The 71,437-nt window shown below is 46.6% G+C and overlaps 4 protein-coding genes across 8 annotated transcripts; 1 reads left to right on the top strand and 3 right to left on the bottom strand.

Moving 5' to 3' along the window:
* The first annotated feature begins 32,488 nt into the window (after positions 1-32,488).
* LOC123497277 (uncharacterized) lies at positions 32,489-52,668 on the top strand. Its single transcript, XM_073507517.1, has 5 exons — positions 32,489-32,674; positions 33,079-33,133; positions 33,267-33,441; positions 48,237-49,558; positions 50,584-52,668. Exons 1-4 carry the CDS (start codon positions 32,489-32,491, stop codon positions 48,967-48,969), a joined length of 1,149 nt encoding a protein of 382 aa, XP_073363618.1. The 3' UTR covers positions 48,970-49,558; positions 50,584-52,668.
* Positions 52,669-53,625: 957 nt separating this feature from the next.
* Positions 53,626-55,531, bottom strand: LOC109746555 (transcription factor MYB16). Its single transcript, XM_040400122.3, has 3 exons — positions 55,349-55,531; positions 55,127-55,256; positions 53,626-54,654 (listed from the first exon to the last, which is right to left on the bottom strand). The coding sequence occupies exons 1-3, from the start codon at positions 55,479-55,481 to the stop codon at positions 53,859-53,861; spliced, it is 1,059 nt and encodes a 352-aa protein (XP_040256056.1). The 5' UTR covers positions 55,482-55,531; the 3' UTR covers positions 53,626-53,858.
* A 976-nt stretch (positions 55,532-56,507) lies between these two features.
* Positions 56,508-60,003, bottom strand: LOC109746554 (uncharacterized). Of its 5 annotated transcripts, none has more exons than XR_006670818.2 (3): positions 58,739-60,003; positions 57,877-58,083; positions 56,508-57,183 (listed from the first exon to the last, which is right to left on the bottom strand). XR_006670818.2 is itself a non-coding variant. In XM_020305673.4 (2 exons), exon 1 carries the CDS (start codon positions 59,841-59,843, stop codon positions 58,740-58,742), a length of 1,104 nt encoding a protein of 367 aa, XP_020161262.1. In that variant the 5' UTR covers positions 59,844-60,003; the 3' UTR covers positions 56,508-57,183; position 58,739. The 5 variants fall into 5 exon arrangements, 3 of the variants coding, with proteins under 3 accessions (XP_020161262.1, XP_045089378.1, XP_045089379.1); XR_006670819.2 differs by having other exon boundaries at positions 56,508-57,122; XM_020305673.4 differs by lacking the exon at positions 57,877-58,083.
* Positions 60,004-64,799: 4,796 nt separating this feature from the next.
* On the bottom strand, positions 64,800-69,531 carry LOC109746558 (pentatricopeptide repeat-containing protein At4g01990, mitochondrial). Its single transcript, XM_020305680.4, has 2 exons — positions 68,983-69,531; positions 64,800-66,323 (listed from the first exon to the last, which is right to left on the bottom strand). The coding sequence occupies exons 1-2, from the start codon at positions 69,442-69,444 to the stop codon at positions 65,148-65,150; spliced, it is 1,638 nt and encodes a 545-aa protein (XP_020161269.1). The 5' UTR covers positions 69,445-69,531; the 3' UTR covers positions 64,800-65,147.
* Positions 69,532-71,437: the final 1,906 nt, after the last annotated feature.

The following is a 71,437-nucleotide window of genomic DNA, read 5'->3' as shown; positions in this document are numbered from 1 at the left end:
TCTACTGTTCATCCAGCCCTCCACACCACGGGGTCCTGTTCAAACAGAGGCAACGCCACCGCTCACTGTTCATCCAACCCCCCCCCCCCCCCCGCAACGCTCATTGTTCATCCAATCGATCGGCTTCAGTTAGCAGCAGTAGCGAAGGAATCACTCGATCGGGTTCAGTTAACAGCCATCGATCGATCGCTCGGGTTCAGTAACGCGTAGCCTGCAGTGCAATCGCTTGGGTTCAGTTAGAGCCCAACTCCTCGCTCGGGTTCAGTTCGAGCCAACGCCTTGCACACACGCGCGTACGTGTACGAGAGAAACGCGCATCGCTCGGCCCCCGACCTCCCACCGTAACCGGGAACTCCCCGAAATTTTCATCCCCCCCGCTTCTACCACGGTTTTTTCCGTCATGGACGGCCCAAAGAATGTCATCCAGCTGCGTCTCCGGCCCGCCCAGGACGAAAAGCCCATTTTCTGTCATGATTTTTTGTCATAGAAGTAGGAGCCCACCACATCTATGATGATACCGGGTTTTTTCACAATTATCGTCATAGAAGTGTCATATGTATGACAGAAAAAAAATTCGTTCGGCCCAAAATGTCATGGATGTGTCTTTTTTTTGTAGTGACGGTCGCCGGAAATATTCGGGGGTATACCGGTATTGTACCGGGACCACCGGAGGGGTTCCGGGGGTCCACCGGGAGGGTCCACCTGCCCCGGAGGGCCTTATGGGTTGTAGGTGAAGGGGAACCAGCCCCTAGGTGGGCTGGGCATCATCCCCCCAAGGCCCAAGCGCCTAGGGTTGGGGGAAACACTGGAGGGGGCGCCCCCCTTTGGCTTGGGGGGCAAGCCTCCCCCCTTGGCCGCCGTCCCCCTCTAGATCCATCTGGAGGGGGCCGGCCCCCCTCTCCCTTGCCCCTATAAATAGAGGGGAGGTGGGAGGGCTGCAGCACCACATCCAAGGCGCAGCCCCTCCCCTCCCCAACACCTCTCCTCCTCCGCGTGAGCTTGGCGAAGCCCTGCCGGAGAACTGCCACTCCACCACCACCATGCCGTCGTGCTGCTGTTGGAGCCTTCTTCCTCAACCTCTCCCTCCTCCTTGCTGGATCAAGGCGCAGAAGACGTCACCGGGTTGCACATGTGTTGAACGCGGAGGTGCCGTTGTTCGGCGCTAGGATCGGAATCCACCGCGATCTGAATCGCTACGAGTATGACTCCCTCATCCGCGTTCTTGCAATGCTTCCGTCTCGCGATCTTCAACGGTACGAAGATGCACTCCCCTCTCTCTCGTTTCTAGTTACTCCATAGATTGATCTTGGTGATGCGTAGAAAATTTTTAATTTCTGCAACGATCCCCAACAGGCCCCCCCCCTTTCCTTCCTCCTTCCTCCCCCTTCCTTCTCTCCTAATCCAACTAGGGAAGGGGGGAATCCTACTCCCGGTGGGAGTAGGACTCCCCTTGGGGCGCGCCTAGGAGGCCGGCCTCCTCCCCCTCCTCCACTCCTTTATATACAGGGGAGGGGGCACCCCATAGACACACAAGTTGATCATTGATCTCTTAGCCGTGTGCGGTGCCCCCCTCCACCATAATCCACCTCGGTCATATCGTAGTGGTGCTTAGGCGAAGCCCTGCGTTGGTAACTTCATCATCACCGTCATCACGCCGTCATGCTGACGGAACTCTCCCTCGAAGCTCTACTGGATCGTGAGTTCGTGGGACGTCACCGAGCTGAACGTGTGCTGATCGCGGAGGTGTCGTACGTTCGGTACTAGGATCGGTCGATCATGAAGACGTATGACTACATCAACCGCGTTGTCATAACGCTTCCGCTTACGGTCTATGAGGGTACGTGGACGACACTCCCCCCTCTCGTTGTTATGCATCACCATGATCTTGCGTGTGCGTACGAATTTTTTTGAAATTACTACGTTCCCCAACAGTGGCATCCGAGCCAGGTTTATGCGTAGATGTCATATGCACGAGTAGAACACAAGTGAGTTGTGGGCGATACTAGTCATACTGCTTACCAGCATGTCATACTTTGATTCGGCAGTATTGTTGGATGAAGCGGCCCGGACCGACATTACGCGTACGCTTATGCGAGACTGATTCTACCGACGTGCTTTGCACACAGGTGGCTGGCGGGTGTCAGTTTCTCCAACTTTAGTTGAATCGAGTGTGGCTACGCCCGGTCCTTGTGAAGGTTAAAACAACACATACTTGACGATATATCGTTGTGGTTTTGATGCGTAGGTAAGAACGGTTCTTGCTCAGCCCGTAGCAGCCACGTAAAACTTGCAACAACAAAGTAGAGGACGTCTAACTTGTTTTTGCAGGGCATGTTGTGATGTGATATGGTCAAGACATGATGCTAAATTTTATTGTATGAGATGATCATGTTTTGTAACGGAGTTATCGGCAACTGGCAGGAGCCATATGGTTGTCGCTTTATTGTATGCAATGCAATCGCCCTGTAATTGTTTTTACTTTATCACTAAGCGGTAGCGATAGTCGTAGAAACAATAGTTGGCGAGACGACAATGATGCTACGATGGAGATCAAGGTGTCGCGCCGGTGATGATGGTGATCATGACGGTGCTTTGGAGATGGAGATCAAAGGCACAAGATGATGATGGCCATATCATATCACTTATATTGATTGCATGTGATGTTTATCTTTTATGCATCTTATTTTGCTTAGATCGACGGTAGCATTATAAGATGATCTCTCACTAAATTTCAAGGTATAAGTGTTCTCCCTGAGTATGCACCGTTGCGAAAGTTCGTCGTGCCGAGACACCACGTGATGATCGGGTGTGATAAGCTCTACGTTCACATACAACGGGTGCAAGCCAGTTTTGCACACGCAGAATACTCGGGTTAAACTTGATGAGCCTAGCATATGCAGATATGGCCTCGGAACACTGAGACCGAAAGTTCGAGCGTGAATCATATAGTAGATATGATCAACATAGTGATGTTCACCATTGAAAACTACTCCATCTCACGTGATGATCGGACATGGTTTAGTTGATATGGATCACGTGATCACTTAGATGATTAGAGGGATGTCTATCTAAGTGGGAGTTCTTAAGTAATTTGATTAATTGAACTTTAATTTATCATGAACTTAGTACATGATAGTATTTTGCATGTCTATGTTGTTGTAGATAGATGGCCCGTGCTGTTGTTCCATTGAATTTTATTGCGTTCCTTGAGAAAGCTAAGTTGAAATATGATGGTAGCAATTACACAGACTGGGTCCGTAACTTGAGGATTATACTCATTGCTGCACAGAAGAATTACGTCCTGGAAGCACCGCTGGGTGCCAGGCCTGCTGCAGATGCTACTGATGACATTAAGAACGTCTAGCAGAGCAAAGCTGATGACCACTCGATAGTTCAGTGTGCCATGCTATACGGCTTAGAACCGGGACTTCAACGACATTTTGAACGTCATGGAGCATATGAGATGTTCCAGGAGTTGAAGTTAATATTTCAAGCAAATGCCCGGATTGAGAGATATGAAGTCTCCCATAAGTTCTACAGCTGCAAGATGGAGGAGAATAGTTCTGTCAGTGAACATATACTCAAAATGTCTGGGTATAACAATCACTTGATTCAACTGGGAGTTAATCTTCCTGATGATAGTGTCATTGATAGAATTCTTCAATCACCGCCACCAAGCTACAAAAGCTTTGTGATGAACTATAACATGCAAGGGATGGATAAGACAATTCCCGAGCTCTTCGTGATGCTAAAGGCTGCGGAGGTAGAAATCAAGAAGGAGCATCAAGTGTTTATGGTAAACAAGACCACCAGTTTCAAGAAAAAGGGTAAAGGGAAGAAGGAGAACTTCAAGAAGAACGGCAAGCAAGTTTCTGCTCAAGTGAAGAAGCCCAAGTCTGGACCTAAGCCTGAGACTGAGTGCTTCTACTGCAAACAGACTGGTCACTGGAAGTGGAACTGCCCAAGTATTTGGCGGATAAAAAGGATGGCAAGGTGAACAAAGGTATATGTGATATACATGTTATTGATGTGTAGCTTACTAATGATTGCAGTAGCACGTGGGTATTTGATACTGATTATGTTGCTAATATTTGCAACTCGAAACAGGGGCTACGGATTAAGCGAAGATTGGCTAAGGACGAGGTGACGATGCGCGTGGGAAATGGTTCCAAAGTCGATGTGATCGCGGTCGGCACGCTACCTCTACATCTACCTTCGGGATTAGTTTTAGACCTAAATAATTGTTATTTGGTGCCAGCGTTGAGCATGAACATTATATCTGGATCTTGTTTTATGCGAGACGGTTATTCATTTAAATCCGAGAATAATGGTTGTTCTATTTATATGAATAATATCTTTTATGGTCATGCACCCTTGAAGAGTGGTCTATTTTTAATGAATCTCGATAGTAGTGATACACATATTCATAACATTGAAGCCAAAAGATGCAGAGTTGATAATGATAGTGCAACTTATTTGTGGCACTGCCGTTTGGGTCATATTGGTGTAAAGCGCATGAAGAAACTCCATTCTGATGGACTTTTGGAATCACTTGATTATGAATCACTTGGTACTTGCGAACCATGCCTCATGGGCAAGATGACTAAAATGTCGTTCTCCGGAACAATGGAGTGAGCAACAGATTTATTGGAAATCATACATACTGATGTATGTCGTCCGATGAATGTTGAGGCTCGCGGCGGGTATCATTATTTTCTCACCTTCATAGATGATTTGAGCAGATATGGGTATATCTACTTGATGAAACACAAGTCTGAAACATTTGAAAAGTTCAAAGAATTTCAGAGTGAAGTGGAAAATCATCGTAATAAGAAAATAAAGTTTCTACATTCTGATCGTGGAGGAGAATATTTGAGTTACGAGTTTGGTCTTCATTTGAAACAATGCGGAATAGTTTCACAACTCACGCCACCTGGAACACCACAGTGTAATGGTGTGTCCGAACGTCGTAATCGTACTTGATATGGTGCGATCTATGATGTCTCTTACTGATTTACCGCTATCATTTTGGGGTTATGCTTTAGAGATGGCTGCATTCACGTTAAATAGGGCACCATCTAAATCCGTTGAGACGACGCCTTATGAACTGTGGTTTGGCAAGAAACCAAAGTTGTCGTTTCTTAAAGTTTGGGGCTGTGATGCTTATGTGAAAAAACATCAACCTGATAAGCTCGAACCCAAATCGGAGAAATGTGTCTTCATAGGATACCCAAAGGAGACTGTTGGGTACACCTTCTATCACAGATCCGAAGGCAAAACATTCGTTGCTAAGAATGGATCCTTTCTAGAGAAGGAGTTTCTCTTGAAAGAAGTGAGTGGGAGGAAAGTAGAACTTGATGAGGTAATTGTACCTACTCCCTTATTGGAAAGTAGTTCATCACAGAAATCTGTTCCTGTGATTCCTACACCAATTAGTGAGGAAGCTAATGATGATGATCATGTATCTTCAGATCAAGTTACTATAGAACCTCATAGGTCAACCAGAGTAAGATCCACACCAGAGTGGTACGGTAATCCTGTTCTGGAGGTCATGTTACTTGACCATGACGAACCTACAAACTATGAGGAAGCGATGATGAGCCCAGATTCCGAAAAATGGCTTGAGGCAACGAAATCTGAGATGGGATCCATGTATGAGAACAAAGTGTGGACTTTGGTTGACTTGCCCGATGATCGGCAAGCCATCGAGAATAAATGGATTTTCAAGAAGAAGACTGACGCTGACGGTAATGTTACTGTCTACAAAGCTCGACTTGTCGCGAAAGGTTTTCGACAAGTTCAAGGAGTTGACTACGATGAGACCTTCTCACCCGTAGCGATGCTTAAGTCTGTCTGAATCATGTTAGCAATCGCCGCATTTTATGATTATGAAATTTGGCAAATGGATGTAAAGACTGCATTCCTGAATGGATTTCTGGAAGAAGAGTTGTATATGATGCAACCTGAAGGTTTTATCGATCCAAAGAGTGCTAACAAAGTGTGCAAGCTCCAGTGATCCATTTATGGACTGGTGCAAGCCTCTCGGAGTTGGAATAAACGTTTTGATAGTGTGATCAAAGCATATGGTTTTATACAGACTTTTGGAGAGCCTGTATTTACAACAAAGTGAGTGGGAACTCTGTAGCATTTCTAATATTATATGTGGATGACATATTGTTGATTGGAAATGATATAGAATTTCTGGATAGCATAAAAGGATACTTGAATAAGAGTTTTTCAATGAAAGACCTCGGTGAAGCTGCTTATATATTGGGCATCAAGATCTATAGAGATAGATCAAGACGCTTAATTGAACTTTCACAAAGCACATACCTTGATAAAGTTTTGAAAAAGTTCAAAATGGATCAAGCAAAGAAAGGGTTCTTGCCTGTGTTACGAGGTGTGAAGTTGAGTCAGACTCAATGCCCGACCACTGCAGAAGATAGAGAGAAAATGAAAGCTGTTCCCTATGCTTCAGCCATAGGCTCTATCATGTATGCAATGCTGTGTACAAAACCTGATGTGTGCCTTGCTATTAGTTTAGCAGGGAGGTACCAAAGTAATCCAAGAGTGGATCACTGGATAGCGGTCAGGAACATCCTGAAATACCTGAAAAGGACTAAGGATATGTTTCTTGTTTATGGAGGTGACAAAGACCTCGTCGTAAATGGTTACGTCGATGCAAGCTTTGACACTGACCCGGATGACTCTAAGTCACAAACCGGATATGTGTTTATATTGAACGGTGGAGCTGTCAGTTGGTGTAGTTCTAAACAAAGCGTCGTGGCGGGATCTACGTGTGAAGCGGAGTACATAGCTGCTTCAGAAGCAGCAAATGAAGGAGTCTGGATGAAGGAGTTCATATCCGATTTAGGTGTCATACCTAGTGCATCGGGTCCAATGAAAATCTTTTGTGACAATACTGGTGCAATTGCCTTGGCAAAGGAATCCAGATTTCACAAGATAACCAAGCACATCAAGAGAAGCTTCAATTCCATCCGCGATCAAGTCAAGGAGGGAGACATAGAGATTTGCAAGATACATATGGATCTGAATGTTGCAGACCCGTTGACTAAGCCTCTCTCACGAGCAAAACATGATCAGCACCAAGACTCCATGGGTGTTAGAATCATTACTATGTAATCTAGATTATTGACTCTAGTGCAAGTGGGAGACTGAAGGAAATATGCCCTAGATGCAATAATAAAGTTGTTATTTATATTTCCTTATATCATGGTAAATGTTTATTATTCATGCTAGAATTGTATTAACCGGAAACTTAGTACATGTGTGAATACATAGACAAACGTAGTGTCACTAGTATGCCTCTACTTGACTAGCTCGTTGAATCAAAGATGGTTATGTTTCCTAATCATAGACATGAGTTGTCATTTGATTAACGGGATCACATCATTAGAGAATGATGTGATTGACTTGACCCACTCCGTTAGCTTAGCACTTGATCGTTTAGTATATTGCTATTGCTTTCTTCATGACTTATACATGTTCCTATGACTATGAGATTATGCAACTCCCGAATACCGGAGGAACACTTTGTGTGCTACCAAACGTCACAATGTAACTGGCTGATTATAAAGGTGCTCTACAGGTGTCTCCGATGGTACTTGTTGAGTTGGCATAGATCGAGATTAGAATTTGTCACTCTGATTGTCGGAAAGGTATCTCTGGGCCCTCTCGGTAATGCACATCACTATAAGCCTTGCAAGCAATGTGACTAATGAGTTAGTCATGGGATGATGCATTATGGAACGAGTAAAGAGACTTTCCGGTAACGAGATTGAACTAGGTATTGAGATACTGACGATCGAATCTCGGGCAAGTAACATACCGATGACAAAAGGAACAACGTATGTTGTTATGCGGTTTGACCGATAAAGAACTTCGTAGAATACGTAGGAGCCAATATGAGCATCCAGGTTCCGCTATTGGTTATTGACCGGAGACGTGTCTCGGTCATGTCTACATAGTTCTCGAACCCGTAGGGTCCGCACGCTTAACGTTCGGTGACGATCGGTATTATGAGTTTATGTGTTTTGATGTACCGAAGGTAGTTCGGAGACCCGGATATGATCACGGACATGACGAGGAGTCTCGAAATGGTCGAGACATAAATATCAATATATTGGACGACTATATTTGGACATCGGAATGGTTCCGGGTGAGATCGGGAGTATACCGGAGCACCGGGAGGTTACCGGAACCCCCCGGGAGGTATATGGGCCTTATTGGGCCTTAGTGGGAGAGAGGGGAAAGGAGCAAAGGAGGGGGTGTGCCCCCCCCCCAATCCCAATCCGAATTGGGAGGGGGCCGGCCCCCCTTTCCTTCCTCCTTCCTCCCCCTTCCTTCTCTCCTAATCCAAGTAGGGAAGGGGGGGGAATCCTACTCCCGGTGGGAGTAGGACTCCCCTTGGGGCGCGCCTAGGAGGCCGACCCCCTCCCCCTCCTCCACTCCTTTATATACGGGGGAGGGGGCACCCCATAGACACACAAGTTGATCATTGATCTCTTAGCCGTGTGCGGTGCCCCCCTCCACCATAATCCACCTCGGTCATATCGTAGAGGTGCTTAGGCAAAGCCCTGCGTCGGTAACTTCATCATCACCGTCATCACGCCGTCGTGCTGACGGAACTCTCCCTCGAAGCTCTACTGGATCGTGAGTTCGTGGGACGTCACCGAGCTGAACGTGTGCTGATGGCGGAGGTGCCGTACGTTCGGTACTAGGATCGGTCGATCGTGAAGATGTACGACTACATCAACCGCGTTGTCATAACGCTTCCACTTACGGTCTACGAGGGTACGTGGATGACACTCTCCCCTCTCGTTGCTATGCATCACCATGATCTTGCATGTGCGTAGGATTTTTTTTTGAAATTACTACGTTCCCCAACAGGGAAACCGCTTAAAAAACACACTATCCATTGTGAAAGACAACAACACCATCTTTTTCGTTGAGGTATTAACAACTGCCGGAATGGTGTGCAGTTTGCGGTATGTTAGGTCATGTTTACAAAAGAGCGTGACAACCGGATCCACCCTCCAAATGCGCTAGTTTTCGAGGAACTCAAAACTTCAGGGAGTATGCGGCCACCTCGAGGAAGGGTTTGTGGATAGGCAGAGGAAGATCTGGCCGAGGTAGCGGTAATCATGATCACATGGACAATGATTATATTGGAGATGGCGAGGAGTTCTAGGGCTAGGATGATGAATCGTAGGAGGAATTAAATAGAAGGCTAGATCATATTAGGCAATGAAAGGTCGTGACTGAGCCAGATCATTATACAACCCAAAGGAGCCAAAAAAGGTAACAAAGTTATGCTTGATGTTGAAGGGAGTTGTTGGCTCTAACTCCCCTGGCTCTCATGCTCCTAAAGGTGGCTCCCAAATTTATCTAGTGGGATCTTTGGTAGTGGGATTGATGAGCAACAATTCTAGTACTACAGCAGAGAGAGACCCAAAATGTACTACTAATGGGTAAGTAAAGGACTTGGGAAACTTGAAAATGGTGAGCTCTGCTACTTCTTGAGCTTGCGTTGGTTTTTCCCTTAAAGAGGAAAGGGTGATGCAGCAAAGCAGAGATAAGTATTTCTCTCAGTTAAGAACCAAGGTATCAATCCAGTAGGAGAAACACGCAAGTCCCCAATATATGCACCTAGACAAACAATCAAACACTTGCACCCAACGCGATAAAGGGGTTGTCAATCCCTTCACGGTCACTTGCAAAGGTGAGATCTGATAGAGATAGATATAAAAGATTACTAAAATGTAAAAGTAAATAAAACTCAGTGAGATATTTATGGTATTTTTGGTATTTTTATCATCCACAAATTTAAACCATGAGTAGGGAAATTTCGTATCATCAATTTCATCCTCTCCCAAGATTGTGCAACATGTTCATGATCAAGTTGCTTAAAGTTCATAATATCGTTCCTAAGGGAGATGATCTTGGCGGGAGGAAAATACTTGGAAATAAAAGCATCTTTACACTTATTCCATGAATCAATACTATTTTTAGGCAAAGATGAGAACCAAGTTTTAGCACGATCTCGTAATGAAAACGGAAATAGTTTCAATTTAACAATATCATTATCCACATCTTTCTTCTTTTGCATATCACACAACTGAACGAAGTTATTCAGATGGGATGCCGCATCTTCACTAGGAAGGCCGGAAAATTGATCTTTCATAACAAGATTCAGCAAAGCGGCATTAATTTCATAAGATTCCGCACTAGTGGCGGGAGCAATCGGAGTACTAATAAAATCATTATTATTAGTATTGGAAAAGTCACACAATTTGATATTTTCTTGAGACATCATGACAAAGCAAGCAATGTAACACACGAGCAAACAAAAAGCAAACAAAAGGACGATTGAAAGAAGGGCGAATAAAAAGGCAAATCTATTTGTGTTTTCTGAAAACATTTTAGAAGTGGGGGAGAGGAAAACGAGAGGCAAATGGCAAATAATGTAATGCAAGAGATGAGAGTTTATGATGGGTACTTGGTAGGCTTGATGTAGATCTCCCCGGCAACGGCGCCAGAAATTCTTCCTGCTACTTCTTGAGCTTGCGTTAGTTTTTCCCTTAAAGAGGAAAGGGTGATACAGCAAAGTAGAGATAAGTATTTCCCTCAGTTAAGAACCAAGGTATCAATCCAGTAGGAGAAACACGCAAGTCCCCAATATATGCACCTACACAAACAATCAAACACTTGCACCCAACGCGATAAAGGGGTTGTCAATCCCTTCACGATCACTTGCAAAGGTGAGATCTGATAGATATGAAAAGTGACCCGGGGGCCATAGGTTTCACTAGAGGCTTCTCTCTTGAAAGAAAATAATACGGTGGGTGAACAAATTACTGTCGAGCAATTGATAGAAAAGCGCAAAGTTATGACGATATCCAAGGCAATGATTATGAATATAGGCATCACGTCCGTGTCAAGTAGACCGACTCCTGCCTGCATCTACTACTATTACTCCACACATCGACCGACTCCTGCCTGCATCCACGGTATTAAGTTCAAGAGAACAGAGTAACGCTTTAAGTAAGATGACATGATGTAGAGGGATAAACTCAAGCAATATGATGGAAACCCCATCTTTTTACCCTTGATGGAAACAATACAAATACGTGCCTCGCTACCCCTACTTTGTCACTGGTTGAGGACACCGCAAGATTGAACCCAAAACTAAGCACCTCTCCCATTGCAAGAACTACCAATCTAGTTGGCTAAACCAAACCAATAATTCGAAGAGAAATACAAAGACATCAAATCATTCATATAAGAATTCAGAGAAGATTGAAATAATATTCATAGATAAGCTGATCATAAATCCACAATTCATCGGATCTCGACAAACACACCGCAAAAGAAGATTACTCGGATAGATCTCCAAGAACATCGAGGAGAACATTGTATTGAGAATCGAAGAGAGAGAAGAAGCCATCTAGCTACTAGCTATGGACCCATGGGTGTGTAGTAAACTACTCACGCTTCATCGGAAGGGCGATAGGGTTGATGTAGAAGCCCTCCGTGATCGAATACCCCTCCGGCAGAGTACCGAAAAGGCCTCCAGATGGGATCTCACGAGGTCAAAGACCTGCGGCGGCGGAAAAGTATTTTGGTGGACGCTTCTGGTCGTTTGGGAATATTTGGGAATTTATAGGCCAAGAATTAGGGTTAGAGGACCTCCGAGGGGCCCACAAACCAGGCCCCCCCTAGGGCGCGCCCTGGAGGCTTGTGACCTCCTCGGGACTTCTCTGACTTCATCTCCAAGTCCTACGTGTGTCTTCTGGTCCAAGAAAAATCATTGCAAAAGTTTTATTTCGTTTGGACTCCGTTTGATATTCCTTTTCTGTAAAACTCAAAAACAAGAAAAAAACAGAAACTGGCGCTGGGCTCTAGGTTAATAAGTTAGTCCCAAAAATAATATAAAATAACATATTAATGCATATAAAACATTCAAAACAGATAATATAATAGCATGGAAAAATAAAAAATGATAGACACGTTGGAGACGTATCAAGCTCCAGCGTGTCGTACCGCCGAAAGCAGTGGATACCTTATGCTTAAATTATCGGGGTTGCGAGCGGCCCGAGATAGTTAATGAATAAACAACTTGGTTAACTTGTATCACTTCGGCTTAGTTTTTCTCTCAAACACGAAATTGTCTACCACGAGAGCTCAAGATTTTGCAGTCCAGGTTTGGTTTTTCCAAGGATTTTGCTGTTAAGAGTGTTGGACATGGTGGTGGTCTCGTTCTCTTCTAGAACAACAATAGGGTGGTTAGCCTAAACTTGTTTAGCAACTCTCACATTGGTATAGTGATCCAGAATGGAAAGGTAGAGGAGAAGGAGTGAAGGTTCACCAGTTTCTATGAAGAGTCGACAAGATATAAAAGGTTTCATGGCAAGCTTCTATATTGGGCATTGGGCTATTTTGAAGGATTCGGAGTGTGCAGCGATTCGGCTCTTCTTTGAGACGGGTAATATGCCAGAAGCAATTAACAGTGCCAATTTGGTTCTGATTCCAATATTAGAAGCTCCTCGAAATCTCACTCAATACATATGAAGGCTCGATATTTTGTCGCTTTTTATAGGTGTGTTTTGATGTGGTTTTCATTGGGCTTTTGATATTTTGTTGCATCTTTCTAACGCTAATCCTTCGAGAAAGAAGAAAACTTGTTTTTACTATTGATGCTCAGGAACAAATATATTTAGAAGGAACCAATCAATGCCCTAGCAAATAAAGCCACCTGGAGCATCTTTCATTTTGAAGAAAATTCATCAGAACATGCAAAGCGCAAGACGACGCATGATATAAGGGCACCCGCATGTACCAGCAGTCGTGCCATGCAGCGACATCACCACATCGTCTACACAATCAACCTTTGTGAAGGCGACATGAGAGAAAGACAAAGAGAGGCCGGCGCTCCCACTACATTTAGAATAGAGGGAGAAGCGATCCGGAGATCTATTCCTTCTCGTTCACTCCATCTCCATTTCATTCATCGCAAACACCACCGTAGGGAGAGGAATTCTAGGTTGTAAGATCAGGGTTTGATTTTCCTTTTGTCGAGAGCTCATCCTTTGTCAAATCACCATGAAACGTTGCATACACCTAGAAAACCTGTGCATCTTCAGTGCCAAAAATATTCAATTTATTTTGATCTTTTTGCCATTTTCTGAAATTTCAATCTTGTGCATCGAAACGCCGTCCTCTATATGCATATTCTTTTTTTTTAGAAAATAAACTTTTTTTGAGAAACTTTAGAAAATAAACTTATTCACTTAAGTTTCGGCCCGTGACAAACTAGGAGTATTCTGCAGCCCATGTGTACCGTGTGTGGGCTTACTTCCCCAGCAGCACACACACACCCTCCTGCGAACTCACTCCCACAGAGCAGCGCGCACACACACAGCCGCCGCCGCCGCCGCCGCTGCCGGACGGCGGCCGGAAGATGGCCTCGCTGGCGATCCCCGACGAGCTACTAGTGGACATTTTCCTCCGCCTCCCCACCCCAGAAGACCTCATCCGCGCCTCCGCCGCCTGCGTCTCCTTCCGCCGCCTCGTCGCCGACCGCTCCTTCCTCCGGCGCTTCCGCAAGATCCGCCCCCCGCCCCTCCTCGGCTTCCTCGACTCAGGTCGGCACCTCTTCCACCCCGCCGTACCGCCTCACCCCTCCGCGCCGGCGACCAGCGCCGTCGCCCTCGTCGCCGACTTCTCCTTCGCCTTCCTCCCCGCCCCCCACCAGGACTGGTCCGTGCGGGAAGTCCGCGACGGCCGCGTCCTCCTCGACAGACCCCGCCGCCACGACTCCGGTGATGGGTTCGGAGCCCTCTTCATGGAGATGGTGGTGTGCGACCCCTTGCACCGGCAGTATCTCCTGCTCCCCCAATCCCCGACGACCTAGCCGCTCCGGTCGTGGACCAACTCCTGATACAAGAGCAGCGCTTCGACGAGGCCTTCCTCGCCCCTCCCGGCGTTGACGACGAGGAGGAGGCAGCTGCTATGGAGGGGACGTCATTCAGGGTGATCTGGATGGTGCTGCTTCAAGCTAAGCCGATGGCCCTTGTCTTCTCTTCCGGCACAAGGCAATGGCGATCTGCTTCAAGCGAGCTGTTGCCTGGCTTCGTGTTATCACCAATTCACCATGGATGGTTCTCTCCGTGTCGCGCCATTACGCCCATGGCCGCTTCTACTGGATTTCAGGTTCAAGTGAAAAATTGCTTGTGCTTGACATTCAGAGGATGGAGTTCTCCATGGCTGACCACCCACCAGCTTTCAGTGGTGGTGTGGCCATCGTGGAGGCAGGCCAAGGCATGATTCGGATGTTTGTGCGTAAACCCAACGCACCTCTGTTTGTGCCTACAACCCACACAGAAGCCCTTCGTTATATGGTTTGGCGAAACAATGGTGGGATTTCCACCCGGTGGCAGAGGGAGAAGAAGACAGTCTCACTGGATTCTGGGTCCGTGCTCACGGGCGCAGTGGGGAGGCACTTGCTGCTGTATCAGTGTGGAAGATCGTCGGTCCAGACAGGTGGTTTCACGCTCGATGTCGACACATCCCAGGTTGAGAGGGTGTGTGCTTCATTTCCCGCACCGTCACACGTATATTGCAACTTCCCGCCATTGTTATTATCGTCACCGACAGTGTCAAGTGATACCCCCTTCCCTTCACAGTTATCTCCACACAAATTGCCCTGGTTGCTGCATGATTGAGCTTAACTGTACTATTATCCTTAACAAAAAAATTTGTTTACAGAACTTTGCTGCATTTGAGATAGGGTTCTCTATTCAAAAGTTACCTGCGATTTTCTTAAATCTTAATCTCATAAGTAAGCTTTTCAATCAACATCCAACCATTCTCATCTCAAAGGTCACTTCATAGATAGCCTAACTAGCAGTTGCACACCATAAAAGAGAGTATGTTGAGCCTTGGTAGTGCGCAGCTTTGAGTGAATATTCCCAGACAAGAGAAAATTAGCAATAGATTGTGCCCCTTGTGCGCACGCCATGCTGACGTCCAGGGAGCTGGGGACGCTGTGCCGGTGCCTGAAGTACAGGAAGCTGGCCCTGGAGGCGCGCACGGAACTGTCCTCCCGGTGGTCGTTCAAGCTCCAAGCCACTTGCTCGTCGTCGTCAACGAAGCCGAGGCGGGTTGTGGTGTGGCGAGGGAAAGGAGGACAGGTCTCACTTGATAAGTTGCCCTCAGTTTTCTTAAACCTCAATCACATTACTAAGCCTTTCAACCATTCTCATATGAAGGTTTTCATATATAACCCAGCGACGACAGACTAATTAATAGTTGCGCGTCATAAAAGAGAGAGCAAGCTCAGCCTTAGTAGAAGTGTGCAGCATCAAGTGAAACAACTGAGCTTGTGTCTATGTAAATGTAATGGTGTATCCTTGTGCTGTTGTGCATACGCAGGCACACACCATGCCGTTGATGTCCAGGGAGCGGGGCGCTGTGCTGGTGCCTCAAGTGGAAGAAGCTGACCCTGGAGGCGTGCAAGGACCTGCCCTTGCAGCGGCCGCTCGAGCTCCAAACCCCTTTGCTCGTCGTCAACAGTGATGCCGAGGTGGGTCGTGGCGGGCAGAGGAGGCGGCGGCGCTGGGGCTGGACCTGCGGGGGGTGCAGGGGCTGGTAGCCGAGCTAGAGAGGGCGCGCGACGAGACAAGGAGCCAGAGTAGTAGTAGTACCAATGCATCCACGATGGATGAGTGACTCGTTCCTTTTTTGTAAAGTTTCTTGTGTGTTGGTCGCTGGTTACGAGTGAGGTTGATGAGCAAGGTTGGATTGCAAAGGAAGCTTTCACCGTTTGCTGCCCTGTTGGTTGCCGTGTCGTCGTTGATTTTGTTGCGGTCTCGACTCATTAGCTGCATTGCGTGGCTGTGGGCCGTGAGGCGACGCAACGCGATGGTGTATAAGATTGGTATTCAGCCCCCACTGTTGTGAGTAGACATTCATCTGAGTTAACATCAAGTTTTTGTCTGATAGTAAAATCAAGGCCATTTGCCTGTGGCATCAGTTTTAGTAGACTTTGGAATGAGTTGAGTAGTTGTAGTGGACTTTGGAATGAGTTGAGTAGAAAAAATTCCCAGTGGAAAACAAGTCCAGCTTTGGAATTGATATGCAGTACTACTTGGCAAGTACGTACTGTATTATTTTGTTGTGATTTGGAGCTCACAGAAGTTTGTGTGGGTATTCATGTTATGCCGATGAAGTTGATGTTACTGCCCGTTACTCCCTCCGGTCCACAATATACGATGCTTTTGCAAGCTATACTTGTGAACATCTTATATCAAGTTGCTATCAGCACAGCTGTAGATTTTGAGGGGCAAATATGGTTTGTGTCAGCATGTGGAAAAGATAGGTGAGACCAAAAACAATGTGTAAAAAAACTGAGAAGCGTGGGACGACGAATTTTTACGACTCTATCTATCCTGCCTTTTCTAGTTTGACTTATACAACTAGCAGCATAGTACTCCCTCCGTCCCAAAATAAATATCACAACTTTATACAACTTTTACCATATAAAGTTGAGACACTTATTTTGGGACGGAGGGAGTATTTGATTATATCGTCTGTTACCTTAAAAGGACATTCATTCTACTCTGGTGTGCACTGGCTGCGACTGCAAGCAAACAGCATCAATAGCAGCACTGTTCGCCCGAGAAGGATGCAAATGATATTCGTTCATCTCTTTTTCTTTTTTGATTGATTGAAAAGCAATGATCTATCTGACACGTGTTCATCTATCAGGTTTTAACTGATGATTCGGTACTGAAACTACAAATTTATTACGTGCTATACTGTACTGCTACCTTTACTGAATAGATAGATGGTTTCTTGCATTTTCTCTGGATTAAAAAAGACGCCGCCAGCATTTTCGTCAAGTCAATTAACTGCTTCATCCTTTGCACCTTTGTACCAGAAATCACTCAGCTAACGACCTTCTGTGTCGACGACCACCATTGGCACGGACGCCGAGGCGAGTCATGACCGATAACAAGAGAAGCTAAGGAGGCATCAATTGAGTCTGGACCTACGAAGAATGCGTGGTTAGATGACAGAGCTAAAGAGGATGTGCGAGGAGATGAGGGGCTAGAGTACCAGAGGTGTCCAGACCACTGCAACCAAGGGCAACAAGTCCTTGGACAATGTGATCTTCCCTAGGATGTGCTACCACGTACAGTAATAGCTAGCTAAGGGAGTGACATTTTTGGGACTGAGACCGCTAAGTAGGGTGCCTCCTCTCTTTTTCTCCATCTTTCTTGATCCTTTTGTAAAGTTGATTATATTCGGTTGACTTCTCATTCGGTTTGTGCATGTGCTGTGTTGATTGTTTGCAGTGAGTGAGCTATATATATGAGCAAGATTGTCCGGATGTGAAGTTTTTCACCAGCGTCTTTGTTACCATTGTGTAGACATAGATTACGCTTGGTGTTCGATGGATTCTCGTAGTCTTGTTGTTCCAGTCGTTTTTCCTTATTTTATACTACTTTAGTGTCTTGTTGATCTGCTTTGCCTATTTTTACACCTATTTTCTTTTACATCAGATCATAGAAATAAGGACATCGCATCATAGTTAAGCAATCGAAAACTAAGTCTTAATCGATGATATGGTACTGTGCTTCTTTTAGGGAAGTGCAGTTTTTTTTTATCTATCCACATTGGTTAAATAAAATGATCAGTGAAGTACTATAATGCACCTACTTATTCACTTTTTTTAGAATAGCTTTCTTTTAAACAACTTATTCACTCTCTTTTTTGACAGAGAGAAACTAAACTTGTTCACTTTTTTTAGACAACTTTTTTTAGACAAACTCCGAAGCTTTAATCAAACCGTCACAATGTTTACACGGACGAATCATGAAAGTAAGACTATCCGGCTGCCCAAGCCACATATGTCGGACAGCCGGTATGGATAAAGCATGCTTCACGAGTTTGTGAGTCTCGACATTCAAACTCCTAGATTCATGAGTAAGAATGCATGAAATAAAGGTACTCTTATGATCTACTACTTCATGAATAATGATTGCACCATAAGAAGTCGGATTCTTGCTACAAATATCATTGATCACCACTTTGCAATCCGACGCCACCTTGATCCTCCGCTCATATAGATCATCTGATAGGGCCAGACCTTCTCTTATTGCCAAACACTCGAGGACAGCTGGGTCTCCATTGTTGGGAAAGACTATTGCTGAAGCCCCCAGGAACACGCCCTCGGCATCTCTAGCTATCGCGCGCCCCCACTGCACCATATCTTCCTCCTCTCCCTACGGCTGCATCAACGTTTAGTTTTGCCATGCTCGCAGGTGGTGCGATCCAAGGTAGTTGTTGAGTCCCTCGTGGGTTAACTTGTTGTACTGACTTCTTCTCGATGGATTTCAGTTCGGATAAATAGGACTGGACAAAGCCATGAATGGAGAAAGGACTCTGATAAATTTGCTCGTTAATTGCCTTTCGACAAGCTCCCCACAGCGCCCAAAGGGTAACGCAGAGCCGCTGTAGGTATAGAGTGTTGTGCCAATCTCCAAAGAAAGTTTTTGAGCTTTGATGGGACCTTGATCCCCCATAATTTTGTCCATCCCATGTTGTCCAAATCAGAGCGAGGCGAACCCTCCTCTCCATCTAACCACGCGCTCCCTGCTGAGTTTGACTCGCTGGATCATCTTATATGCTGACCTAACAGTAAAGATTCCCCTTCTATCTTCACTCCATGCCCAAAAGTCCTCCACTTGCCTAGTACAGAGAGGAATAGCCAAGATCGCTTCCGCATCTATACGGATGAAAACTGATCGCACTAGTTGCTCGTTCCAAGACAAGGTTGTACTATTAATCAACTCAGACACCTTAGTTGGAGGCGCAGGCATGAGTGATGTCAGCGGCTGCTTCATATTTTCCCTGGGAATCCAATTCTCAGACCAAATATTAGTTGTTTCTCCATTGGCTATTCTCTTAACAAGACCATGTAGCATTATATCTCTGCCGTCAAGAATAGATCTCCAAATCTAGGAAGGATGAGGGCCCAAAGTGGCTTTAAATAATGTTTGTTCCGGGAAGTAAACGGACTTTAAAATCCTGACGCTCAAGGATGATGGATTTTGAAGGATCCGCCACGACTGCCTTGCCAGCAATGCTAGGTTAAAGAGTTCCGGGTTGCGGAAGCCAAGCCCTCCCAAGTGTTTGGGCTTCATCATAACATCCCATGCTACCCAACACAATTTACGTTTGCCTTGCTTGCTGCCCCACCAGAACTGCCTGATCAGAGAAGTCACACTCTCACAAAGCCCTCGAGGGAGTCGGAAACATGACATGGAGAACACCGGTATTGCATGCGCTACAAATTTGATCAATACCTCCTTTCCTGCAGCAGATAAAAGCTTCTCCATCCATCCCCTAACCTTCTCCCATACACGATCTCGTAGGTACTTTAAAGTCCCATTCTTCGAGTGACCCACCTCAGTTGGCATGCCAAGATATCTATCACTGAAAGATTCGTTTTGAACGTTCAAAATATTCTTGACATTATCTCTAGTGGCATGTGAGCAACCACGACTAAATAATATAGAAGACTTGTCATGGTTTATGCGCTGACCTGATGCCAAGCAACAGCTCTCCAGTAGGTTTGAAACTGCATTAGCCCCTTCAATGTTCGCCTTAAAAAGCAGCAGTCTGTCATCGACGAAGAGTAGGTGGTTGACGGCCGGGGCCGTTGGAGCCACCTTGATAACCTCCAACTGAGATGCCGAAGAACTGGATTTCAGGAGGCACGAAAAGGCCCTCTGCTGCAATTAAGAAGAGATGAGGGGATATCGGATCTCCCTGCCGGATGCCTTTGCTAGGTGTGAATTGATCAAGCCTCTCACCATTAATGAGCACCGAGAACGAAACTGACTGCACCATGTTCATCACAATTTGTACCCACGATGGTGTGAAACCCAACTTCAACAACATGGCCTGAAGATAGTCCCACTCAAGGCGATCATATGCCTTCATCATATCGAGCTTAAGTGCACTGTAACTGTTCACCTTTGCTCTGCTGCGTTTCATAAAATGAAGCATTCATATACGCTAATTATGTTGTCAGTTATCAGTCTTCCGGGGACAAAAGTGGAATGCTCCTCTGAGATGATGTCAGATAGAATCTGCTTCAGCCTGTTTGCCACAACTTTGGATGCAATCTTGTATAGCACATTACATAAACTTATGGGTCTAAATTGGGACAATAAAGACGAGTTCATTACCTTTATTAGGCATCAGCACAAAAACTGTGTCGTTAGTGCACTCTGGACTGTCCTCTCCTCTGACAATCCTCAGTACCGCCTTAGTCACCTCGGGGCCACAAAGATCCCAATGGCGCTGGTAGAAGTGAGCCGGAAAGCCATCCGAACCGGGAGACTTGGTAGGAAACATTTGAAAAAGTGCACTCTTTACCTCCTCGGCTGTGTAAAGAGCCACCGGGATCTCGTTCATCTCGGCATAGACCTTGGTTGGTACTGATGTCTACTACACAACCTTCTTCTTGTAGACGTTGTTGGGCCTGCAAGTGCACAGGTTTGTAGGACAGTAGCATATTTCCCTCAAGTGGATGACCTAAGGTTTATCAATCCGTGGGAGGCGTAGGATGAAGATGGTCTCTCTCAAGCAACCCTGCAACCAAATAACAAAGAGTTTCTTGTGTCCCCAACACACCCAATACAATGGTAAATTGTTAGGTGCACTAGTTCGGTGAAGAGATGGTGATACAAGTACAATATGGATAGTAGATATAGGTTTTTGTAATCTGAAAATATAAAAACAGCAAGGTAACAAGTAATAAAAGTGAGCACAAACGGTATTGCAATGCTAGGAAACAAGGCCTAGGGTTCATACTTTCACGAGTGCAAGTTCTCTCAACAATAATAACATAGATAGATCATATAACAATCTCTCAACATGCAACGAAGAGTCACTCCAAAGCCACTAATAGCAAAGAACAAACGAAGAGATTATGGTAGGGTACGAAACCACCTCAAAGTTATTCTTTTGGATCAATCTATTCAAGAGTTCGTACTAGAATAACACCTTAAGACACAAATCAACCAAAACCCTAATGTCACCTAGATACTCCATTGTCACCTCAAGTATCCGTGGGCATGATTATACGATATGCATCCCACAATCTCAGATTCATCTATTCAACCAACACAAAGTACTTCAAAGAGTGCCCCAAAGTTTCTACCGGAGAGTCAAGACGAAAACGTGTGCCAACCCCTATGCATAGGTTCATGGGCGGAACCCGCAAGTTGATCACCAAAACATACATCAAGTGGATCACGCGAATATCCCATTGTCACCACAGATAAACACGGCAAGACATACATCAAGTGTTCTCACATCCTTAAAGACTCAATCCGATAAGATAACTTCAAGAGGAAAACTCAATTCATCACAAGAGGGTAGAGGGGGAGAAACATCATAAGATCCAACTATAATAGCAAAGCTCGCGATACATCAAGATCGTGCCAGAGAGAACAAGAGAGAGAGAGAGAGAGAGAGAGATCAAACACATAGCTACTGGTACATACCCTCAGCCCCGAGGGTGAACTACTCCCTCCTCGTCATGGAGAGCGCCGGGATGATGAAGATGGCCACCGGTGATGGGTTCCCCCTCCGGCAGGGTGCCGGAACGGGCTCCCGAGAGGTTTTTGGTGGCTACAGAGGCTTGCGGCGGCGGAACTCTAGATCTATCTTCGTATTCAATGGTTTTAGGGTATATGGGAATATATAGGCGAAAGAAGTCGGTCGGGGGACGCTCGAGGGGCCCAGGAGACAGGGGGCGCGCCCAGGGGGGTGGGCGCGCCCTCCTATCTCCTGGCTTCCTCGAACCTTCCCTGGCTTGAACTCCAAGTCTCCCGGATCATATCCTTTCCAAAAATCACGCTCCTGAAGGTTTCATTCCATTTGGACTCCGTTTGATATTCCTTTTCTTTGAAATACTGAAACAGGCAATAAAACAGCAATATGGGCTGGGCCTCCGGTTAGTAGGTTAGTCCCAAAAATAATATAAAAGTGTATAATAAAGCCCGTAATCATTCAAAACAGATAATAAAATAGCATGAATGCTTCATAAATTATAGATACGTTGGAGACGTATCAACATCCCCAAGCTTAATTCCTGCTCGTCCTCGAGTAGGTAAATGATAAAAGAAAGAATTTATGAAGTGTGAATGCTAGCAGGTGCACAAGTTTATATGTCATAACAGTAGTTCATCTCATAAAGCTTCTCAAGATCAAGTAACAAGCTATTCACATGTTAAAGCATAGACCATAAAACTTTCTTGAAAACTAGCAAACTTTATTCTCGGTCATCAAACAATTGCAATTCATCTTATTTTCAGGAAGGGTCTATGTCAAAGCTTTAATTTAGCAAACTCCACATACTCAACTATCATATAGTCTTCTACAATTGCTAACACTCACGCAATACTTATGGTTATGGAGTTTTAATCGGACACTGAGAAAGATAGGGGCTTATAATGTTGCCTCCCAACGTATTCACCTTTGGGTGATGTCAACAATAATAGTTCATGCTAACTTACATCCAATTGGATATATATATCAGGATCTTTCCAACACGAGGCGCTTGCCAAAGGATAAAATAAAAAAGGGAAAGGTGAAGATCACCTTGACTCTTGCATAAAGTAAAAGATATAAAGTAAAAGATAGGCCCTTCGCAGAGGGAAGCAGAGATTTGCAGAGGTGCCAGAGCTCGATTTTGAAATAGAGATGAAAATAATTTTGAGAGGTATGATCTCAATGTCAACATAACAACCAAGAGTTCCCAATATCTTCCATACTACATACATTATAGGCGGTTTCCAAACAGAATGGTACAAGTTTTTTACTCCCCCTCCACCAACAATCATCAATCCATGGCTTGCCCGAAACAACGGGTGCCTCCAACTAACATCAATCCTGGGGGAGTTTTGTTTGCAATTATTTTCGATTTGATTTTGATCTTTTGATCATGGGACTGGGCATCCCGGTTACCAGCCATTTTCTCATGAATGATGAGCGGAGTCCACTCATCGTGAGAATAACCCACCTAGCATGGAAGATACTGACAGCCCCTAGTTGCTACATGAGCGATTCGGGCATAAAAAACAGATTATTATTTGAAGGTTTAGAGTTTGGCACATGCAAATTTACTTGGAACGGCAGGTAAATACCGCATATAGGTAGGTATGGTGGACTCTCATGGCAAAACTGGGTTTAAGGATATTTGGAAGCACAAGTAGTATCTCTACTTGGTGCAAGGAATTTTGGCTATCATGAGGGGGAAAGGCAAGCTCAACATGTTTCAATGATCCATGACAATATACTTTAACTGAGATGTGAGAAAACATAACCCATTACGTTGTCTTCCTTGTCCAACATCAACTCTTTAGCATGTCATACTTAATGAGTGCTCACAATTATAAAAGATGTCTAGGATAGTATATTTATATGTGAAATTTCTCTTCCTTCAATATCCTTTCATGAATTGTTCAAATGACCAATACAATGCTTGCTAACCTTCAATAAATTTACAACCTCTACTTCTTAAATGTGAAGTCATTACTCCCAACGGGGTAAGCATATGAAACATATATAATTTCAGATTTATGACATTCAACTCATTCAACCATTTACTCATAGGATATAAATGAAGCACACGAGTAAATGACAAACTACTCCAACAAGATATAAGTGAAGATCAATGAGTACCTAAATAATTATGTAACTATGTGAAGACTCTCTCTCATTTAAGAATTTCAGATCTTGGTATTTTATTCAAACAGCAAGTAAAGCAAAATAAAATGACATTGCAAGGATAGCACAACTCATGTGAAGAAGCAAAAACTTAGGTTCAACCGATACTAACCGATAATTCTTGAAGAAGAAAGGTGGGATGCCTACCGGGGCATCCCCAAGCTTAGATGCTTGAGACCTCTTGAAATATTATCTTGGGGTGCCTTGGGCATCCCCAAGCTTGAACTTTTGTGTCTCCTTAATTCCTTATATATCTCGGTTTCTCTATTTCTCAAAAACTTCATCCACATAAAACTCAACAAGAACTCGTGAGATAAGTTAGTATAAACCAATGCAAAACCTTATCATTTTATACTGTAACAAATCACTAAAATTATTATTCAACATTGCATACTAAATGCCTCTGCATATTTGATACTCCTATCCTCAAATAGAATCATTAAACAAGCAAACATATGCAAACAATGCAAACATAACAGCAATCTGCCAAAACAGTACAGTCTGTAAAGAATGCAAGATTCATCATACTTACCTAACCCCAAAAATTATGAAAGAAAATTCCCACTGTAGTAATTTTATCAGATCTTATCATGCAAAAGGTTTCAACATTATAACATTCTCTGACTTTTCTAGGGAATTTTTGCAACAGCGGTAAACTTTCTGTTTTCAAACAGCAACATGTATACTAGCAAAATAAGCATGGTAAAGGCTATCCTTGACATTTTTATTGAAGTATAGATGCAAAACATTATTCTAAATAACAGCAAGCAAATACTAACAAAATAAATTGACGCTCCAAGCAAAACACATATCATGTGGTGAATAAAAATATAGCTCCAAGTAAAGTTAGCGATGAACGAAGACGAAAGAGGGGATGCCATCCGGGGCATCCCCAAGCTTAGGCTCTTGGTTGCCCTTGAATATTACCTTGGGGTGCCTTGGGCATCCCCAATATTAGGCTCTTGCCACTCCTTATTCCATAGTCCATCGAATCTTTACCCAAAACTTGAAAACTTCACAACACAAAACTCAACAGAAAACTCGTAAGCTCCGTTAGCGAAAGAAAACAAAACACCACTTCAAGGTACTGTAATGAAATTATTCTTTATTTATATTGGTGTTATACCTACTGTATTCCAACTTCTCTATGGTTTATAAACTATTTTACTAGCCATAGATGCGTCAAAATAAGCAAACAACACACGAAAAACAGAATCTGTCAAAAACAGAACAGTCTGTAGTAATCTGTAACTAACGTAAACTTCTGGAACTCCAAAAATTCTACCAAAATAAGAAGTCCTAGGAAATTTGTATATTGATCTACAGCAAAAAGAATCAACGCAAAAGCACTTTTCTGTGATTTACTAAATTGTTTCTCGTGCATGCAAAGTTTCTGTTTTTCAGAAGAATCAAATTAACTATCACCATAGGTTATCCTATAGGTTCTACTTGGCACAAACACTGATTAAAACATGATAACACATCTAAACAGAAAGTAGATGATTTATTTATTACTAAACAGAACCAAAAAGCAAGGAACAAAAAATAAAGTTGGGTTGCCTCCCAACAAGCGCTATCATTTAACGCCACTAGCTAGGCATGATGATTTCAATGATGCTCGCATAAAAGATAAGAGTTGAAACATAAAGGGAGCATCAAGAAGAATATGACTAGCACATTTAAGTCTAACCCACTTCCTATGCATAGGGATTTTGTGAGCAAACAACTTATGTGAACAATAATCAACTAGCATAGGAAGGTAAAACAAGCATAACTTCAAGACTTTAAGCACATAGAGAGGAAACTTGATATTATTGCAATTTCTACAAGCATATGTTCCTCCCTCATAATAATTTTCAGTAGCATCATTAATGAATTCAACAATATAACCAGCACCTAAAGCATTCTTTTCATGATCTACTTGCATAGAAAATTTACTACTCTCCACATAAGCGAAATTCTTCTCATTCGGAATAGTGGGAGTATCATAAAAGACTCGAATACTAAAAATTGTTTCCACATAAAAAGAGGAATGTTCAGAAAAAGGGTAATAATAATCATGACAAGTTTTATAAATATAATCATCACTACTTTTTATAGCATAAGTTTCATCACAATAATCATCATAAGTAGCAACTTCGTTCTCATCATAATCAATTGAAACCTCTTCCAAGATAGTGGAATCACTAAATAAAGTTGACACTCTTCCAAATCCACTTTCATATTCATCACAATAAGATTCAACATCCTCCAAAATAGTGGGATCACTACTTCCTAAAGTTGACACTCTTCCAAACCCACTTTCATCAATATAATCATAGGTAAGAGGCATGCTATCATTATAACAACTTTGCATATCAAAACTTGGGATGCTAAAAATATCATCTTCATTGAACGTAGCATCCCCAAGCTTGGGACAAACATTAATTTCAGAAAATATATTCTCAAATATGTCATCCTCATCAAACATAGCTTCCCCAAGCTTGGGGCTTTGCATATCATAAGCATCATGGGTATTCAAAGAATTCATACTAACAACATTGCAATCATGCTCATCATTCAAATATTTAGTGCCAAACATTCTAATGCATTCTTCTTATAACACTTGAGCACAATTTTCCTTTTCATCATACTTACGAAAGATATTAAAAAGATGAAGCGTATGAGACAAACTCAATTCCATTTTTTTGTAATTTTCTTTTATAGACTAAACTAATGATAAAACAAGAAACAAAAAGATTTGGTTGCAAGATCTAAAGATATACCTTCAAGCACTCACCTCCCCGGCAACGGCGCCAGAAAAGAACTTGATGTCTACTACACAACCTTCTTCTTGTAGACGTTGTTGGGCCTGCAAGTGCACAGGTTTGTAGGACAGTAGCAAATTTCCCTCAAGTGGATGACCTAAGGTTTATCAATCCGTGGGAGGCGTAGGATGAAGATGGTCTCTCTCAAGCAACCCTGCAACCAAATAACAAAGAGTTTCTTGTGTCCCCAACACACCCAATACAATGGTAAATTGTATAGGTGCTCTAGTTCGGCGAAGAGATGGTGATACAAGTGCAATAGGGATAGTAGATATAGGTTTTTGTAATCTGAAAATATAAAAACAGCAAGGTAACAAGTAATAAAAGTGAGCACAAACGGTATTGCAATGCTAGGAAACAAGGCCTAGGGTTCATACTTTCACGAGTGCAAGTTCTCTCAACAATAATAACATAGATAGATCATATAACCATCCCTCAACATGCAACGAAGAGTCACTCCAAATCCACTAATAGCAAAGAACAAATGAAGAGATTATGGTAGGGTACGAAACCACCTAAAAGTTATTCTTTCGGATCAATCTATTCAAGAGTTCGTACTAGAATAACACCTTAAGACACAAATCAACCAAAACCCTAATGTCACCTAGATACTCCATTGTCACCTCAAGTATCCGTGGGCATGATTATACGATATGCATCACACAATCTCAGATTCATCTATTCAACCAACACAAAGTACTTCAAAGAGTGCCCCAAAGTTTCTACCGGAGAGTCAAGACGAAAACGTGTGCCAACCCCTATGCATAGTTTCATGGGCGGAACCCGCAAGTTGATCACCAAAACATACATCAAGTGGATCACGCGAATATCCCATTGTCACCACAGATAAACACGGCAAGACATACATCAAGTGTTATCAAATCCTTAAAGACTCAATCCGATAAGATAACTTCAAGAGGAAAACTCAGTTCATCACAAGAGGGTAGAGGGGGAGAAACATCATAAGATCCAACTATAATAGCAAAGCTCGCGATACATCAAGATCGTGCCATAGAGAGAACACGGGAGAGAGAGAGAGAGAGAGAGAGATCAAACACATAGCTACTGGTACATACCCTCAGCCCCGAGGTTGAACTACTCCCTCCTCGTCATGGAGAGCGCCGGGATGATGAAGATGGCCACCGGTGATGGGTTCCCCCTCCGGCAGGGTGCCGGAACGGGCTCCCGAGAGGTTTTTGGTGGCTACAGAGGCTTGCGGCGGCGGAACTCCATATATTTCTTCGTATTCGATGGTTTTAGGGTATATGGGAATATATAGGCGAAAGAAGTCGGTCGGGGGACGCTCGAGGGGCCCAGGAGACAGGGGCGCGCCCTCCTATCTCCTGGCTTCCTCGAACCTTCCCTGTCTTGAACTCCAATTCTCCCAGATCATATCCTTTCCAAAAATCACACTCCCGAAGGTTTCAGTACATTTGGACTCCGTTTGATATTCCTTTTCTTCGAAATACTAAAACAGGCAATAAAACAGCAATATGGGTTGGGCCTCCGGTTAGTAGGTTAGTCCCAAAAATAATATAAAAGTGTATAATAAAGCCCGTAATCATTCAAAACAGATAATAAAATAGCATGAATGCTTCATAAATTATAGATACGTTGGAGACGTATCAGGTACTATTTCAAGGACTGCCTCCATATTGCTGACCCCCTCGCTAGTGTATAGAGTTTTATAAAAATCATCTACTAGTCCCTTCAACTCCTCGGGATCATTACCCCTAGCAAATTCTGTAATGCCTTGATCAAATTTTTCTTTCGGCGGATGCTAGCTCTCAGGTGGAAGAATTTAGTATTCTTGTCCCTTGAGGTTAGCCAATCAATCCTGGACCTCTGCCTCCATAGCAGCTCCTCTCGATGATACATCTCCACAAGCTTTTCATTCATCTTTAGTTCAACATGTGATGGTGCAATCCGGCTCGGATCAGACTTTAGCTTCTCCAATTCTTTCTTTAATCTTTTTTATTTATTTTCGGACATTTCCAAAGGTGTTTGTGTTCCACCTTCCAAGATCATGTGAGATCGCCTGCAGTTTTGTTCCGAGCTGGTCCGCCCTGCTGCATAGTTCTCCCCGTGTCCATGATGTAGTGATGTTGTCTCGCCATGTCTCATGGCCTTCCCACATCACTTCGTAACGAAAAGTTCCAAGGTTCTGGTGTCTCGGGTGTTCTCTGTTCAGACTCAATAGTATTGGACAATGATCTGATGTGGCCACTGTCAAATGGGTTAGGTCCACTAGGGGAAATCTTGCTCGCCAATCTGCATTTGGGAGAGCTCGATCAAGACGCACCCTGGTATATGTTCCCCCTGTTACTTTCTTCTCGAAGGTCCAAAACCTGCCAATATATCCTACGTCAAGTAACATACAAACATCGACGGCGTCACAGAAAGCCTGAGTCTGAGCGTTACTCCTCTCTCCTACGCCCTCGTGCTCTTCGGGGCGCAGAACCTCATTGAAATCCCCTAAACACGGGGAAATATCCGGTACTCCCACCCCTAGGGTCTCCCGGTGCTCCAAACTCGGCAACACATTTTTAAATGTTTGAAAAATTCTGAAACAAATCCAGTACATTGACACAACATCAAAGTATGTTGTCAAAAAAATTCAAATCAAAATTCGAAACATTGCTTGAGATACAAAAATGACAAAATGAACATCAATGTGATAATGGGCCTAATCTAAAGCCCAACTTATGTTGTGTACTATTTACTGTCGAATTTGTCATTTACTTTACAACAGTGCACCTCCACGGGTCCTGACCCTCTTCCAATACTGAGCAATCGATATGATACTCCAAGTAACCAAGAAAATCAACTTTTGTTTCATTATTCTAGGATACACCAATGCCACCACTTCTGCCTCTACTATCAATTGCAAAACCATTATCATAACCAAAAGTACTTGCTAATGCCTCGGCCCTCGAGCCTTTTATCTGATTTTCAACGATACACAAAAGGGTAGTGGCAAATTTAGTCGCGAACTCGCGAATTTCTCGGTGTCGCGGCTTTGCCCGCGCCGCGGCCGTTCCAATAGAGTGCACTCATTGGGCTTGGCGGCGCCCCTCTAGGGAGCCCGCCAGATGTATTTTTGCCACTATAACATTGCCTTCGTTTCTAACTGAACTGGTCCTTGATCTCTTGGGTTGTGGTACATCAGGTGATGGAAGCGCAAGCATGCCTTCGTCTGTGTCTCCGCTGAATACAAGCAGAATTGCAGCTAAAGAAACACTCCCAACAGCAGCTGTGTGCTTGCTGTTAATACCATCCGTCGCAGAGGTTCCAGCCCCATCTGAAATTTGCTTCCCTGGATCAACCTTGCAGGGCACCCCCTGTCGGTGTCAAAACCGGCGGATGTCGGGTAGGGGGTCCCGAACTGTGCGTCTAAGGTCGATGGTAACAGGAGACGGGGGACACGATGTTTACCCAGGTTCGGGCCCTCTCTGTGGAGGTAATGCCCTACTTCCTGCTTGATTGATTTTGATGAATATGAGTATTACAAGAGTTGATCTACCTCGAGATCGTAATGGCTAAAACCCTAGAAGTCTAGCCTGTATGACTATGAGTATGATTCTTCGTCCCCACGGACTAAGCCCTCTGGTTTATATAGACATCGGAGGGGGCTAGGGTTGTAGAAAGTCGGTTACAGAGAAAGGAATCTTCATATCAGGACGCCAAGCTTGCCTTCCACTCCAAGGAGAGTCCTATCCGGACACGGGAGAGAGTCTTCGGTCTTGTATCTTCATAGCCCATCAGTCCGGCCCACGTACCATAGTCCGAACGCTCGAGGACCCCCTAATCCAGGACTCCCTCAGTAGCCCCTGAACCAGGCTTCAATGACGAGGTGTCCGACGTGAAAATTGTCTTTGACATTGCAAGGCGGGTTCCTTCTCCTGAATACTTCAACACAGTCTTCGGACGCAACGAACATGTCCGGCTCTGCAAAACAAATTCCACACACCACCGTAGAGAGTATAATATTTCACGAGTCCAATCCGCTGACAACTTTTGGTAATACGACACCACGTCATCACCCGGTCATTATTTCGAACCGTTTTCGGCCTGCCGCTTCGAGACGCAGTCTCATTGGCACGTTTTATCAAAGCAAAGATCGTGTCCCCTTATTGCGGGATTCTCATCAATACGGGCGTGGGTAATCCAACCGTGCCGTTTACGCAGCCCTCGGGAACAGGCGAGTTTTAAGGCGAGTGGGGGCGCTTGATATTCACTGCCTTTATAAGGAGATAAGGATTTCCTTCTTTCACCCACGCCTTCTCTCTCTCTGCCCTCCCATTCTCGAGCTCCAGCGCCCAAGTCCCCATCTTTTCTGCCTCAAGAAAGCACTCGACCATGTCCGGATCTGGAGCGCAAGGCAAGTGGATGGCCTCCTCCGCCAAGGAGAAGGACATCACCAAGCTTCGGGAGGCCGGGTATCTGGTGAAATAAATCACCCACCGGCTTCCGGCCAAGGGGCAAATCGTCCCCACCCCGAAGCCCAATGAGAGGGTGGTGTTCATCCCCCATTTCGTCCGCGGGTTAGGGTTTCCTCTCCACCCTTTCGTCCGCGGACTCATGTTTTATTACGGGCTAGATTTCCATGATCTAGCCCCAAACTCCTTCCTCAACATCTCGGCATTCATTGTCGTGTGTGAGGCTTTTCTCCGCATTCCACCCCACTTTGGATTGTGGCTCAAGATCTTCAACGTGAAGCCGAAGGTGGTGGATGGCCAACACGCGAAGTGCGGAGGCGCCATGGTGAGCAAGCTGCCCAACGTCACATGGCCCAAGGGTACTTTTGTGGAGACTGTCAAAGAGTGGCGGAAACTGTGGTTCTATATCACAGAGCCCCGCGACACCACCTGGGCCGCGGCTCCGGGATTCAAGTCCGGAGTTCCAATGCGGCTCACCTCCTGGATAGAGAAGGGCCTGAATTGGTCCTCGTCGGACGAGCTGATCGCGCTGCAAACGCGCATCCAAAGCATGGTGGACAAAAACATCAAGCTCGTCAACGTGATCCGGGTGATGTTAGTTCGTCGGATCCTTCCATGCCAGAGCCGGACTTGCCCTTTATGGGAATTCGATCCAGAGAAGCACCAAACCTTGGAAAGGCTCTTGGGAACCACGCATGAAGATATCTGGAAATTACTCTTCAAGGGCAACGAGACACCGCCGGAGACGGACGAGGACCGTGGGCACGATCTGGCCCATCCTGCCAATGCGGTAAGTCTTTCGCGTCTCAAGATGTATCCTCTACTTGCTTATTCAAGGAAGATACCTAAACTCCACTAGTTATTTTTTCAGGTGTGGACGGAGAAAGCGGAGCGGATTAAGTGTCCAGCTCCGCTGCCCGAGGAACCAGCCATCCCTCTTTTGACAAAGATGCTGGTCACGGCGCCTTACCAGGCGCGAGAAGAAGGCCAAGAAGAAGGCCAAGGGGGGCCGGAGTGGCCCCCGTTGCAAAGGAGCTTTGGACAGGACGTCCGAAGACAACGAGACTCCCTCCTCCGCCGTCGAAGACGACAATGACGATGAGGAGGAAAGCGGCTCTCCCCCTGAGGGGGGAAGGAAGAAGAGGGCGGCCTCCACAAATCTGGAGGCAGAGGCGTCCAAGAGGGGGAAGAGCTCCCTCGCGGATAACTCAGCATGGGACGTCGACAGCAGCCCGGAGCCGCGCCGCCGAAGCAAGCCCCTGGCCGCATCGTGAGTACTCAAAAGACTCTGACATATTCATGTATTCGGCCTCTTTGATTCGTAGTTTTAACGCGTTAAATCATGCGCTTGTAGCCCGGCCCACGACAGCTCCCCTGTGATCCTCATCAGGAGGTTCGCTGGATTCAAAGGCGATGGCCAGCGAGTCACCGCCGGCCTCTCAATCTCCCACAGCCAAGGGCGACGAGGTGCTGTCCCAAAGGACCTTCCCGGGCCAGGGAGAGGTTCAAGAGGCTGTCAGGGTGGTGCCAGAGGATGACCCTTCGGCCGCCGGACACCCGGGAGAGAGGACCCCCATGGAGACTAGCGATGGGGGCCGTGTACAGTTCGGACCCCAGCCGAATACGGTTCCGGAGACCTATACGGCTCCGGAATCCGGCAAGCAGCCTCCTTCAAAAGAAGGAGGTGTGCCTATTCTGCTGGTGACCTCTGTCCAGCCAGAGGCACCGGATAATCTGCTGGAAGCGCTGTGAGGCGCTTCCATTGTGGAGGAACACCGTATCCTTATGGGTACGGTGGTTGAGAGGGTTCAGTCCGTCAAGAGCGGACTGACCGAAGCCTGCACCAGCCTGCTGACAGGCTTTGAGGTAAGCGATGCGAAAGAGAAGGTCATAGTATAGATAGTGTAGCCCCTAAGACACTATCCGATGTTCGGAAAGAAAAGCCGGACAGAGGATCAAGTAATTTTTGCAGGAAACTAACTAAATATGTCTTATGAAAACAGGCGTCACTGTTGGCCGCCACCTCTCATGCTGCTGAGGTCTCCGGACTAAAGCAGAGTCTGGAGCGGGCCAAAGAAGAGCTCGGCCTTGTTAAAAGGCAGCTGGAGGACAAGCAAGGTATGTGGAGACTTGTTGTATATTCGGAAAGAATGAATGGTGTGTATTGATCGTAGTGCTGTGATATTTGTAGGAACGGCGACTGAGGTTGAAACCCTCAAGAAAGTGCTGGCCGAGGCCGAGGAGAGGGCGGGGAAGGAACAAGCCGCCCGGAAAAAGCATGAGGCCAGGGTTGGGGAGGTCCAGCAGGAGATCCAGGATGCTTTGAAGAAATACGAGTCCTTCGAGCGCCAGCATGTGGACCAAGAGTCCGAACTTGAGAAGGCCCGCCAAAGCGCACAAGAGGCCCGGACCGAAGCCCAAGGCGCCCTCCAGGAAATCCAGGAGGCCAAGAAGATCGCGGCAGGTAAGGCTTTTATTATGCAAAGCAAGTATGTGAAGAAGAGGTATCTCTTACTGACCCGGATTTGGAGTTCTCCAGGGGCGTTTGCGGATCTGCCGTGCAGCGTTTCTGACGCTGCTGAATTCTTCCGAGCCGAAGAGGGGAGCTCAATGGAGAAGCTATTCTGGTCGCAATACCTTGCGCCAGAACATCCGGTGCCCTTGAGCGACCAGCTAAAACAGCTGGTCGAACTGCATAGGGTGGCCGAACTGGCCATGGAGGACTTAATAATCCGGCTGTGGCCAGCCGAAGCTATACCCAGCAGCTACTTCGGTCTCGTGAAGCGGCTAGTCGACGCCTGCCCTCGGCTTGACGCCATCAAGCGGTCGGTTTGTATCGAAGGTGCACGGATGGCCTTCGCCCGTGTCAAGATGCAGTGGGCGAAGATGAATGCTGCCACGGTCACGACCGAAGGACCGCCCGCGGGCAAGGAGCATCGCACGCCCGAGCGATATTTTAGCGAAGTCCTGAAGGGATCCCGCCTTGTGGTGGGGCAATGTACGAAAGATGTAGTCTTTGAATGAATACAGTTACATTGTCTCGCCCTGTATTATAAAAACAAGTTTGGCTATGTAATATAATGTTTGTTTAATATTTTACCTCCTGTGCGGCCGTTTTTATGAAATTTTGAGAGCTGGCTAGTCGTCGGCTTCAGCCCCCACGTAGGTAGTACGGGGGTGTTCGGGATGGAATCTAAACACTCTTGATCCAATTTGTTTGGTCCTTGAAGGAGGTGTTTAGCGCAATGAACCAGGCAATCGGACTATGTGGCTTTATCACCCTCACTTAGCCATAGGAGTTCTACAATGAAAACTTAGGCGCGGCCCCTAGTATCCGAACTAGCGTACTGTAAACACCTGATCGGGTAAGAGTCGATTCATCGCATGGTGCAGAAAAAATCGCTAAAGATTTGAAACCTCCGAAGAGATGACCGGCTCTCGCCGCATCATGACAGTCAGTTTTCAGTTTTCTCTACTGAGGTGCTCATCCGGATAAACCCGGACACAATCGCAGTAGTTCTCCCTTTACTACCCTAGCCGATATAGCGGAACGTAAGGTAGCAAGCACAGGAGCCGCGCAACCCAACTATTGACCAAAGACATGATTCGGAGCCAATGCATATAATGCTAAATTCGGGGTGCCGAACTGTATCGTAAAAAGTGTTCGGACTTTGTTGCCGTATTATGGGTCGCAATGAAGCCCCTGGCAGATTAAAGCGTATCAAAGTGTACGGTCGCAAATTTGAGAAGATTATCAAAGAAAAAGGGAAAAAGAGGTAGTAAGCTAGTGCCATAGAAGTTGGGCCACAAACTGTTTTCATTATAGTTTGAGTAATACGTCAAAGCGTATTTGTACAAGTGGTGCAATAAGCAACCGGGCTATTTAACATGCCACAATCAAGGGAGAGCTGCGTGTGGGTCCTGAAAGCAGGTAGAGTGATCGTTAAAGAGACCATCTAAGAATTCCCTTGTACGCCAGTGCTTCTTGCCATCTTGGTGTATCCATCCTACCTAGAGGACCGATGATCAGGTCATCAGAAGAAACTTGCGGAGAAAAGACCTAAAAAGGATAAAAAAGAAAAATTGAAAGTGTGTGTGTCCAGGAGCGGTCAAGCCGTATTATAGATCATAAGCTAGTTATGCCTCCGTCTATGCCCTGTTGGGGATCGTAGCAGAATTTTAAAATTTTCTACGCATCACCAAGATTCATCTATGGAGTATACTAGCAACGAGGGGAAAGGAGTGCATCTACATACCCTTGTAGATCGCGAGCGGAAGCGTTCCAATGAACGGGGTTGATGGAGTCGTACTCGTCGTGATCCAAATCACCGATGACCGAGTGCCGAACGGACGGCACCTCCGCGTTCAACACACGTACGGAGCAGCGACGTCTCCTCCTTCTTGATCCAACAAGGGGGAAGGAGAGGTTGATGGAGATCCAGCAGCACGACGGCGTGGTGGTGGATGTAGCGGGATCTCGGCAGGGCTTCGCCAAGCTTCTGCGAGAGGGAGAGGTGTTGCAGGGGAGGAGGGAGGCGCCAAAGGCTGTCTTCTTGCTGCCCTCCCTCCCCCCCCCCTTTATATAGGCCCCCTGGGAGGGGGGGCGCCGGCCAAGAACCCATCTATGGGGGGGCGGCGGCCAAGGGGGGAAACTTCCCCCCCAAGTCAAGTGGGGCGCCCCCCCACCCTAGGGTTTCCAACCCTAGGCGCAGGGGGAGGCCCATGGGGGGCGCCCCAGCCCACTAAGGGCTGGTTCCCTTCCCACTTCAGCCCATGGGGCCCTCCGGGATAGGTGGCCCCACCAGGTGGACCCCCGGGACCCTTCCGGTGGTCCCGGTACAATACCGATAACCCCCGAAACTTTCCCGGTGGCCGAAACTGGACTTCCTATATATAATTCTTCACCTCCGGACCATTCCGGAACTCCTCGTGACATCCGGGATCTCATCCGGGACTCCGAACAACTTTCGGGTTTCTGCATACTCATATCTCTACAACCCTAGCGTCACCGAACCTTAAGTGTGTAGACCCTACGGGTTCGGGAGACATGCAGACATGACCGAGACGCCTCTCCGGTCAATAACCAACAGCGGGATCTGGATACCCATGTTGGCTCCCACATGTTCTACGATGATCTCATCGGATGAACCACGATGTCGAGGATTCAATCAATCCCGTATACAATTCCCTTTGTCAATCGGTATGTTACTTGCCCGAGATTCGATCGTCGGTATCCCAATACCTTGTTCAATCTCGTTACCGGCAAGTCTCTTTACTCGTACCGTAATGCATGATCCCGTGACTAACTCCTTAGTCACATTGAGCTCATTATGATGATGCATTATCGAGTGGGCCCAGAGATACCTCTTCGTCATACGGAGTGACAAATCCCAGTCTCGATCCGTGCCAACCCAACAGACACTTTCGGAGATACCCGTAGTGTACCTTTATAGTCACCCAGTTACGTTGTGACGTTTGGCACACCCAAAGTACTCCTACGGTATCCGGGAGTTGCACGATCTCATGGTCTAAGGAGAAGATACTTGACATTGGAAAAGCTCTAGCAAACGAACTACACGATCTTTGAGCTATGCTTAGGATTGGGTCTTGTCCATCACATCATTCTCCTAATGATGTGATCCCGTTATCAATGACATCCAATGTCCATAGTCAGGAAACCATGACTATCTGTTGATCAACGAGCTAGTCAACTAGAGGCTTACTAGGGACACGTTGTAGTCTATGTATTCACACATGCATTACGATTTCCGGATAACACAATTATAGCATGAACAATAGACAATTACCATAACAAAGAAATATAATAATAACCATTTATTATTGCCTCTAGGGCATATTTCCAATAGTTTCCCACTTGCACTAGAGTCAATAATCTAGTTACGTTGTGATGAACCGAACATCCATTGCGTCCTGGTGTTGATCATGTTTTGCTCTAGGGAGAGGTTTAGTCAACGGATCTGCTACATTCAGGTCCGTATGTACTTTACAAATATCTATGTCTCCATTTTGAACACTTTCATGAATGGAGTTGAAGCGACGCTTGATATGCCTGGTCTTCCTGTGAAACCTGGGCTCCTTCGCAAGGGCAATAGCTCCAGTGTTGTCACAGAAGAGAGTCATCGGGCCCGACGCATTGGGAATCACCCCTAGGTCGGTAATGAACTCCTTCATCCAGACTGCTTCATGTGCTGCCTCCGAGGCTGCCATGTATTCCGCTTCACATGTAGATCCCGCCACGACGCTTTGCTTGCAACTGCACCAGCTTACTGCTCCTCCATTCAAAATATACACGTATCCGGTTTGTGACTTCGAGTCATCCAGATCTGTGTCGAAGCTAGCTCGACGTAACCCTTTACGACGAGCTCTTCGTCACCTCCATAAACGAGAAACATATCCTTAGTCCTCTTCAGGTACTTCAGGATATTCTTGACCGCTGTCCAGTGTTCCATGCCGGGATTACTTTGTTACCTTCCTACCAAACTTACGGCAAGGTTTACATCAGGTCTGGTACACAGCATGGCATACATAATAGACCCTATGGCCGAGGCATAGGGGATGACACTCATCTTTTCTCTATCTTCTGCCGTGGTCGGGCATTGAGCCGTGCTCAATTGCACACCTTGCAATACAGGCAAGAACCCCTTCTTGGACTGATCCATATTGAACTTCTTCAATATCTTGTCAAGGTACGTACTCTGTGAAAGACCAATGAGGCGTCTTGATCTATCTCTATAGATCTTGATGCCTAATATATAAGCAGCTTCTCCAAGGTCCTTCATTGAAAAACACTTATTCAAATAGGCCTTTATACTTTCCAAGAATTCTATATCATTTCCCATCAATAATATGTCATCCACATATAATAAGAGAAATGCTACAGAGCTCCCACTCACTTTCTTGTAAACGCAGGCTTCTCCATAAGTCTGTGTAAACCCAAACGCTTTGATCATCTCATCAAAGCGAATGTTCCAACTCCGAGATGCTTGCACCAGCCCATAGATTGAGCGTTGTAGCTTGCATACTTTGCTAGCATTCTTAGGATCGACAAAACCTTCCGGCTGCATCATATACAATTCTTCCTTAAGGAAGCCGTTAAGGAATGCCGTTTTGACGTCCATCTGCCATATCTCATAATCATAGTATGCGGCAATTGCTAACATGATTCGGACGGACTTCAGCTTCGCTACGGGTGAGAAAGTCTCATCGTAGTCAACCCCTTGAACTTGTCGATAACCCTTAGCGACAAGTCGAGCCTTATAGATGGTCACATTACCATCCGCGTCTGTCTTCTTCTTAAAGATCCATTTATTTTCTATGGCTCGCCGATCATCGGGCAAGTCAGTCAAAGTCCATACTTTGTTTTCATACATGGATCTTATCTCGGATTTCATGGCTTCTAGCCATTTGTCGGAATCCGGGCCCGCCATCGCTTCTTCATAGTTCGAAGGTTCACCGTTGTCTAACAACATGATTTCCAGGACAGGGTTGCCGTACCACTCTGGTGCGGAACGTGTCCTTGTGGACCTACGAAGTTCAGCAGTAACTTGATCCGAAGCTTCATGATCATCATCATTAACTTCCTCCCCAGTCGGTGTAGGCACCACAGGAACATCTTCCCGTGCTGCGCTACTTTCCGGTTCGGAAGGGGTGACTATCACCTCATCAAGTTCCACTTTCCTCCCACTTACTTCCTTCGAGAGAAACTCTTTCTCCAGAAAGGACCCGTTCTTGGCAACGAAGATCTTGCCTTCGGATCTGAGGTAGAAGGTATACCCAATAGTTTCCTTAGGGTATCCTATGAAGACGCATTTTTCCAACTTGGGTTCGAGCTTTTCAGGTTGAAGTTTCTTGACATAAGCATCGCATCCCCAAACTTTTAGAAACGACAGCTTAGGTTTCTTCCCAAACCATAATTCATACGGTGTCGTCTCAACGGATTTCGACGGAGCCCAATTTAAAGTGAATGCAGCAGTCTCTAATGCATAGCCCCAAAATGAGAGCGGTAGATCGGTAAGAGACATCATAGATCGCACCATATCCAATAGAGTGCGATTACGATGTTCGGACACACCATTTCGCTGAGGTGTTCCAGGTGGAGTGAGTTGTGAAACGATTCCACATTTCCTTAAGTGTGCACCAAATTCGTGACTTAAATATTCTCCACCACGATCTGATCATAAGAATTTTATTTTCATGTCACGTTGATTCTCAACCTCACTTTGAAATTCCTTGAACTTTTCAAAGGTTTCAGACTTGTGTTTCATCAGGTAGACATACCCATATCTACTTAAGTCATCAGTGAGAGTGAGAACATAACGATACCCTCCGCGAGCCTCAACACTCATTGGACCGCACACATCGGTATGTATGATTTCCAATAAGTTGGTTGCTCGCTCCATTGTTCCGGAGAACGGAGTCTTGGTCATCTTACCCATGAGGCATGGTTCGCACGTGTCAAATGATTCGTAATCAAGAGACTCCAAAAGTCCATCTGCATGGAGCTTCTTCATGCGCCTGACACCAATGTGACCAAGGCGGCAGTGCCACAAGTATGTGGGACTATCGTTATCAACTTTACATCTTTTGGTATTCACACTATGAATATGTGTAACATCACGTTCGAGATTCATCAAGAATAAACCATTGACCAGCGGGGCATGACCATAAAACATATCTCTCAAATAAATAGAACAACCATTATTCTCGGATTTAAATGAGTAGCCATCTCGAATTAAACGAGATCCAGATACAATGTTCATGCTCAAAGCTGGCACTAAATAACAATTATTGAGGTTTAAAACTAATCCCGTAGGTAAATGTAGAGGCAGCGTGCCGACGGCGATCACATCGACCTTGGAACCATTCCCGACGCGCATCGTCACCTCATCCTTTGCCAGTCTCCGCTTATTCCGTAGTTCCTGTTTTGAGTTACAAATATGAGCAACCGCACCGGTATCAAATACCCAGGAGCTACTACGAGTACTGGTAAGGTACACATCAATTACATGTATATCACATATACCTTTGGTGTTGCCGGCCTTCTTGTCCGCTAAGTATTTGGGGCAGTTCCGCTTCCAGTGACCACTTCCCTTGCAATAAAAGCACTCAGTCTCAGGCTTGGGTCCATTCTTTGACTTCTTCCCGGCAACTGGCTTACCGGGCGCGGCAACTCCCTTGCCGTCCTTCTTGAAGTTCTTCTTACCCTTGCCCTTCTTGAACTTAGTGGTTTTATTCACCATCAACACTTGATGTTCCTTTCTGATCTCCACCTCCGCTGATTTCAGCATTGAATATACCTCAGGAATGGTCTTTTCCATCCCCTGCATATTGAAGTTCATCACAAAGCTCTTGTAGCTCGATGGAAGCGACTGAAGGATTCTGTCAATGACCGCATCATCCGGGAGATTAACTCCCAGCTGAGACAAGCGATTGTGTAACCCAGACATTCTGAGTATGTGCTCACTAACAGAACTATTTTCCTCCATTTTACAGCTGAAGAACTTGTTGGAGACTTCATATCTCTCGACCCGGGCATGAGCTTGGAAAACCATTTTCAGCTCTTCGAACATCTCGTATGCTCCGTGTTTCTCAAAACGCTTTTGGAGACCCGGTTCTAAGCTGTAAAGCATGCCGCATTGAACGAGGGAGTAATCATCAGCACGTGATTGCCAAGCGTTCATAACATCTTGGTTCTCTGGGATGGGTGCTTCACCTAGCAGTGCTTCTAGGACATAATCTTTCTTGGCAGCTATGAGGATGATCCTCAGGTTCCGGACCCAGTCCGTATAGTTGCTGCCATCATCTTTCAGCTTGGTTTTCTCTAGGAACGCGTTGAAGTTGAGGACAACGTGGGCCATTTGATCTACAAGACATATTGTAAAGATTTTAGACTAAGTTCATGATAATTAAGTTCATATAATCAAATTATTCAATGAACTCCCACTCAGATAGACATCCCTCTAGTCATCTAAGTGAAACATGATCCGAGTTAACTAGGCCGTGTCCGATCATCACGTGAGACGGACTAGTCAAGATCGGTGAACATCACCATGTTGATCGTATCTTCTATACGACTCATGCTCGACCTTCCGGTCCTCCATGTTCCGAGGCCATGTCTATACATGCTAGGCTCGTCAAGTCAACCTAAGTGTATTGCGTGTGTTCCGAGGCCATGTCTGTACATGCTAGGCTCGTCAACACCCGTTGTATGCGAACGTTAGAATCTATCACACCCGATCATCACGTGGTGCTTCGAAACAACGAACCTTCGCAACGGTGCACAGTTAGGGGGAACACTTTCTTGAAATTATTATAAGGGATCATCTTACTTACTACCGTCGTTCTAAGCAAATAAGATGCAAAACATGATAAACATCACATGCAATCAAATAGTGACATGATATGGCCAATATCATTTTGCTCCTTTGATCTCCATCTTCGGGGCGCCATGATCATCTTTGTCACCGGCATGACACCATGATCTCCATCATCATGATCTCCATCATCATGATCTCCATCATCGTGTCTTCATGAAGTTGTCACACCAACGATTACTTCTACTTCTATGGCTAACGCGTTTAGCAATAAAGTAAAGTAATTTACATGGCGTTATTCAATGACACGCAGGTCATACAAAATAATAAAGACAACTCCTATGGCTCCTGCCGGTTGTCATACTCATCGACATGCAAGTCGTGATTCCTATTACAAGAATATGATCAATCTCATACATCACATATATCATTCATCACATCTTCTGGCCATATCACATCACATAGCACATGCTGCAAAAACAAGTTAGACGTCCTCTAATTGTTGTTGCAAGTTTTTACGTGGCTTGTATAGGTTTCTAGCAAGAACGTTTCTTACCTACATAAAACCACAACGTGATATGCCAATTTCTATTTACCCTTCATAAGGACCCTTTTCATCGAATCCGTTCCGACTAAAGTGGGAGAGACAGACACCCGCTAGCCACCTTATGCAACTAGTGCATGTCAGTCGGTGGAACCTGTCTCACGTAAGCGTACGTGTAAGGTCGATCCGGGCCGCTTCATCCCACAATACCGCCGAAACAAGATAAGACTAGTAGCGGCAAGAAGAATTGGCAACATCTACGCCCACAACTGCTTTGTGTTCTACTCGTGCATAGTAACTACGCATAGGCCTGGCTCATGATGCCACTGTTGGGGATCGTAGCAGAATTTTAAAATTTTCTACGCATCACCAAGATTCATCTATGGAGTATACTAGCAACGAGGGGAAAGGAGTGCATCTACATACCCTTGTAGATCGTGAGCGGAAGCGTTCCAATGAACGGGGTTGATGGAGTTGTACTCGCCGTGATCCAAATCACCGATGACCGAGTGCCGAACGGACGGCACCTCCGCGTTCAACACACGTACGGAGCAGCGACGTCTCCTCCTTCTTGATCCAGCAAGGGGGAAGGAGAGGTTGATGGAGATCCAGCAGCACGACGGCGTGGTGGTGGATGTAGCGGGATCTCGACAGGGCTTCGCCAAGCTTCTGCGAGAGGGAGAGGTGTTGCAGGGGAGGAGGGAGGCGCCAAAGGCTGTCTTCTTGCTGCCCTCCCTCCCCCCCTTTATATAGGCCCCCTGGGAGGGGGGGCACCGGCCAAGAACCCATCTATGGGGGGGGCGGCGGCCAAGGGGGGGGAAACTTCCCCCCAAGTCAAGTGGGGCGCCCCCCCACCCTAGGGTTTCCAACCCTAGGCGCAGGGGGGAGGCCCATGGGGGGCGCCCCAGCCCACTAAGGGCTGGTTCCCTTCCCACTTCAGCCCATGGGGCCCTCCGGGATAGGTGGCCCCACCCGGTGGACCCACGGGACCCTTCCAGTGGTCCCGGTACAATACCGATAACCCCCAAAACTTTCCCGGTGGCCGAAACTGGACTTCCTATATATAATTCTTCACCTCCGGACCATTCCGGAACTCCTCGTGACGTCCGGGATCTCATCTGGGACTCCGAACAACTTTCAGGTTTCCGCATACTCATATCTCTACAACCCTAGCGTCACCGAACCTTGAGTGTGTAGACCCTACGGGTTCGGGAGACATGCAGACATGACCGAGATGCCTCTCTGGTCAATAACCAACAGCGGGATCTGGATACCCATGTTGGCTCCCACATGTTCCACGATGATCTCATCGGATGAACCACGATGTCGAGGATTCAATCAATCCCGTATACAATTCCCTTTGTCAATCAGTATGTTACTTGCCCGAGATTCGATCGTCGGTATCCCAATACCTTGTTCAATCTCGTTACCGGCAAGTCTCTTTACTCGTACCGTAATGCATGATCCCGTGACTAACTCCTTAGTCACATTGAGCTCATTATGATGATGCATTATCGAGTGGGCCCAGAGATACCTCTCCGTCATACGGAGTGACAAATCCCAGTCTCGATCCGTGCCAACCCAACAGACACTTTCGGAGATACCCGTAGTGTACCTTTATAGTCACCTAGTTACGTTGTGACGTTTGGCACACCCAAAGTACTCCTACGGTATCCGGGAGTTGCACGATCTCATGGTCTAAGGAGAAGATACTTGACATTGGAAAAGCTCTAGCAAACGAACTACACGATCTTTGAGCTATGCTTAGGATTGGGTCTTGTCCATCACATCATTCTCCTAATGATGTGATCCCGTTATCAATGACATCCAATGTCCATAGTCAGGAAACCATGACTATCTGTTGATCAACGAGCTAGTCAACTAGAGGCTTACTAGGGACACGTTGTAGTCTATGTATTCACACATGCATTACGATTTCCGGATAACACAATTATAGCATGAACAATAGACAATTACCATGAACAAAGAAATATAATAATAACCATTTATTATTGCCTCTAGGGCATATTTCCAACATGCCCATGGTATTTTGAGTGCGTAGTTATGTACGCGCAGTACGAATGCCGCTACTTGGCTGGGACTGGGACGGAGGCCAAATTGCTAGTCGAGCTCTTGACAAGCTGGGCTGTCCTGCTGCCGAGTAATCCGGACTCGTTTGACAGTGTCCGGGAGCTCAGCCGACGAACTAAGGTTCTGCTTGAGAAGGCTGCTCTGTACTTCTGCTGCTAATGCAGCGGTGTGCTCCTCGGTACGGAGGGAGCGTTCCGTGTTTCCGTTGACTGTTATGACGCCGCGTGGTCCGGGCATCTTGAGCTTAAGATAAGCGTAGTGTGGCACCGCGTTGAAGCGCGCAAAGGCGGTTCGTCCAAGCAGTGCGTGATAGCCGCTGCGAAAGGGGACGATTGTTCGGAGATCCGAAGACAACCTCTAGTGTGATTGAGCCCGTACAACGGGCCTCTACACCTGGTATGACTCCTTTAAAGGTAGTCTTTGTGGGCTTAATTCTTGATGGATTAATGCCCATTTTGCGTGCTGTATCCTGATAGAGTAGGTTCAAGCTGCTACCACCGTCCATGAGGACTCGCATGAGGTGAAATCCGTCAATGATTGGGTCGAGGACCAGTGCGGCTGAACCGCCATGAAGGATACTGGTCGGATGGTCCCTGCGATCAAAAGTGATCGGGCAAGAAGACCATGGGTTGAACTTTGGGGCGACTGGCTCCATCGCATAGACGTCCCTGAGCGCGCTCTTGCGTTCCCTCTTGGGGATGTGGGTAGCATATATCATGGTCACCGTTTTAACTTGGGGGGGAAACTTCTTCTGTCCCCCTGTGTTCGATGGCCGGGGCTCCTTGTCATCGTCCTCGCTTTGCGACCCCTTCTCCTTGTTCTCGGCATTTAACTTGCCGGCCTGTTTAAAAACCCAACAGTCTCTGTTGGTGTGATTGGCTGGTTCGTCGGGGGTGCCGTGTATCTGGCATGGGCGACCGAGTACGCGATCCAAGCTGGATGGGCCCGAATTGTTTCTTTTGAACGGCTTCTTCCGCTGGCCGGACTTGGAGCTGCTGAATCCGGCGTTGACCGCCGTGTCGTCGGTATTATCACCGTTGTTTCGACGCTTGTGTTTGTTGCGTCGGGGCTTGCCGTTGCTATTTCTGGCTTCCGTAGTGCCAGGTTCGCTTGCATTGTTGTTGCTACGGGCTAGGCAGCTATCTTCGCCCGCGCAAAGCGGGTCATAAGTGCCGTAAGGGCTGCCATGGACTTCGGCTTCTCTTGGCCTAGGTGTCGGGCGAGCCATTCGTCCCGGATGTTGTGTTTAAAGGCCGCCAAGGCTTCGGCATCTGGACAGTCGACGATCTAGTTCTTTTTAGTTAAGAACCTAGTCCAGAGTTTCCTGGCTGACTCTCCGGGCTGTTGAATTATGTGACTTAAGTCATCGACATCCGGAGGTCGAACATATGTACATTGGAAGTTGTCAAGGAAGGCCTCTTCCAAGTCCCCACAGCTGCCGATAGAGTTTTCAGGCAGACTATTCAGCCAGTGTCAGGCTGGTCCTTTGAGTTTTAGTGGGAGGTATTTGATGGCATGGAGATCATCGCCGCGGGCCATATGAATGTGAAGAAGAAAATCCTCGATCCATACCGCGGGGTCTGTTGTCCCATCGTATGATTCGATGTTTACGGGTTTAAACCCTTCTGGGAATTCGTGCTCCATTACCTCGTCAGTGAAGCAAAGGGGGTGTGCGGCGCCTCTATATCGGGCCACGTCACGACGTAGCTCGGATGGAGTCCGTCTGTGGTTCTCGGCCCGGGAGTGAGTATGATTATTGCGTCCGGCTAGATAGCCGTTATCGCGCGTCGGGGCACGTCCCCGTGATCCATAGATCGATCTATTCTGACCTGCTCTACTATCCAAGTCCTGTCGCAGGTCATATGTATGTCCCCGAGCTGTTTTATCTCCACCTTTACGGTGAGGTGGGGCAGGCTGGTGTTCGGCTTGTGCTGCCGCTTTATCCCGACCACGTGGTGGTCGGTCAGCCGCATTGCGCGATGGTGGTACGGGCTCCAACGCCTCATCAACGAACTGAGGTAGCAATTTGCGCTTCAGGTAACTTTTGGCTGGGAGCTTTAGGCTGTATTCCTCGACTCCCAGGACATCAGCCCATCTATCATTGAGCAGATCTTGATCAGCTTGAAGCTACTGCTGTTTCTTTTTTAGGCTCCTTGCAGTGGCTATTAGCTGGCGCCTAAAGCGCTCCTGCTCGAGAGGTTCCTCAGGCACAATAAAATCCTCGATGCCGAGGCTCGCCTCATCCACGGAGAGCGGAAGATAATTACTGTCCTCCGAGTCTTCGTGTGTGGCATGTTCATCAGGGCTAACTTGCCCGTCTTCTCGTTCATCTTGTTCGGAAGTTGCCTCGATGGGGTCTTCATTGTCTTCGGCACTGTCCAGAGTGTTATCTTCTCCTGTGCCGGTGTTGCTGTCTTTGTTGCGGCGTGATTTAGAGCGGCGCCGCTGACGCCGGCGCTTTGGTTGTATCTCAGGAGGTTTATCCTCAACTGGATCTTCCTTGTCGTCGCCGCTATCCTTTTTTGGTGTATCCACCATGTATACGTCGTATGAGGAGGTGTCTGTCCATCGTCCGGTGAACGGCGGGTTTTCGGCCTGCTCCTCTCCAGCATCATCGTCCATACCGTCGATGTCTTCGGAGCCGTAATCGAGCATGTCAGTTAGGTCTTCGACAGTGGCTATTAAGTGGGCGGGGGGTGGGAAGCGAAATTCTCCGTCATCAGCCTCCAGTTTGAACCGGATATAATTCGGCTGTGAATCCCCCGCTAAGGAGAGTGTTTTTAATGAGTTTAGCACGTCGCCTAAAGGCGAGTGCCGGAAGATGTCCGCGGAGCTGAATTCGACAATCGACGTCTGATCAAGCTCGACGTGCGCGGACGCACATGGTTCGGAACTTGTAGCCGAAAACGAGTCCGAGGTTCCGGTGACACGGATCCCACTCGAAGTTGGGTCGGTGTGCGGCTCTGACGCCGCTGAGTCTGCGGCTTCCGTGGCGGGGTCGAGCCTTCCGTCCTCGGATGGCGCAATCTGCTCCGGATCTAGGGCCAGAGCAGTTACAGGTGCTATCCCCTGGGCATGGTCCGATGACAGATTTAAGTCATGTTCATCGTGGCGACAGGGAGCGGCTGCCGTGATCTCGAATCCGTCGAAGATCAAGTCTCCGCGGATATCCGCGACGTCATTCAAGTTTCCAAATTTGACCTGACGGCCAGGGGCGTAGCTATCGATCTGCTCTAGATGGCCAAGCGAGTTGGCCCGAAGTGCGAAGCCGCCGAACACGAAGATCTGTCCGGGGAGGAAGGTTTCTCCCTGGACAATGTTTTTGTAGATGATTGACGGGGCCATCGAACCTCTTGACGACGACACAACGGAACTCTCAATGAAAGCACCAATGTCGGTGTCAAAACCGGCGGATCTCGGGTAGGGGGTCCCGAACTGTGCGTCTAAGGTCGATGGTAACGGGAGACGGGGGACACGATGTTTACCCAGGTTCGGGCCCTCTCTGTGGAGGTAATGCCCTACTTCCTGCTTGATTGATTTTGATGAATATGAGTATTACAAGAGTTGATCTACCTCGAGATCGTAATGGCTAAAACCCTAGAAGTCTAGCCTGTATGACTATGAGTATGATTCTTCGTCCCCACGGACTAAGTCCTCCGGTTTATATAGACACCGGAGGGGGCTAGGGTTGTAGAAAGTCGGTTACAGAGAAAGGAATCTTCATATCAGGACGCCAAGCTTGCCTTCCACGCCAAGGAGAGTCCTATCCGGACACGGGAGAGAGTCTTCGGTCTTGTATCTTCACAGCCCATCAGTCCGGCCCACGTACCATAATCCGGACGCCCGAGGACCCCATACTCCAGGACTCCCTCACCCCCATCGAGATAGATTCATCCACTGCCATCCTTGAAACCCTAGCCGGAGAAGAAACTTCGGACTGTGAGAGGACCCTAACCCAACGACCCCTCCGGCGGACCACCAAGGCCGGGGAACAGTGCAAGGACCGTCCTTTGGTCAACCCGAGTGGATTCCGCGACGAGGCACAGCAGGAAGGAAGCAAACACTCAACGACGGCCGTCGCCATTGAGAGGAGGTAAACCCTAGGAAAGATTGAAAGAATCGCCCAGGACACTTTTTTTTAGACAACTAAACTTAAACTTATTCATCTGAGTTCTCGGCCCGTATTCTGCAGCCCATGTGTACCGTGGGCTTACTTCCCCAACAGCACGCACTGCATCGTGCGAACCCCCCCCCCCCCCCCCCCCCCCCCCCCCCCCCCCGCCGCCGCCAGCACCGACGCCGGAGGGCGGCCGGAAGATGGCCTCGCTGGCGATCCCCGACGAGCTACTAGTGAACATCTTCCTCCGCCTCCCCACCTCAGAAGACCTCATCCACGCCTCCGCCGCCTCATCACCGACCGCTCCTTCCTCCGGCGCTTCCGCAAGATCCACCCCCCGCCCCTCCTCGGCTTCCTCGACCCAGTTGTTCACCGCTTCCACCCCGCCGTCCGCCCTCACCGCTCCGCGCCGGCGGCCGGCGCCGTCGCCCTCGCCGCCGACTTCTCCTTCGCCTTCCTCCCCGCCCCCGGCTCCTCCTCCGCCTTCCTCCCCGCCCCCGCCCGGGACTGGACCGTGCGGGAAGTCCGCGACGGCCGCGTCCTCCTCGACAGACCCCGCCGCCACGACTCCGGTGATGGGTTGGAAGCCCTCTTCAAAGAGATGCTGGTGTGCGACCCCTTGCACCGGCAGTATCTCCTGCTCCCCCCAATCCCCGATGACATGGCCGCTTCGGTTGCGGACCACCTCATGATATATGGGCAGAGCTTCGCCGAGACCTTCCTCGTCCCTCCCGGCTACGACGAGGAGGAAGCTGCTACGGCTACGGCGGAGACGTCATTCAGGGTGATCTGGGTGGTGCTGCTCTAAGCTAAGCAGATGGCCGTTGTCTTCTCTTCCCGCACAGGGCAATGGCGAGCCCTGACTCGGAGCGTGTCGTTGCCTCTACCGGATTTCACATGGATGGTTCACTTCAGGTCGCGCCATTACGCCCATGGCTGCTTCTACTGGATTTCAGGTGAAAAATTGTTGGTGCTTGACATTCAGAGGATGGAGTTCTCCATGGCTGACCACCCACCTTGTGCCAGAGCTCCGAGCGATGATGTGGCCATCGCGGAGGCAGGCCAAGGCACGATTCGGATGTTTGTGCCTACACCCAACACAGCTCGCCGTAGTTTTACGGTTTGGCGAAACAATGGTGGGAGTTCCTCCCAGTGGCAGTGGCAGATGGAGAATGAGACAATCTCGCTGCCTTCTGGGTCCTTGCTCATGGGTGCAGTGGGGAGGCACTTGCTCCTATATCATGTCGGAAGCTCGTCGATCAGGCGAGGTTGTTACACGCGGGGCGTCGACACATTTCAGTTTGAGAGGGTGTGTGGTTCTGCTTCATTGCCCAAACCGTCTCATGTATATTGCAACTTTCCACCGTCGTTATTATCGTCACCGAGAGTGTCAAGTGGTAAGCTTTCTGTTGAATGCCAGAAACCTCCTTCCCTTCATATCACTACCACACAGCTTACTGTTCAAATACTCATAATATTTATCTGTTATCTCCCCTAAACAAAATATTTGTCATGCAAAATAATACCTCTTTTCCTTAGAAATCCCAATTGTTTTCAGTTCACACCTATGTTTATCTCCTCTTCATGGCGTCTATCTTGAGTTGTAGCTACGCATGTTGGGGCACTTTATTTCATCTATAGTAAGTTACTAAGGTTCCGCACAGAAAACGAATTCACCCGTAGTGATTTACATCAGTACTTTCTGTCAAAAACCCAACTTTGTTTGCCTGCACGCAGATGTAAGCCTTTTTGCACCTTCCCTTGTTGGCAGTGCACTTTTGTGATTCATGATGCCATTAGTGATTCGAGTTGATCCTCTTTGGTATTCAACTCTGATAATTGTACAACCAAGATATCTCCTTTGTTTAGCCTACTGCTGCAATTGAACCTAGGAACCTTCTACCAGATTGCCATTGATGATTTCTATGTGCAAATGTTAATTTTTTTTCTCCCCTTTAATCATCGTCCTCTCCTTTTTATATGTGCTTCCTCCTTTAATTTCTTTCTCATGCACGCCCTTCCTTTGAAGCATGGAAACACACAAATTGAAGGGTACTACACAATTGCCCTTGGTTGCTTCATGATTGAGCTTAACTGCTCTAGTACCATTAAGAAAAAATGTTTAAAGAACTTGGTTGAATATTGGGAGTATAGAATTGCTGGATTTTGATACCGGGTTCTCTATTCATAACTTACCTGCAATTTTATTAAACCTTGATCACTTCATTTACGCCATAAAATGTTTACAGAACTTGGTTTTTTAATCAATGTAGAACCATTCGTATCTAAAGACTAATAGTTGTACGCCATAAAATAGAGTGATTTCAGCCTTGGTAGTGTGCATCTTTAAGTGAAACTGTCAGATAAGTGGAAATTAGCACTAGCTTGTGTCAATGTAATGGTGTGACCTTGTGCAATGCAGCCACACCCCACGCTGACGTCCGAGGAGAGGGGGGAGCTGTGCAGGTGCCTGAACCACAAGAAGTCGATGCTGGAGGCATGGAAGGGTCCGTCCTCTCAGTGGCTGCCGAAGCTCCAAACCCCTTGTTCGTCGTTGATGACGAAGCAGAGGCCGGTTGTGGTGGGCGAGGAGGAGGCGCTGGGGCCGGTGCAGGGGCTGGACCTCCGGAGGGTGCAGGGGCGGGTGGCATAGCTTGAGAGGGCGTGCAAGGAGGCGAGGGGCCTGCCGGTACCAGGGTTGTCAAGGAGGACGATTGCGGCCAAGGGCAACAAGTTCTTCAGCTGGAAGGGCTGCTTGCCTTGTTGGATGTGATACCTAGTCTCATATCCTTTTGTAAGTTCATTTGCCTGATGTGTTGTGCTGGTCTTTTGGTTTTTGCTGCGTGTTGGTCACTCACTGGTTATTAGTCAGGTAGGTAAAATGAGCAAGACTGGCAGCTGAGCTGGGACTTCGAGCTTTCACCATTGTCCCCTGTTTGCTCTTGTCGTCCTGTGCAACTGTTGCGAGATGACACAAAAGCGTTGAGCTCCAGTTTGCAAAAACATCTTATATTGTGGGACGGAGAGAGTACTTCGCATGTTAGTTTTGTCTGTACAGTTTGACCAAATTTATATTGAAGATTTTCAACATCTGCTATACCAGATAAATATTAACACTATGAAAAAGAATACTGTTCCATGATGGATCTAATGATGTTGATTTGGTATTCTGAACACTACGAAAAGAAATACCCGATAAATATAACACTATGAAAAAGAGTACATAGAAACTCCAAAGCGGGATTCATTATTATTTGTGACAAAAGTACAGCTCATGCCACAGGAAATTCAGAACTGAGAATGATTTGCAGGCGGGATCGTTCTCACCCTCGTGTTACCAGCGCTCTGGGTCTGCCATTACAGCTGGGATGTTAGAAAGTTCCCCCCGAAGAAACTGGATACCATAGATACCGCATATAATAGAGCAAGCACACCTGTAAATTCTTGGGGGCAAACATGGTTTGCATCAGTATGTGGGACATGGCACAGGTACAAGATGAGACCAGAACATGTGTAAGAACCGATGGCGACCGACTTCTATGATGATTTTTCTAGCCTGGCTATTTTAGTTTGATTTTATACAGCTGGTATATTTGATTACAGCATATGCTACCTTAATATTTCAGTGAGATTTATACTACTCCGGTGCGCACTAGCTGCAAACAGCATGAATATCACTGTTCACCCGAAAAGGCTGGAACCATATTCATCTCTATCCTTTTCCTTTCAAAAGCTAGACTGCATTGAGCTGACTCGTGTTGATCTATTAGGTTTTATAAACTATAGATCAGTGTAATTTTGTATGATGGTTTCTACATTTGCTCGGCATTGACAGACGCCACTAGATCCCAGTATGATTTTGCATGATGATTTCCACGTTTTGCTGCAGTCATATATTTTTTTTTTGTCTGATTCAGTTGCTTCATGTTTAGCACAGTTGTGTCCAAATGGAGTAAAAACTCAAACTGGATGTTTACCTTTACTGAACAGTCCTAGATCTCAGGGTTGAATTACTGTGAAGATTCCCTCAGTTATTCCAAAACGAAGGTCCACAGCATGCAGCCAGGTCTCTGGGGACCGAAGCTTTGATCCGAGCAGCAGTACCGGTCAATCACTGGTTAAGAGTCAGGTAAGGTAAATGAGCAAGATTGGCAGCCGGGATTGCGGAGCTTTCATCGTTGTACCCTGGTTGTTCTTGCCATCCCGTGCAACTGTTGCTTGATGACTGGTCGACAGTGCAGTGTTATAACCGACGGTACAAAAGCTGTCAGTTATAATTTCAGGCACAGGAAGGAATTAGTGCTCCCTCTGATCCTTTTACTTCACATGTTAGTTTCGTCTTTACGGTTTGACCAAATTTGTAATGTTGAAAATTATCAGCATCTACTAGTATACCAGATAAATACAGTATGAAAAAGAATACTATTCCATGATGGATCTAATGATCTATTTGTAACATCAAGTACAACTCATGCCACAGGAAATTCAGAAGAGAGAATGAGTTGCAGACAGGATGATTCCCAGCCTCGTGCTATCAGCGTGCTGGGCCTGCCATTACGGCTGGGATGTTAGAAAGTTCCAAAAAAAAAATTTACTGGATATCATAGATGCCGTATAACAGAGCAAGCACACCTGTAAATTTTGGGGGCAAACAAACATGGTTTGTATCAGTAGTATGTGGAGTATGTGTAAAAGCTGAAGAGGGTGCAGTTCAAAATTAAATAAGAAAATGAAGAGGGTGTGACAGCAATGGGTTTTTATGATTATATTTCTAGCCCGTTACTTTGATTGATTTATACAACTGGTATATTTGACTACAACAGCTATTGTTGTTACCTTAAAAGGACATTTATGCTACTCTGGTGTGCAGTGCACTATCTGCAAACAGCATCGATAGCACTGTTCATCTGAAAGGCTGCGATCATCATATTCATCTCTCTCTTTTTTCTTCTTCTCATAAGCTACTCCCTCCGTCCCATAATATAAGAGCGTTTTTGACACTAGTAGTAGACTGCGGTGATCTGATGCATGTTCTTCAATTAGGTTTTAGCTAATGGTCTGTCACTGGAACTGTAAATTACCCCTATTATCTTGCATTGATGGTTTCAGTGTGAATTGCTTCACTCCCAGCACATTTGTATCCAAATGGAGTAAAGACGTTCACCTTCACCGAACAGTCCTAGATCTCAGGGTTGAATTACTGTGAAATTCCCTCATTTATGCCAAAGCAAAGGTCCACAGCAGGCAGCCAGGTCCCTGGGGACCGAAGCTTCGATCTGAGCATGAGCAGTACCGGTCAATCATTCTGGGTTTTGATCCGGATGAAGGCAAGGGAAACACGGCAGCTTGGCCATTCAACCAACCAACTGTAAAGTCCGTGCGTCATTAACTATGGTGTCGTCGGTCCTGCATGACTTACCTAACATGCACTCATCTTGGTCATTTTTACACTGAGTCAGTGGTGGAGTAGAAAGCAATATGCGTTTATTTACTGCATCCTCAGGGTCACAATACAGTAGTAGCAGCTAATTACACATGAAGATGAGCGAAAAACAGCGACCTGTCGATGAAGCAGTTGTGGTAGAATCGCAGTGTCGTGCTCTTCCTCTTGCTATTTTCTTCCGATTTCGGAGGATTCGGTCGATTTCGGCGGAAGCCCTGGCCGAAAAGAAGAAGAATGTAGAGACGGCCGTCGTCCTAGAGAAATGCTGGTGGGTGGGGGTGGGATGGTGGCAGCTCCGAGGTGACCACCATGCCGAGGATGCCGCTCCAGTAGCTGCTGCTGCTCTCTCCGTCTCCAGAGACCTGCCCGCTGAGCTCGGCTTGGCCATTGCTGGACTCACCCCAGCAATCCAATGCATCGTGCAGCATGTCTGTGAAGCCAGCTCCGACGCCAGCGGTCCCTTGGAACCACGGCTCCTCGCAGCCGATGATGTGCTCGTCTCCCCTCTCCGCGCCTTCCAGCCCTTGCATCTGCTGCTGGCGGAGGAACTTGCGCACGCTGTCCTCTTCGCGCTCCGGATCATCGCTTCTCAACTTACACGTCGTGGGGTCGCCCTCAGATATCCCAAGGCTGACACTGTTATTATTACCGATGAACGTCAGCGTGGAGGTGGGTGACTCCAGGTCTAGCTTCGCGCCCTGCCATGGCTGCAACATGCCGAGGCACGGGGAGGTGGTAGGCTCTGGCAGGTTTATTGGGTGCAGAGTGATTGAAGTTGGTGTAGAGGCTGCTGTGCGCATCGTGGATTCTCGAGCCAGGCGCCCCTCGGCCTCAAGCCGGGCGCTCTCCCATTGGGCCATGTGGCTGAGGCTGGCGGCGGCCTTGGCTGATCTGACGTCGTCTGCGGTGCCTACGGGAGCTCCGCTGGCGGCCTTGTGGGTGACGGGGTCGATCCCCATCTTGGCCAGCCTCTTCTTGAGGTGGGTGTTCCAGTAGTTCTTGATCTCGTTGTCAGTGCGCCTCGACAGGTGTGTCGCGATGGCAGACCACCTGCACAGTCCCAGGAAGCAACACTTAATAAGAGATGATCATATATGTATATAGGAACGCATATTCATGCATTATCATTGCTGAACAGAATACACAGAATGCCAGCCAAAATTCTTTATTCTGGAAGTGCAAAAAATCAGGAGGATTCTGAATACACAGAATGAAAACGCTGATATTTGGTGCATTCAACACTACAAATTATCCGTCTTGTATTTTGCTTTCAGATGTTATAGGAGTGGAATGCATACGCATGATTTTTTTTTTTTTTGAAGCACTGCATGATTATTATGGGCATACAGCAGTCTGACAAGGTCAGAGACTCTGCACTTGATCTTAGCCCCGAAAAAGAATGCAGGTAAGACATTGATGACACGGCAACAGAAGGATCTGTACTACTCTGAAGGGATCTTAAGTTGGTAACTGTGCTGTAATAATCTGAGTAAAAAAACTATACATGAAAACCACTACACACCTGTTGCCAAGAAGAGCATGAAGCTGGATGATGGTCTGTTCTTCCTGCAGGCTGAACTTGCCCCTCTTGATGTCCGGCCGCAGGTAGTTGGTCCATCTCAGTCTGCAGCTCTTGCCGCACCTCTGCAAACCTGCAAGATGTTGGCCGAACCCTCACCAACTCCGTAGAAAGACGCCTCCGTTCCTCAGCAACCGGATGAAAATCAAGCTTTTGTAGACTCACCGGCCTTGGAGGGCAATGCACGCCAGCTCCCGTGTCCATGCTCCTCGATGTGGGCAAGAAGCTTCTCGTCCTCCTCCGGCGTCCATGGACCTTTCTTTAGGCCGACCTTGTCACAGCATGGTGATCGCCCCATTGGAGTGGCGTAATATGCTGCTGCCTTTCGGAAGCCAAGAGCTGACAGCTGAGTGCAGAGGAGCTAAATAGAGCAGCAGCAGGAGAAGGCAAGTTAGAGCTATACGTCATTAGCACGATATGAAGGTATGAAAACTGAACTTTCCACACCTTATCATCATGACATAAATGCCCTTTTGATGGTTTTGTTTTGGTGCATGTTACTGGGTGCAAGAAGACGTACAGCTCCTCACCGATAGACTGAATGTAAGAGTAACAAGCAAGTGACTTTCAGTTGAGTATGAGTTTAGCATTCAGGTCCATGGCTATGGCCCTCGAAATAAAAGCTGCTATAACTCCAAGCGGTGACCGGACCCCTCCACTGTGACACCAAGTCCAGGTTGGTGAGACCGTAAGGTAATTTTCTTTTTTGCCTGAAGTTATTGAGGGTCAATGTTCGTTACGTATGTTGCTTCATTTTGGGATGAGTCCTCTTAGAGGAGCAACCCATTTGGTACAGCCATTCTGGCAGTCCAGTACAAAACATAGGCTTATTAACATGCAATGTCTACCAATGCTTGGAATTAAGGATTTCATTAGAATCTCTCTCAGAGCTGTTTGGTGTACAATACAGCTGTAGATGAAGTGCAAGTTTCTCTAGCAAATGCCATTTATACTGGTGAAGTAATTCATGGATTAGAAGGTGCTTTCAGTAATGTCACCAATGCCTTACTGATTCCATTTTTATTTAAGTCTAAACTGGAAGCGCAAATAATTGAATTTTATTCCATGCAAAAAAAAAACTGAAACTGAAGTGTGAACAGCTTATATGAACTAAAAAAAATCAATGTTTTTTGTGAGATGTAGGAAGATACTGGAAGCATTGCAGATGAAAAAGTACAAAGACGACACCTGGATAAACATGTATTGGTATGATATGGGACCATTAGGGCAGTGAATGATCAACATCAAACTACATGAGTAGCCTTACTTGCAGTTCTGTGTAAGGAAACACTTACTGAATAGTGGGGGAAATGGGAAGAACACAAAATGATCAATAAACGTAATACTGCACACATATAACACATGGATATAAGAGCTGCACTATCCATCTAGAGAAGTAGACAGGATAACATGCAGTCTCAACCTAAAAATACATGCCCAGTGTATGAGTAAGATATGGGGGTACTTCAACTGAACTACAGCAAAGAGAGGGGAAAGAAAGATACCAGAACTATTTCATGACAAGAAGCATTATATTCATCCTAAGAAAAATAAGCATTATGACATCTTAAAGACATAATTTGTGTTTATAACAGCACAGTTGCACTGTGTTAGAATAAAGACCATGTGAACAAACTAACTGGAGACAGGTCAGGGATGAAACACTTACCTCACTGCGAAGGAACTAAGGACATCCATGACCCCATCGAAATAACTATGTAACATTGCATTATTCAAGATTGTGGTACAGGTTCTTCCATCTGCACATGGCTTTTCAGACCAGATCAACCTCTCGTGCCAGTGGAAGATTGTACCATCTTGTTTATCACCTTGGTTGCTTCCTGCAAAGGAAAGCTTGGACAATCTGCTGGGAAGCTGTTGTTTACCACGTCCCTTCTGTGTCACTCACTGTCTGACTAACATGTTGGCCTGAACCAAACTTGTCAATGGAACAATGAATAAGTTCACAATGTTTCAGTGGCATATAGCTAGAGATTTAACTGCAATTTCAAATAAAGGCCAATTAACAACTGTTATCACGATGAAATCGCTAAATAACACAAATCATGAAATCAGACACTGCAAGTCTACTTCTTTGAAGCTATGGCGATTTGATAGGTGGCATTAATTTGCAATCAGGTTAAAGATTGCATGCATAGGTCATAGGTGGAAATTATTCTCATTAAATTTAGAGGGTCCTGGACTGTTGAAATCTCCAGCACAGGATTACATACCAACAATAACTACAACTAGCAAATTTGCAACCATACAGATAAAGTGTTTTTTCAAAATATAGTAATCCTATGGGTTTGGAAAAGTACATGTGATTCCAATGCAAATACCTCTTCTCAAATACATCTATTATAAAGACATGCACTGCAGGATAGAAGTACCGATGGCAAATAAGGCACTTAAAAATCTACTCTCAGACAGACTGCCATGATATTATGCATAACCTTGATATGACTGTGCATAAAGGTCCTTATGAAACAGTCACTTTTTCAGCACAGACATCTACTCCCTCCGTTCGGAATTACTTGTCGCAGAAATGGATGTATCTAGACGTATTTTAGTTCTAGATACATCCATTTCCGAGACAAGTAATTCCGAACGGAGGGAGTAATTTGCAGAATATCATTGTCCATAACCTCTTCTACTCTAATATGTAAGTTGTGAAAAAGGGGTATGCATACCTAGAGGAAGAATTGATTAGTGAGAACCGACGCTGGTGTCCTCCCATGTTAGTAAATAGGGCAGCTGTTATGACTATTGTAATCTAGACTAGAGAAGCCGATGGACCAATACCAACTTGTGTGCGTCATACTGAACCAACAACCAGTATTAGATGGTAGTAGCAACAACAGACAAGAACTCGTGGAAATTTGTGCGTACTTTAACCCCTGCCACTTGCGCATGATACAGCGTTAGCATGATATGCACAAGTTGATTTTATTGTAAGCTGGAAGGTCCGGACAACATAAAAGCCACCAGCTATGCATTCAGTGCAAAAGAATTAGCAAAAACTAAGTAGAAGAACATAAACAAGAGCACAACAAATGGTAAATGACAGGAACAGGCCCTATGAAATGATGCGCAAAAATCCACACTTTCACGCTGCTACATACATACATACTATAATTCTAGATCCACCTGTGATTATGAAGATGCTCTCTAGCTAACTAATATGGTGGTAAAACCTTTTCAAACAACTGATAGTAAAACTTTATTAGGCAGAATATACAATCAGTGTCCAGACAGGTTCCATCTGGTCTCGGTGACAGTTCAGACCTAAGCATGCCATTACCATTTTGCCAAACACCATTGCTTCTCTGACATGCTCTGGCGGATCACGGATGTGGGGGATAGCAATGTTGGGAAACTGAGAGCAGTGCAAATGCATTGGTGTTACGAAGCACCGAAGCAGGATGAATCAAGACGCTAAGTAAAACTAACATCAAATTTTATCATGATAACTTGATCAGCATTGTCAAAAATGAGCCATGCAGAAGCTCCTCATCAAAGTACATTCCCTGAAACATACACAACACAGCTCACCTTACATGAGAAGAGCATCACACCTGTTGAACCTCGGAAGACCCTGACCCTCTGAATATGCCATCCCAATAGCAGCCTCACCATCCTTCCCTACGCCCATGTAATAGAGTCTCCAATCATATGGCCCATCCATTTGCACCAGGCACGGGGCGCCGACCCCAGCGACGTCCCACTCGTCATCATCCTCTGACGAGCACAGCGCTGGTGATTCACTGCACCGCCTCCACCCTCTCAGCCCGTCCTCCGACACAGCCAACCCAATGCTCACCCCGCCATTGCCATCCAAACCCTCGTACGCCATCATGTACCGACCGGCGGCGCGGTCACGGACGACATGCCCCTGCCGCACCCCGCCTTCGTCGAACGACCCGGGCCCACCTCCCTCGAGCGCCTTCCCCACCCTCTCCCACCGGATGCCGTCCCTGGACCTGGCCACCCCGACCGCGTGCCTCTGCGACATTTCGTCGAACGAGTGGTAGTACATCCGGAGGTCCCCGTCGGCGTGCATCACCACCTTGGGGGCCGCGGCGCAGCGCTTCTCCCAGCCCTGCGGGTGGTCCTCCCCGACCCCGAGGAGCGCGCCGGTGTGGTGGGCCCCCTCGATGCGCGCCCAGTGGCGGCCGTCCTGGCTGATGGCGAGGCCGGGCAGCGCGGCGACGTCCGCGGCGGGGAACGGGGACGCCGCGAGGCGCGCGTCGTTGGAGCCGGTGTAGTAGAGCCAGTACACGGCGGAGGAGGAGGGCGGGGGGCGGCGGGACGGCGACGACGGCGCGTCGGGGCCGGAGATGACGAGGACGTCGCCGGGGCGGACGGCGGCGGTGTCGAAGACCCACCAGTCGGTGGAGGGCAGCAGCGGGTCGGGCGCCACGGGCGCGCTCCAGCGCAGGCCGTCGGGGGAGGTGGCGAGCGCGACGCGCGCCCCGGAGTGGTACCAGAGGAGCCAGTCGCCGGCGGGCAGGCGCTTGACGACGGGGGAGCCCGCGCCGCGGAGGAGGAGGCCGCGGGAGGAGGAGGCGGCGGGCTGGTGGTGCTGGGCCGGGGCCTGGCAGCGGATGGGGGAGGCGAGCGGGCAGCGCGGCGGCTGGAGGAGATTGGCGAGGAGCATGGCGCCGCCGGGTGAGAGCGCGAGCGTGACGGCGGCGGAGCCGGGGAGGGATTTGGATGTGCGGCGAAAAATCCAACGGCCGGATGACAGAGGAAAACGTCACGAATTCAAGCGTTTGTTTGGTTTCATAAGAAGAAATGAACGTGCAAACTAGAATTTTTTTTTTAAATGTGCAAAATATAATTTTGGATGTTTGGTTTACAGAGATGTAAAAAAAAACACAAACCATAATAACAACAGCCAAACCACATGCGGTGAAAATGGCCACCGGATTTAAGCGGTTGTTACTTTGTTTAACAAAGGGGAACAAGAATGTTGTGCCGCATGACCTGCTGGGCCTGTTTTCACAAGTGGTCAGCCAAGAGACAAATGAGAAGCTTGAAATGGATTTTACGGAGAAAGAAATCAGCGATGCCCTATTCCAAATTGGCCCACTCAAAGCTCCGGGGTCGGATGGCTTTTATGCTCGCTTTTTTCAGAGAAACTGGGGTGCACTAAAATCTGATGTGGTGAAAGCAATTCAGGAATTCTTTAAGGATGGCGTGATGCCAGAGGGGTTGAACGACACAGTCATTGTGTTAATACCAAAAGGAAATGACCCAAAATGCCTCAAAGATTTTAGACCCATAAGTCTCTGTAATGTGATATACAAGGTTATATCCAAGTGTCTAGTCAACCGGCTAAGACCTCTCCTGGACAACATTATTTCAGAGACTCAAAGTGCATTCATCCCAGGCCGATTGATAACAGATAACGCCTTGATCGCTTTCGAGTGCTTCCACAAAATTTAGCATAGCAAAGTTGCCCTTAATAACCATTGCGCTTATAAGCTGGACCTAGCAAAGGCCTACGACAGAGTAGACTGGAAATTCCTAGAAGGGGTCCTGGAGAAGTATGGATTTAGCAGTAAGTGGAGGACTTGGATCATGACGTGTGTAAGATCTGTCAGATACACAGTAAAACTGAATGGGGATTTGTTGGAGAGGTTTAAGCCGACGAGGGAAGGATCACCCCTATAAAGGTAGCACGTGGAAGCCCTGGCATATCTAATCTACTCTTCGCGGATGATAGTCTCCTCTTCTTTAAGGCTACGGTTGAGCAAGCAGAAGTAATCAAACAGGCACTAAACAGTTTCCAGCGAGGCACAGGGCAACTTCTAAGTCCAAGCAAATGCTCATTGCTTTTCAGTGAGAAATGCCCAAATGCAGTGCAAGTCGGCATCCGCGAGGCCCTAGAGGTGGAAAGCTCAACTTTCGAAAGTAAATATCTGGGACTTCCCACACCAGAAGGCAGAATGAAGGACGGAAAGTTTGAACCTATAATGGATAGGTTTTTGAAAAGATGTAGTAACTGGACAGGGAGGCACATGTCTTTTGCTGCGAAGGATGTGCATGTGAAATCAGAGCTTCAAGCACTTCCCACCTTTACCATGGGTGTGTTTAAAATGTCATTAAGTTTTTGTGAAATTTATGAAAGACTAATCCGTGAGTTCTGGTGGGGGCAAGAAGATGGCCATCACAAAGTGCATTGGATGGCATGGGACAAGTTGACAAAACCAAAACAAGGAGGAGGGATTGGGTTCAGAGACATGCACTTGTTTAATCAGGCCCTTTTGGCTAGACAGGGGTGGAGACTACTTCAGAAGCCTGACAGTTTATGCGCGAAGGTACTGAAATCAAAGTATTACCCCAATGGCGAACTTCTGGACACGGTATTCGCCTCGGACGCGTCACAGTCATGGAGGGGGATTGAATTTGGACTCGAGCTACTAAAGAAGGGGCTAATTTGGCGAGTTGGAAATGGTAAGAGCATCCAAAAGAGATCAATGGATCCTGAGGCAGGCGGGTCTTAAAACAGCAAGCTTTATACGCAGGTCTAGATTATGTTGGGTCAATCAACTCTTCGAGCCCAACCTGAGGATCTGGAACCGAACGTTGGTAAACCAGATATTCAACCCGTGTGATGCAGAAGAGATTCTGAACATTAGGATTTCCGCCAGAGAGACCGAGGACTGCATTGCGTGGCATCCTGAAAAATCCGGCATGTTCACAATCAAGAGTGCATACCAGCTTGCTATGGCTCTAAAAGGATCGGGCCCACAAACATCCAGCTCCTCGGCAGGCATAGATGATAGAAGCCTATGGGATCTAATCTGGAAAAGCAAAGATACCTGAGAAAATAAAAATCTTTGCATGGAGGATAGCAACTAACACCCTGGCTACAAAGGTGAACAAATGCAGACGGACAATTGTGCCAGACAAGACTTGTGTGATCTGCGGTAATGCGGATGAAAATGAATATCACGCGGTGGTGGAATGCACAAAGAGCAAAGCTCTGAGGCATATGATGAGAGATTACTGGAAGATACCTAACGAACAAGCCTTTTGGTACACAGGTGAGGATTGGCTATAGGTCCTGCTCAATAGATGCGACGGCGAAATGCGCAACAGGATCTTGCTGATATTATGGCGTGCATGGTTTCTCCATGATGATATAGTGCATGGGAATGGAAAAGAATCCATTTCGGGATCGCTGGGCTTCCTACTTAAATACGAACAAGAAGTCAGAGAAGCCCAATCGAGAACTGACACTGTGAAAGCGACATGTGACATGAATCAGTATGGGGATCAGCGCCTCACACCACCGGTTCAGAACGCCATGAAATGGGAGGCCCCGCCTGTTGGAACGATTAAATTAAACGCAGATGCAGCGTTTGAGGTAGCCACGGGGCGCAGCGCGGGCGGCGCAGTTGCAAGAGACCACCAGGGTCGGGTTCTTTTCTCCATGGGTTGCAACATAGACCGATGCTCGTCAGTTGAGGAAGCAGAAGGAATGGCAGGGCTCATGGGGCTACGGGAACTAACAAAATACTTTAATGGACCTATTGAGTTTGAGATGGACTGCCTCGTGCTGTCAAAGGCAATTGCACCCGGAGTATCCAATCTATCGCCCCTGTACCCAATTGTTGCAGACATGCAGGCGATTCTGGCTGGCTACCCCTCATGCAAAACTAGATGGATCAGGAGAGAACAGAATGCCCTTGCTCATGGCCTAGCGCACCGTGCAAAACTGTTAGGAGGCTTCTTCCAGCTGTCATCGGTGCCCGATGAACTAAAAGATACCTGGTCCAAAGAGTGTAGGCTAGATTTGTAATTTCAGCCTATGTGCTTCTCAAAAAAAAATTACAAAGGGGAACATGGGTGCGCGAGCACCCACATAAATAGTAAACTCATAAAAAATACTAAAAAAATTAAAAATTTCTGAAATTTCGCGGTATGAACCTTAGTCGATTATTCTACTCACGTGTGAAGTTTCATGATGTATTGACATCCATAATATTCTTAGTGAAGAAAATACAAATGCGACCATACTATTCATTAAACAGTGTTTTTTAGTATAGCTTCGATTTTGTCATTTTTGCCTAGATTACCACGGATGTGATTTTTTCGTGAGACTTCATTTGCGAATATACCGGTTGACTATGTATATTAAAAAAATCAGATATTTTTCCTAGCATTTTTTGAATTTATTATTCATAAAGAATGCACACGCACCCATGTTCATCAAATCCGCGTCCATTATTATCAAAATTCTTAAAAATACATAAAAAATAGATGCAACAATTTGTGTAATAGGATACTCCCGTTCGAAATTGATTGAAATTATAATGTCTTGTATGTTAAACGTTGTAAGGCTCGGCCAAGGTTTATAAAGAGCATCTACAACCGGGCCCCTTATTCCCTCTCTAAATGTTCGGAACATCTGTCGGTTAGTGCCTGGTCAAAAATATGCCCCAACCAGAACCCTCACTTCCTCTCTAAACACCCGACTGACCGACACTCCTAAAACTCAGATCATTATGTGGGAGCAATATGAGGAGTTGCGGGCATGCCCAGGCAACACTCCATGTCAACTGCAGCTAACCAACGACCTCACCTGCAGCCACTGTCCCTTTACTTTCGGAAAGAAGAACGCGACATCATATAACATTCACTGGCCACGCGCCACATTCGTCGCTGTTGTGTGCTTTCGCAGTGTCACATAGAAGTTACTCGTTGAAATGCCATAATGTGCGGAGAACAATTTAAGGTGTGTGGTTGTGTGTCACAAAAGGTAAGGATTCAAAACGGACACACACGAACATTGACCAAACACGTCCACGCATGTTTGAGGAGTCAATTTGTACATTATGGTTGTAAATGCCGTAAGAAAACTATATTAATATCTGAAACACCAAATTAATTTTATTAGATTGTTACAAAATATAATCACATAGTATGTATATTTAATTTTGCAGGTTTTACCATGTTTATTTAATACACTTGATCAAACTCAAACAAGCTTGACTTAGGGCAGACAAGTTAGATTTAGCCATGCAGCAGATTGACAATTGGTTTCTTATCAAACGAACTTTTTGGTACTGCCATCTGTGGACAAGGAACAGAGAGCAGTAGACACTAGGGGGCGTTTATGTTGCTAACTACTGCATCCATTCACAAAGATAAGATGTCTTGGATACTTTAACATGGACTACATACGGACTGAAATGAGTGAACAACACACCAAAACGTGTCTATATATACATAAAAAAGTTAAAACATCTTATATATGTGAAACGGAGGGAGTATATGCAATGGTTCTAGTACTCATGAAATTCGATAATAAATGATAATCAAGTTAGTTTGTCTACTATTATCCATATATTTCACATCAACTCTTCGTTTCCGTGTTACAAGAACCAAGGAGATGCTTGCAAATTTGCAATACAGATCTCTCCATCTGCTTTCCAAAAAATCTACTTGTAGTACTGTTTTTTACAAGGGTGTACGTAATTTTGTTTCATTCCATTACTTGTGTTGATGATTATTAGTGGGCTTACTTTATACAAGAGAATTTCAACTAAATATTTCACAGGCACTGCTACTGGTGTTGACCCTCTTTGTTGATAAACAGTAGTCCACAGAAAATTCTCAGATTGCCCATTAAAGTTAGTACAAAGTTGAGACCCTTATCTTGGGACGGATGGATAGTTAGTAGCTTCAACATGAATAATTCTGGTTGCCATCTTCAACATGTATATAACCAGCTTGTAAGTAGAGTACATGTTTATCTCTCTGATGCCACAAGGGCAAGGCTATCAACATGAAACTAAAGGGGAACTAAAGACTATCAGCATGAAACTAAAGGGCAAAATCATAAAGCTCATGCTCAGGCCATCAACGCCAAACAATTAAAGGGCGGGAAAAGTTGTTTCGACAACGGTGGGACGCAACGGCGCGCCTTTGCTTCTAGCCAGGTCTAGTCTCAACCTGGTCTTCTTCCGTCTGGTGAATGATAAGAGGGATTTGTTCTGCCGGCAGCTACATAGGTCCGGGACAGGGCGTCACGAGCATCTGCGTCGAGGCACTCCAGCTTCTCAAGGCACGCGCAGAACGACTCCATCCCGTCCACATCCTTCGCCTCCTCAAAATGCTTCAGAAATCTCTTCACGAGCTCTGGCCGTGGTACCCAGTTTGGGGTGTTGACTATCTTCTCTGCGTCCCTCCAGACCTGGAGCGCTGCGTCGGTCCTGGATTTCTCCAGATAGGACTCAGCGAATATGTAGAAGGTCACAGGATCGGAACGGCCTTGGGCCATAGCTGCCTGGCGGAGAGCCTCGGCTTCGTCTGTCATGTCCTTGGCAAGGTAAGCTCGAATCATCACGTTTGGTATCCTCATGTCAAAGCTCTGTTGAGTGAATTCCCACTCCTGGAAGACCTGCTGCATGGAGTCGAAATCATCTAGCTTTTTCAGAGATGAAAGCATCACTAGGTAACTTCTGTTTGAACATATCTTCAATTCTGACCTCAGAGATACCCAAAGCCTCTTGACCTCAGACAAGTTGCCGGAACTGGCATAGAGGGAGAGAAGATTATGCCAAGCAAACATCTCACCCTTGTCCATGACTTCCTCAGCTTTCTTTAGGGCCAATTCCGCCTTGTCAAACTGCCCCACTTTATTGTAGTTGTTAGCCAGCACAGTGTACAGGGACCAGTGAACTGGAATTGACTTCTCCAAATCTTCCAGGAACTTCTTGGTGGATTCTAGGCCATTAACCATAATATGGCTTTCTGTCAGGATGCAGTATGTAAAATTATCTGTTTGTATGCCATTTCCTCGCATTTCTTCAAATGTTTTGAGGACTTTCTCTGGCTGGCCTGCCTTCAGGTACAAGGACATCAAATTCTTGTACACCAGTGTATTCGGAACGATGTTCATGGTTCTCATCTTTTCATACAGTTCCAGACCTTTCTCTGGCTTGTGTTCTGCATAGCAGTTAAGCAGAGAGGAATATGTTTTCACTGATTTATGCATATCCGGAAGACTCAAGAAGTATTCTTCGGCAGCTTCTAGCCCATTCACTTTGCATACAAGGTCAAGCCGCAGCGCATGATCCCCAGGAAGCAAGTATGCCCCACGAGCTTCCATCCAGTCTATCAGCTGTAAACATACAACATGGTCAATCGTAATACAGTGAACATAAGTTCCCTTTGCTAGAAAGGGGGCTTCAGATAAATACTTGGATGTAAAAAGAGAAAAGGTCCATATGGAACTATTATATACAGAAGTACACACAACTCCAAGAGAAACACAACTGGCGATTTCTGATGACATACAAAGTTTAGAGGGGTTAAATATAAATAAAAGTAGACTTTCGCGATAGTTGAAGACATGGATATTTTTTTAATATAAAAATTCCGAATCCGATTTGCAGCATGATTCCGCATAAACCAAAGAGTGTAAAACTGATACACTACTGGCATTTTTAACAACCAAGAGCATAAAAATAATTTCCATCATACTAGTCAGAAGATATACTCACCAAACTAAACTAAATAGATAAAATTCACAGATGAGCACTTCTACCAGCAACTTTTGGCAAGAGTCATTCCATATGTCTGGTATCAAGCTGCGGATGACCGCAACTTTCCATCCACAGTTGGACAGTCAAACTGATGTGATTTCGCTGCCTAACTAGAGAGTGCCCTCAGCATTGTGCTAAGTGAATCACCGACTCTTATTCTATAAACCAGACAAGGCAAAGATAACTGCTGACAAGGCAAAGATAACTGCTGTTCATAATCAGATGAGGGGTAGGGATGAGTTTATCAACGAAATAAGGGAAAGATCACTGCAAGTTCAGGCTGTTATGAAAGACCAATATGACCAGAACTACTGCCAGGTTGACTATGCTGTAGGCCAGCAGGTTTGGTGGGGGCTACCGTACCAGGTGTCAAGGAGACAGTGCAACCTTTTATGGACCCTTTAAAATTTTGGAACAAACTGATTCAGTGGCCTATCATTTTCAATATCTGTCTGTGCCAAGATACATGATGCCGTCCACATGGCTCTGCTCAAGGAGTATCAAGGACCCCTCCAGACATTCTGCATAGGTGAGTGCTTCCTACCCAGACAAGGTGGTGCATACAAAGTCGAACCATGGACAATGTGAGCTCCTGCTTCAGTGGAGAGGCACAGCAGCAGCCTCGAATGTACGGATACTTCAGCCGACCAGCGAATTCGTATCGGATACCGAATCTGATACCGATACACCCCCGATACGTATCCCTGGAGTATCCGAGAATAAATGATTTAAAACAATTGCGATACTAGAAGGATACTTTGCCAGTACGTTTTGGATACTTTTCCAGCCCAGGTAAGAGCCCACTCAGCCCAGTTAAGAGGCAACCAGCAACCCTAGTGCCCCGATGCCCCCATCCTTTCCCTCACAGCCTTCTTTCTTTGGTACCTTTGTTCTGCCGGTCGCCGCCGCTGGCCCTGGTACCTGGGTCAGCAGCCGCTGGCGACACAGCCGCCGCCTGGTGTGAGCACGGGAGGGAGGAAAGACGCAAAGACGCCTATCAAAGCTCAGGGTCCCCTGTTGCCCTTTCACCAGCGGCACCCAACCCTGATGTCGCCCAAATCCCTCACTGAACAAAGCTGGGTATCGAATCAACAAGGTAAAGGTGCAACGTGGGAACTGCTGGAAGAACTTTAATGTCAGTATCTGAACATCCAACTCGAGGATGAGTTGATTCAGAACGAGGGGACAAATGTTGTGGACACCTTTGGGGCAAGTCCTACCAGAGTCAGACTCATCAGCAAGGATCAGCGCTGGCAGCATCACAAGAATTGGAAGTGGCAGCAGGCGTGTAGCCATGTTAATTAGAGAGCGTGTCTTACTTAGAGTCCTAGTTAGAGTTTGCAAGTCTGACATATTGACTTGAGCCACCGAGTTGTACTAGTACTACTAGCTAGTCAGTTCCTACCCTTATTAGTGAAGGGTGCAGGTACTATATAAATTCAAGTCCATATAATTGTAAGGGCAAGAGAAAATAGTGTCCAAACACAGGAAAGTTTCAGAGCCTCCTAGATTAAGCCGGGACAACTCCCAAAAACAGCCTGGAGGGTGAATCTTTGCCTCCATGCTACCCCCTGAGGTCTGATCCTTGTTCCCAAGATCATCGTCTACCTTCCCTTACCCAGTTTCGAAAGACATGCCATAACTGCGGGGTTGGGGTGGGGGTCAAGTGCCACAAAGTAAGGCTTATCAGAAATCAGATTGAATTTTTATTGCGAGCATGTAAACTCAATGAAGTAGTGGTAACTGGATGAATAAATTACTGGGTACCTGCGCCCCCAGATTGCACAGGCAAAGAGGCCAATGGTCAATACAGACACTATAACCATTGTGATCCTCTCTGCAGTAAATGTTTGTTGTTTGTTGTTGTTTATTGAACAGCACTTGAGCTCGAGACAGCTAATTTAGACTATCATCTTCAGAATCTATTTCCTATACTCCACTAATTCGTGAAGCCATGTGATGTGATGTCCAACGTTTGGTACCACTAGACCGAGATTCAGTTGGTAACGACTCTGGGCAAGCCAACCGCAGTAACATGCCCAACCGCAGTAACAGAATAAAGTTTCAGGTTTTCTGTCGCCAAAATCTAAAACCACACTTGCAGTCAGCCAAAACCCTTGCATTTCAATCACCAATCCACCTGTAGATAGCCGCGTCGCCTGCCCTAGATCCAAGAACCAGATGGAGGCGCGGCGACATTGGAAACGGGAGGTGGGGTCGGTCAGTCAGGCTTACCTCGAGGGCGCGCCTGTGCTGCCTGAAGTTGCGGAGCTTGCGGACGTAGAAGAGGAGCTGGTGCTCGCAGAGCGGCTGTCTCTCGCGGAGCCACCGGTCGAGCTCCGCCGCCACGCATCCCAGCGGCGCCGCCGGGGGCAGCTTCGACAGGCGTCTGTACAGGGGCAGCCACGCCACCCGCAGCACCGGGCCCTGGCGATACTGCGCGTGCACGGGTCCTGCCGGGGCCGGCGAGACGCGCCGCAGCGCCGCCTCGGCCGCCGCCCGCAGCATCGGCGATTCGGGGGAGAACTCGGGGACTTCTTCCGTTCGGAAACCGACCGCTCCTCCGAGCTCTCGACCCTGCGCCGCACGAGGAGCGGAGGAGCCGCCGCCGGTTAGGGGCGAGGGGGCCGCCGCCGGCGAGGAAAATGGGCGGACGCGGCGCGGCGGCAAGGAACGGAGGAGTGCGGCACGCGCCATGGGCTTTCGGCCCACCAACCGACGGAAAACCTAGCGACCTCCGCGGCACGCGCACGCGGACGGGAGGGGGATATGTCTCGCTTCCTTGTTTTTTTAAACATGCAAAGCTTTATTTAACCCGTAGCGACATACCCCCTCCGTCCGGAATTACTTGTCGCGAAAATGAATATTCATTTTCATTTCCGCGACAAGTAATTCCGGACGGAGTGAGTACTACAAAAGATTATATGACCGCTAATCAAGCATGACGGTCAACCCCAATAGATGATGCATATTTTACGAGGTTGTCAGCTTCGAAATGCGAGATTTCAAACTCATGAACAACATTGCAAATAGTGAACGCCAAGGAGCAATATACAATTTCATGTCTAATGGCACCATAGCTGGCTGCACTTCCCTACTTGAAGCCATCCACCGCCACTTTGCAACTTGAGGCAGTATGAATCCGCTGAATATATAATCATCAACGAGAGCAATGCTTCTCTAGCCGCAGGGGGTCGATACCTTACCCGTCATAAAGAAGAGTCGGATAGCTACACACATCGGATCCTTCGGTTCATGGGGGCTTGCTTGGGTGCATCATAGGCAGTGCATTCTCAATCTCAGCATCAGTTGGAGGAGCACACAATCTCTCATTCATAGCCTCAGTCACCTTAATCTCAATTGCACAAGTGACCACTTGTGGCCTAGTGTCATCTTGGGCGGTGAAAATATTTTTTTATAGAAGTCGATAGCCAAGACTTACATCTCTTTATGATCTGTCAAAATACCTCCATCCTCCCGAGCTAGAGACTTTAGTTTGTTAATTCCATGACGTCTTTTTTCACGCGCATGAAAATATGTCGTATTGCAATATCCTTCCAATTTAAATTGGATAGGAGCACATTGCAGAGCTAATGCCTCTCCCCTGGATAATAACTATGAGATTCTGCGCATCAAGCTTTTCTTCGTTCTCGACGGGCCACAACCCACGGATTCTCCTATTAAGTTTTCAAGCTTGGACCTCAGAGTTTTTAACTGTTTTGAGCTAGATCTCCAGTCCTAGGTACCCATGCATTTGCCACCACACCATCACAACCATCATGTCTAGTCCATGCATTTTTTGGCTGGTTTGTTCTCTGTGTGCCACCACTCTGAGCTCTAAACCGATATAAGCGTTCATACACAATGTCTCTGAATCCATCCATTTGCCATTCCTCACAACCAGGACCTGCAAATTGTTCACGAGCCTCAAGAATCTCATTAAAACCCCGGGCACAAAGCCAATGATAACCATAATCTCACCTCAAAAACTTGAGCAATTCCCGACTATTTTTCCTTTTATATCTTGCCGGCTTTCCATAGAAACCGGTGAACCTCTACCCCTTCTCCCATAGCTTTTCATTCCGGATCACTACATCAATGTGAGAGTTGCTAAACAATTTTAGGCCGACCAGCCAGTCGTTGTTCCAGAAGAGAACCACACACACCGAGTCCAACACTCTTAACAGCGAAATCGTTAGAAAAAACCGCAGATCTTGAGCTATTGCAGGAATGGCAGGGCGCGAAGCTCGACTCGGAGTCACCGACCACAACACTGACGTTCACCGGCCAGGAGGACCAGGTCCTCTGCACATTTCGTTTTTTGTTTTCTTGGGATTTCCGCCAAATATGCATTGAATCATATACTAGTACTGTGAGGATGCAGTAAATAAACGGATACTGCTTTCTGCTAATGTCTCGTTATTATTGTGTAAAAAGAACCAAGATGACTTGTGTGGACCCTTTTTTTCAGAAGAAATAAGGGTATTTTTGCCTCATTTCAACACTGAGATCTACTAGGATTATTATTGAGTAAAAGGTATGAGTTTTTACTCCATTTTGATACAAATGTGCCAAGAATGAAGCAACTGAATCAGACAAAAAAATTATGTGGCATCTGTCAATGTCGAGCAAATGTAGAAACCATCATACAAAATTATACTGATTCATAGTTAAAACCTAATAGATGAAC

The sequence above is a fragment of the Aegilops tauschii genome, chromosome 2 (genome assembly GCF_002575655.3).
Source record: "Aegilops tauschii subsp. strangulata cultivar AL8/78 chromosome 2, Aet v6.0, whole genome shotgun sequence".
In the NCBI taxonomy this organism is placed as follows: domain Eukaryota; kingdom Viridiplantae; phylum Streptophyta; class Magnoliopsida; order Poales; family Poaceae; genus Aegilops; species Aegilops tauschii.
This window is presented reverse-complemented; position numbering and strand designations above follow the sequence as displayed.

What these genes read in the sequence shown, in the direction of transcription:
- LOC123497277 (XM_073507517.1), top strand. Translation starts at nt 32,489, where the DNA reads ATGGCCAGCGAGTCACCGCCGGCCTCTCAATCTCCCACAGCCAAGGGC. An exon ending in GGTCTCCGGACTAAAGCAGA is followed by an intron (nt 33,134 to 33,266) that starts GTCTGGAGCGGG and finishes TGATATTTGTAG; the next exon opens with GAACGGCGACTGAGGTTGAA. An exon ending in CGCCAGCATGTGGACCAAGA is followed by an intron (nt 33,442 to 48,236) that starts GTCCGAACTTGA and finishes CGTATTCTGCAG; the next exon opens with CCCATGTGTACCGTGGGCTT.
- LOC109746555 (XM_040400122.3), bottom strand. Translation starts at nt 55,481, where the DNA reads ATGGGGCGATCACCATGCTGTGACAAGGTCGGCCTAAAGAAAGGTCCA. An exon ending in TGCATTGCCCTCCAAGGCCG is followed by an intron (nt 55,257 to 55,348) that starts GTGAGTCTACAA and finishes AACATCTTGCAG; the next exon opens with GTTTGCAGAGGTGCGGCAAG. An exon ending in CATGCTCTTCTTGGCAACAG is followed by an intron (nt 54,655 to 55,126) that starts GTGTGTAGTGGT and finishes GGGACTGTGCAG; the next exon opens with GTGGTCTGCCATCGCGACAC.
- LOC109746554 (XM_020305673.4), bottom strand. Translation starts at nt 59,843, where the DNA reads ATGCTCCTCGCCAATCTCCTCCAGCCGCCGCGCTGCCCGCTCGCCTCC.
- LOC109746558 (XM_020305680.4), bottom strand. Translation starts at nt 69,444, where the DNA reads ATGGCGCGTGCCGCACTCCTCCGTTCCTTGCCGCCGCGCCGCGTCCGC. An exon ending in AGCACAGGCGCGCCCTCGAG is followed by an intron (nt 66,324 to 68,982) that starts GTAAGCCTGACT and finishes GTATGTTTACAG; the next exon opens with CTGATAGACTGGATGGAAGC.